General features: G+C 41.2%; 1 long non-coding RNA gene across 1 annotated transcript; it reads left to right on the top strand.

Annotated features, from left to right (window-relative positions):
• Positions 1-11936: 11936 nt before the first annotated feature.
• LOC108446499 lies at positions 11937-27383 on the top strand. Its single transcript, XR_001861711.1, has 3 exons — positions 11937-13843; positions 21349-21355; positions 27373-27383. It is a non-coding gene; the product is annotated as an uncharacterized LOC108446499 (long non-coding RNA).
• The last annotated feature ends 44706 nt before the right edge of the window (positions 27384-72089 follow it).

The following is a 72089-nucleotide window of genomic DNA, read 5'->3' as shown; positions in this document are numbered from 1 at the left end:
GTCTTTTGTTTAATGCATTACTGCCTCTCCTCCCTGCTCAAATACAATTTATTTCTTTCATAAACATGAATGAGTTTGCCATATTTGAGGGAAATTAGTGATGACTGATCAATTTTAAGAATTCGTATGTATGAGATAATTTTAGGTCTGAATTGTGTTGAGGTTGTCAAAGAATATTTTTGTGGATTCTAGCCTTGAACCTGTAGATGGGTTATGAAGGTCCAGTGACCTTTTCTCAGTCAAAGTTATCTTTAGCTTTGAAACCATAGCACAGTTTTGGATGCCCTGTGTCTCCAAAAAACTGAAGAACTCTTCTATTTCTAACCACAAGCTTATTTAAATGCTTTAAAGGATTTAATACTCATATTTTAATCATGTTCATGACTTAGTTGTTTTTAGAAAGAAAACTCTAACTGAACTCTGTGATACAAAGTCATCAAAATGTCTCCTAAAAATACCTACAAAGCAGTTAATGTTCTTTCTAGCATTTAAATGTGCCTGAAGACTTAACACTGCATTAAAGAAATGAAGTACAATTAAGAGTGTAGGATTATGTAGAGCTATGAAGTAAAAGAGGCTTTTGAAATAACCATTTTGTAAGCAAAATGTTAATTCTCTCTGGAAGAAGATGGTGTGAATGGTGTCTGAACCAGCGAAGTCTCTAAGCCAGTGGTGCATTGGAGCCCCATGCCCTGGTTCACTTGCTCCTCTGAATCTCTGCCCAAAGAGCCCCAGAAGGGACTAGTAAATCCTAGAGGTCCCATTTCCCATGGCACTCCTTCCCTAACTCAGCCTTGCTGCTGTTCCAGCAGAGCTGCAAGAATGGACTTAAACTCATCATCTTTGTACAGAGGTTTGGCCTGGTGCAAAGGCCCAGGGATATCCTGTGGGGCTGGATTGTTCTCACAGGCCAGGAGTCCTAAGAGAATTAGGCCTAAACAGAAAGATGTGGGATCTTGCACCTCCAGGAAGCTTTACCAGCTGCAGGCATCTAAAGCGAGAAAGGAGAAGAAGAAATCTGAAGGTTTGAACAGAGAATCTGTTGGGAGGATGAGTATGGAAGGTCAGCTTGTGAATCCACGTAAAATCCTGTTCTGAGTCAGGCGCCGCAGTTTTCACAGCTGTATGTTACATTGTATATCTTTATTTCACAACACTCCAAGCCACAAGTTTTAAGGATGGGATCTCTCTGTTTCAAGGTTAGAGGTGCTTGTGCATTCAAGTAGGATATCTAAAATGCAGAAGAGAATGGAATTGGTATCATCTACATCCCAGCTGCACAAGAAATCCTTTGCTACAACCTCCATGTCTTAGTACAGAGAGTTTGGTGTGCCACTTCAGCTGAGTGAAGTTCAAATACTTCATTGTACTGTATTTTTGCAGAAATATGTTTCCAAATGTTAGTCCCAACAGTTAATTCAGAGGGCTTGAGGTGGAACACAAGTACAGTACTTGTCTTTCATTCTCTGTCAAATTTTGTGTGTAGGTGGCAAGCTCAAGCAGCACCTGCCAACTACTTACTGGTATTGGCTTGGTTTACATTTAGTTTTGAGGCTTCCATTTGTGTACTACTTTGTATCTGCTTTCAGAATTGTACTTTAAATCATGAAATTTTAGATTCAACAACGTACACAGTCTCAAAGCAGGAGTTCTAATTTAAAACCACTTCGTAATAAACAGAAGGAAAATTGGTCTGAAATCAGTTACCAATGCACATCTTGGTGGCAAGACTATATTTAAGATATGCAGTGTATCAGCCATTGAGTGTACAGGAGAGACTAAAGAGTTATATCAACATTTTTCAGACTGGCTTTTAGAAGAAGGGTTTAACAACTTGGGTTGTACCCTCAAGGTAATTGTTGAGACCTGAACTCTCATCAGAGTGTTCAGTCCCTTATGCTTCAAGGGGTATGAGCACAGAAGTCTACAATAATGATAGGTTTTCTGTGGCATTTTTAGAGAGTGTGTCTTAGCTGATAGCTGCAAAAATGAATCTGTTAGCTGATAACACTTTCCTCGTTCTTGCCACTTTTGGTACCACATGTGAAATTAGCTTATGATTCCTTTATAGTTTTATTTATGTGAGTTCTGACCAACGGGTCCCTCTCCTCAGACTCGGTTGCTGATGTGCACTTTGCAGTCACCTTCTGCACAGTCACTATTGCCCCCAGCTTTGTTTTGAACATTGTGTTCATCCCTATCAAGAACCATCATCCCTCTTCTTACAGATACATGTGTCTAAGGGGTATTTGGTATGCCTTGGGAGGTTGGTGTTAATGTACATTCCACAAGTCATGCAACATTTCCTTGTCTACCTTCCCTGCCAGAAAAGAAGTTTGCTTTGTTTTTTTGCAGTCGAGCTGATGCCAGATTTGCTGGATCTTCCATTTGTGAATTTGCATTTTGAAAACTTCTTTACTCAACAATGATCAAAACTGTCACAGAGTTTTTACATGGGGAACATTTTAAGGTGTTTTCTTCTTTATATCAAGTGGTATCAGATTTGACAGTTATTGGAAAGACCTTATACCACATTAAAGAGCCTTTTCTGGAAAGCTTCTTCCAAAAAAAAGTTGCTTGCCACACAAATTGATTACTATGAATTATCCCAAGGCTTAGGTTGACTTGAAACAGCTGAGTGGAGAACAGACATCACCTTGGAGCCAAACCTGGTAGCCGTGAGGCTGGCCCACAATCAGTTAATTTCTCTGTATTCATCTCCAAGTGCAATTCATGCCTTATACTTTGCACATTGATGCATGACAGAAAAGACAAAATTTTGTCTCCTATTTGAGACAAAAGGTGATTTTTCAACTGCTCCCTTCATAAGGGATTGGTGAAACCAGCATGGAGTTGTATAGGATCCCTTGGCACCAAGTGGTGGAAGATTGAGAGGGAGGGGCTGGTCTGCAAGCTGGGAACAACAGAGAAGAGTCTCCCCATCCTTGTACCCAGGATCTCTCTGGCACAGGGGAGTGCAAACAGGAAGAGATTTGAGACAAAAAGTTCTGCTAAGAACCAGACAGATGCCATATGCCTTCCTTCCTTTCTGTGCTTTCATCAACTGTGCCCAAGTAGTTGGTTTGCCACAGGGATGGCTTAGGTTCTGCCAGAGCAGCTCTGGATCAGGGAGGGAAGGTTGATGGCTGTGTCTCCTTGCTGATGCTCTTTTGCTGCCTGGTAACCTGTCTTCTCGTTTCTACACTGCCAGATACATTGCTTTGGGAGAATTCTTTTCATTTTTAAATCTGTGCGGGAAACAGCCCGGTCTGTGGCAGTTTTGAGGGAGCGTTGTCACATCATAAGGTGCAGTTCTGGCTCTTGAACCAAAGCCTAACGCTCCAAGCACATACACACCATATTACATGTCTGAACAGCACTGTACTTGTTAAATATGAATATTTCCAGGACTGCTGCCCAGTTCTGCAGACACAGCATTCTAAGATTATCCATTTGCTGTCTTTGCATCAGCTGTGTTCATTGCAGGAATAGAGAGTATCTATCTGCCAACCATGGAAACTCTGAAAGTCAAGCTATGCTCTTTCTGGCTTGTGAATCATCACCTGTAACCTTGACTCAGCTATCACAGGGGAACACTTAGGCCATGGTTGACATATATTCTTCTGATCAAAAAGATTCTCTATGGTGCTATGTTATTTATTATTTCTTTAAGAATGCCTGTGTAGAATCCTACCCATTATCTTTCAGCCATGATAGTTCAATGGAGCTAAGGGAATAAAACAGTGGAAGATTATTTTTAGTCCCTTCAGAGAGGGAGATTTGACATTAAGTATGTTTTGAATGCAGATATATATAAGTATGTTTGAAGAAATCTCACTTTTCTGGCTATAGTTAACTGAAAATCCAAATAATATATTGTTTTAAGGTGTCAGCTTTTAGTTCCTGTGAGATATGATGTTCTGGCTAGAGGAGAAAATGTATATGACTGTGAGCTGCGTGTGACAAGAATACTCCAAGAGATGGTTTTCTTCATTATTAATATATCTTTTGGATATTCTGTGATTATATATAACTATAAAAAGTGTGTTTTTCATCAAAGGCAATTATGTCAGTTAACAGCATGTTCAGGCTATGCTAATTGACTGAACAGTCTTTGCCCCTTTCAAACCTGTTGCTTGGATACCACTTTCTTTGAACTATTATGTACCTTGCTGAAAATTAAATAGTAAAGAAAAGGTTTTAGCAGCTCTTTCCTTTGTCTTTTCCATAAACTCTCCATTATATAAGACTTTCAGAAATGGAGACAAAGAGTTATAGCTTTCTGGCAGCAAAGTACTGACAGAAACAGCTGGAAAATGCAACTCATGCACAATCTGAATTCATACCTTTGTTTTCTAGATATGTTTTTTTTCTTTCCTGCAAGCTTTTCCTTCCTTTTCCAAGAGAATTCGAACTTGAGATGCAGTGAAGCAACTCTCAAATTGCAGTCATCCAGAAGTAACTGGGTAATGCATCCAGGTAAGTCTCTCACTAATGAGAATGGTTTGTTGCCTGCTCAGTTTTATTTACTCACTAAAATATGTAATCTGAAAGTGTGAAGTAGCATTTGTGGTCTGGAGTTTTTATATAATGAAAGGTTTTTTTGGTCTCCATCTAAATGCCAGGTATTCTATTATATCCTGCCACGAACTACTGTGATTTCTTTAAGCTGCTAGCTGCTGCTTTTTCTATATGCAAAATCCTCTCAGAAACAACAGAGGTGTCTTGTTGCAAGGGCTTAGATTTGCCTACAGGATTCATTACCTGGAAACCTCTAGGTTTATCTACCTAGTTTCACTTCACTCTGATGCACATGAGAAGAAGGGTTGGGGGTGAATAATCTCGTTGGCTCAGCAGGCAATGTCTTTAGAATCACCTTTTTCTGGGATCATTTTATGAGCTGAGCTGAGCTTAAGCTGAGGGCTTAAGTTATGTGACATTGCTACCAGAAAACGTGAAGGCTTTCCAGTGAAGGTCCAACCTCTGATCAGGGAAGTCACTTGTCTATTGGAAAGATGTTGACTCAAATCCAGGCATAATGTTTGGGCCTAGATTAGGAAAAGAGATATTTATTAGACATTTGTCCCAATGAGGATGTTTTTTTCTGCCCACTGGAATGCAAGGAAAATCCCCTGCCCGTTCCCTGTGACCCTGTGCCTTGGGGAAGTTGTCCTGCTCCACGCCACAGACACTGTGCTCCTCCCAGTGAGGTGCAGGGATGACTGTCAAGGACTGCCCCAGGCTCTTGAGAAGCAGCACCTACACAGTAAGTGAAAAGTCAGGACTCTGGTGCAGCTCGTTTCTCCAGTGGGTGATGGGGCAGAGTTGCAAACACAGCTACAATCCAGTTGCCTCATGTATCAGCTCCTCTCTGCTTCCTGTAATCATGAAAATGAGCAGAAGCAGAGGGGAAGTTCTTATCTGGATACAGGGCTGGATCACAGACATCTCCCCGTCGGGATCTGGGGATTTGCCCGTGATCTCTAGCGCAAAGGGAATGTTTTGTCACTTTATGTTCATAGCTGAGCCATTCAGCAGCACTGCCAAAGTGACTCACAGCAGTGCTGAGATCATGACTCACTGCTGCATCCTCTCTGGAAAGACACTAATCCTCCTTTCCTGCTGCTTGGGCTGGTTTGGGAACCACAACATTAAGCACTGAAAGGCACATTTATTAAATGGCACATGCCAGGACTGGGTTTTGTTTGTAACAGTGAGGAAGTACTTTGTGGCGTCTCTGTGTGGACTAGACGCTGACACATCTGGCACCCAGGCACCAGAGGATGGAGGGATCTGGGCATTTGTTTCCCTGGTTAGATCTGGGTGTCAAGTCTATTTCAGTCAGTGAGTCTTTGGGCTGGGTTCCAGAGTTTTTCCTAACTACCAACATCTGTCAGATGTCAACTCCCTGAATCCACCCTTCCTGGTCATGCTATTTAAGGCACTTGTATTTTGAATACTACTACTAATACTACTACTGCTACTACTAAAACCCTTATAGATCTTTCTCTGAGTAATTTGTCCTCAAGGGACTTGGAAGTCCTCAGGTTTCCTCCTGACCAGTGACAGGATGTGGTTTATCCACTAGGAGTCATCCAACCTTTAGCCATGCAGGCAGTCTAGCCAAAAGCCTTTGGGATTGCTTGTGGTGCAGCTGGAGCTGTGAAGCCCATGCATGTAGTGAGTGGTACGTCTGCTTCCATTGATTATTGGTGCAGCTCTTGCCCTAAAGTGGGATATTTCTGTTCTAAACCAGCACTTGTTATTGTTTTGGTCTCCTGGAGCCTTAGCTAGAGCAGGAATCATCTTGCATGCTCTTCATGTCTACAGACATTTGAAGAAGGTATCTTTATCAGACCTGATCTCTCTTGGGCTCCAGTTAGAGTCAGTGGAGGGAGCAGGCATTGCTGGGTGTGATTTACATGTAAATCACATGTGACGTGCTTTATCTTTCCTCCTCAGGACGAAGAAGTTGTGTCCTGGAGGTACCTGTTTCTCTCAGTAATTTGTAAAATAGCTCATGAGGAGTCTGTACTGAGTCAGGTGACCAACACCCACATTCATTTAAATACACTCTCAAGATGAAATTTATCCATGGAAATGCCAGTTAACTCAGTTACCACAACTCTCTCCCAGGGCTTGGCCTTTGCATTTTTTTTAATTAGTTAGGGATATGGTAATTCTCTTTTTTTAACCAGCAGAGTAACATATGCATGGTTTCTTCTTCCTTAAGGGAGGGAGGCACATTTGTACCACTGTCCAGCACTGGTGTGGCTGCACTGATTCACTCAACTGTGCCAGTGTTTCTAATTATAGCTATTAAAAAATCACAGAAGTTTTTCAAACAACTCATCTGTGCAAGTACCTACACACCCTAATCAACCTTAGCTGGAGGAATGACCTCTGCCTTAAGCCTCATTAGGGCACCAGAATGTGCAAGTTTCAACAATTTCTATTCCTAAAATATGAAGGGATGTGGGGCAGGATCCTTTCTAACAAGGAGAATGGGTTTGTAATGTTTGTTTTTTGTATTAAAAAGTTTAGGAGTCTTGGAAGAAAAATTGTTGCAAATCAAATACCAATTTTTCAGGGTGGGAGGGATCTTCAGTTTCTGCTTGTTGTTGAAGTTTTTGAGTATTGTTTTCAGGGTGAACACTGATAAAATTAAAACCAGCCTAATTTTTTCTTAAGAAGTGTCTTTTATGAAGCAGAATGGTGATAAAGCAAGCGGTGGTAAGGCAAAACCAGTCTCCGCAACAGTCTCATTTTTGAAGCTTTCTAGTGTTACAGGAAAAAGTGTAAAATAGAAATCAATATTAATTTAAAAAATATTATCTCCCTAAAATATTAAATAATGATGTAGTTTAAAAGCAGAAAAAGTATAAGGTTGGTATTTTACTGAAGTGCTATGCAGCCCTGCTTCATGTGACAGGTGAAATTGGAGGCTGGGCATGTGCCAGGCAAGGATGGTCAGGGCATCCTGTGAGCTTGAAGAGAGCTCACGAGGCCCTGCTTCCTACCAGCATTTCATATGGATTTTGTTTTCACATGAAACCATGTAAAGGTGGTGTAGCAGATGTTGGACTTCCAGCCATTAACAATTTTCACCTTTGATGGCACAAGGCTGTTCCATCCCACAGAAACACGAGTTCGCTTGAATTCCCACGCTGCCCATATGCCTGCATTTCAAAGTTTGCTACCTTATTAACTGGTGAAATATGTTCATTATAATAGTAGCAATGAGAAATATTTAAGTGCACCTCAAGCAGTCAAACCCCAAAGATTTAAATCTGCAAAACCCATCTGCTCCACACTCAGGAACATAAAATATGAAGGTGCAAAGGATTCCTATGTTCAGTTTTGCAAGCACTCACTTTCAGCATTGGGGACATTGGAATTTCACTTGAAAGTGCAAGACAAGCCTATTTTTTTTCATTTTGGTCTTCAGTTTGACTGGGCCTTATGAGTGCATGGGTCCTGACTGCTTCTGTTTGAGCTGATCATTCAATTCTGAAAACACTCTAAGAGCTCTCTAAGTTCTAGAAATTTTAGGTTCAGTTCCTTTCTCTAACTGAGAATTATCAGTAGTGCCTATCTAATCTGCAAGTCCATTTTGTGAGAAAGGTGGCTATATCAGGTATTAACTTTAAAAATAAGGATTTGGATCTGTGACTCCCAAAGTTTGGAGATGTTTTCTCACAGATGAAAATAATGCATCATTCAAAACACAGGTCTTTATAAACTGAGTATATTTGCTCTGCCTCAAATATGTGTAGCACTACCAACTTAAAAAGTAAGATTTTTTTTTTAAGACTATGGGGAAACTCCTCCTTCCCGTTAAGAGGCATCATGTCCTCTACTGGAAGATATTTTCCTTTTAAAACAGCAAATAACATTTATAATAAATATCTAGATTTGGAGAATGCCGTAGTTGCTGGAGCTGCCAGTTTTCTGAGCAGTGTGAACTCCGAGCTTTTAAATAAACTGAGAATTATTTAAAAAAAAAGAGAATGCTTTCATTGTAATCAGCTAAATTTTCCTCCCTTCAAAAATCTGTTACTAACAAATAAAAAAATTCTATCAAAAGAAGTAATAAATGTTAAGTTTCTTCTCTGATTTTTTAAAAATATGGGATATTTCTGGTGCCTGTAACTGCCCTTTATGTGCAGAAAGATGCCATGATCTGATGGCTTGGATGCTGACTTGGTTCCAAGATAACCTGGCTTCTCCTCCCACAGGTTTCCCAGCTATTGCATCAAAGAAATGGAAGCAAAACCACCAAAAAGTGATGCCTCAAAATGCAGAAGAAAATCAGGATAGAAATTAATTTGCTCGTCTTTGATACCAAGTTTTTCTTGAGCACCTACCCCAATGCCTTTGCTGCAAGGAGGGGTGGATGTGTCATACTTGTAGCAAGGCTGTGTCAAGGCAGAGCTTTGTGGTTTTTTAAGAGCTGTTTTAATCTGTTCTGGAAGTCTGTTTTCTGCCACAGAAAATCTAATCACACTGTTCTTTGCACGAGTGGTTTAGAGAATCCCTCTGTATCTTTCAACATGGAAATGCTCCTTGCACTTACACTGCCTAGCAGTGGTGTAGTGCGTGGAGGAAAATGCAGCAAGAGGAGCAGCCTCCTCTTACCTGCCATCCTGGTCAGCCAAACTACAATTTTTTCCCCTTTTCTAAGTCTAAATCTTGTTTCTTGGTGGTTTGCAGATACTTCTCTTTCTTCCCACATAAATTCCAACAGTATGACCAGATGTCTACTTCATTTCTCTCAACACCCTTTACAGCCCTAATCTGAAATGTTAACACCAGCCACAAAAGGATCATATGCTCGTCGTGCAAATTACCTCAAGCAGATAGCCAAAACATTATCTCATGCTGGCCTAGATGTTACAATGCTTGCAGCTAAAATGCTCCCTCAGGATCCTGGGCAGATGTCTCTGGGCTTTTTGACTGTTCTCTGGGATGGGCAAAGACAAGGCTCTGTCATTTCCTCATGGAGGAAATGTGTTGTTGGAACACAGGCTACCATAAGATCAATAATATATTTCTTGGTTGCACCCTCACCCAGAGGGATGCAAATACCAGCCACAGAGGATGTCCCTAAAGAGGAAGACTTCATGTAAGTGGATTTTAGGAGGGAGAAGATGATCATGTTGGTATCAGCCCAGCTGAAAAACTTGCTGTTTGGAAATCCTGCCACCTTCACCTGTTGGCAGTGGGAGCAGAGCAGTCCAGGGCTCACTGGCAGCAATTTTGAAGACCACAAGGTTTATGCACTGAGAAACTGAGTCTTTAACTCACCTTGATAAATTCTTGAAGGTTGGGTGCTGGGCTGTGGCTGTGAAACATGCTCTGCTCACCTAACACTGGCCTGCTCATCTTCCTTATTTTTTACTTTTTATGTGTGTTTTTCTATTTGTAAAACTTTTAACTACATTAAACTTTCTGAGATTCACGGTCAGAAAGTGCTGCTTTAAAATTGAATAGTTCTTTCTGCTACTTGATTATTTTTTTTTTCCCAAGGCCTGGGTGAGATTAGAAGTTTGAGTTTGCGTGCCAAAGTTGTATTATTGTTTTGGTTTTTTTTTCCCTAACCACTTCCACATGCAATCAGGTTTTATTGCCAGCTGCTCGCCATGGTCGGTCTCTGGGGAATGTAGGCTCCTGTTGTTAAACTCATAGCAGTTGGTTAGTTTAATTTTTTTTCAAATCTTAATTTGTCAGGTTTGGATTTCCACCAGTTGTCTTTATCCAGCCAGAGGTGGGCAATGGAATAAGCAATGATGTGTAAGAAGGGCTCATCAGAACCCCAAATTCCTGTAGAGGGAGAAATGGGCAAGTTTATCACCACCCTCACATCCTTTCTGTATTAAAATTATGTATCTTGGAATTTTTCACTTCCCACAGAACAGGAGTATGAAATTTCATTTAATTAATAAAAGAAAGATTTTTGTTTTTAAACAGGAAAGGACAGAGGTCCCCATGATGATTGCAGCAGGGAGCCTGTGAGCCCAGACATGCTGCTCACCAGGGAGGCTCCCAGGGAGTCCAGGAGCTAGCAGGAAACCAGCCAGGTTTCCCTAGGAAGTGTGTTTGCTCACTGTTAGAAAATTTGATTCAATCAATCTGTTCCTGCAGAATATATATGCATATTTTTCGGGAGCTGGCATTTTCCTATGGAAAAAAAGAAAAGGTTTTGCTGAGTTAAAATTGGAGATTAGTGAGCATGCTTTTCTAGCTGCATTGGTGAGAAAGCCACATGTACTTTGTAAATGTATGTAAATGTATGACAATCTAACACACAATTAGGCAGCTGTACCAGACCTCTAAAATGGGGCCTATGGATGACCTAAAATTCTCCTTAAGGATTTTTGTATTGTTATCTGTCCACCTAACGCCAGCACTGGAATGAGCAGACTATTGGGATAATTTTCTACCTTGCAGGGAAAGGCTTGTGGAAATGAGACACCAGAGAAAGTAAAAGAAGCCAAAGCCAGACATGGTGAGAACATGTGTACTCTCTTCAACTCTGCATATTCAATGGGATAGCTGTGGGTCCTGTGCATTTCCCTGGGGAGTTTATTCTTTTAAAACAATGTTCTGACTGTGGGCTTGATCCCATGGTGCCAATAGCTGGAAGACTTAAGGAATTGGGTGTCTGCTCTGGATTTAACATGAGTTTTTGGTACCAGGTGACAGAGCCCTGACCACTGGCTGCACTTTCAGCAGCCTGAGGGCTCTGCTTTCCCCAGAGAATTGACAGTGTTTTGAAGGCCAGTGGCCAAGCTGCTGTGGTGCCAGCATGGGTACCACAGGAGGGACAGAGTGATGGTGAAAAGAAGGGTTTGGGGCTGAGGGGGTAGCGTGGCCAAGGTTCAGCCCCTCAGGAACTCCCAATGGATATTCCAGAGGATGGCACATGGAAGGGCTTAAGTGAAATAAGGGCAGAAGCAGAGTGTCTGGCCCCAGACACCAGAGAAGAGCTGAGGCAATTTCTCCTGTCCTGGTAGGTATTATGGACAAAGGCCTGTGGGTCCCATGTACTATCCAGTGTCTGGGAATCTAAACACCAACGAAAAAAAATATTTTTTTCACATGGGCTGTTGAACAGAGACAAACTCTTGCAAGAGTTTGCAAATGGGCACTTTTCTGCCCTGTGCTTGCTCAGAAGACTCTTTGTAGGAACAAAAACCTGTGGTAAGGAAGGAAAAGATTTAACTCCTGAGTGAGCTCTGGAGATTCTGCAGCATTTCCTACCCTTGCCCTCATCTTGCCCTGTTACTGTGGCTGTAGGCTTTTCTAGAGGAAAACTGGGTTTACATGGGGCTGCATATCCAGTGCTCCCAGCTCCATTTTGCAGGGAGCAAAGAGGAGCTGTGGTTGTGGAATATAAAGCCTGTATATGGCTCTGTTTGGTAAGGCAAATGTGGGTAGGAGGAGTAAGACTAGAGCTCTAATTCTCTGTGTGTGGAAGAGACAAGGAGACTGAGTCCCTGGGAAGACAGAGCAGTGTCACTGCCTGATGTGAAGGTTTTACTGTTTCATAATTAGATGAAGTCATCTAGTTTCTAGATGCAGGAAATAAAAGAGTCTTTGACTTCATTAATTTTTACACACATAAAGCTGTTGCATTCATTGTCCTGGCTGAAGAGAGCTGTGTTTAGTGCTCAGCTGGAACTTGGTTTGTATTTCAGTGGAAATCCCTTGTCCCATAGCACTGAGCCCCACCAGTGACTCAGTGCTGACTCAGAAGAGAAAGTTCCATTCGCTGAATCAGCCCCAGAGCTGTGGGACAAGGCAAGGTTTTCCTTGGCTCTCTCCATCCAAACAGTGATCAGACCTGTCGATCTACTCCGCTTGCTAGGTGGGATGAGGCCACAGCTCAAGAGGCTGAAGTCACGCATCAGGACATATTTGTAATGAGAAAAAAAAAGACATCTTCATGGACTTGCTTGTTTGTCCAGGATGTAGAAGGAGGGCACCCAGATTTGGAGCTCTCTGGATACTTATTTTAGAATTTTCTAAAGGGAAATTGTCATTCACGCTTCAGAAATGAGAAGACACAGGTACACTTTGGGGTCTTTTAATTGAACTATTATTCTAATATTCTGTCTGACTCATATTCTGTTTTCCCTGCATGAGTCTCCTTCACAATGGTGGGTTTTGAGTTTTGTGGACTTGTATATTTTTTTAACTCACCATTATATCAGCTGCAGTGCTTCTCATAGGGAGTAGTGGAAGATGCTAAAAGTTATTTTATGACTATGTAAGAGCTGGTATATTACTCACCTTTCTAAAATAAAAGTCATATAATGAATTATGTGGAATGATGCTGAAAAAGGTAATTTTAAGTTGAAACTTCACAAAGAAATTTTGTTAGATCTGTTATTCTGCAAAGCATTTCCCTGCAAAGGTGACTGAGAGAAGATCCTTAATACAGTATTTGACTACATCTGCATGGAGTATGCTCCTTCAGCAACAGACCAAGGAATCCAGTCCCTTTCACTCTTGCCATCTGTGACTGCAGCAAAAAGAGTTGAATATTTGCTCCCTATGTATTTAATGCCTCGATAAATTTTCACTGGGCACTGCTGACCCTGTCAGCCATCTGTTTTTGGTACTGGGCTGCCACACAGTGGCCTCCTTCAGAAACCTGGAGAATGGGAGGAGGTAGGGGGAATATCAAGTTGATAACGAGAATGAGCTAATACAAACGTCATGATTCAGTTTACAGTGGCTGTTAATTCCTTACTGGCTGGGGGAGCAGAGTTTTATTTTGTACAGTCCAAACCACAAGAAACAAACATGAAAACACCAAAAAAAAAGAGGTAGGAAGCTCCTCAGTTAACTAACAAAAAGTTCTGTCAAGAAATTTATAAAGGAGTTTGTATGAAAGTAGAGGAGTTTTCTCTGGTTTACTAATAATTGCTTTATTTTATTTGCTACTTCCTCTTTTCTCCCTAGATACAGACTACTAAGATTTGAAGCGTTTTCAGATGAGCTCACATTGGGAGGATGTTCATGGGGAGGTTTGGTTTTGTACTGCTGGTTAATGGAAGCACAGCCACTCCTCAGGCAGTGGAGAAATCCTGTTTTGATCCAGACCTGGAATCTGTGTGATTTTAAATTTCAACTAAAGTGTTCCTTCACACAGGTTCTGCCTTTGTAAAGTGTCATGGAATGGTTTGTGGTGGAAGGGACATTAAAAACCATCTTGTTCCAAACTGCCTGTTAGCAGCAGGGGTGCCACCCACTATCCCAGGTAGCTCAGAGCCCCACCCAGGCTGGCCCTGAACACTTCCAGGGATGGGGCATCCAGAGCTTCTCTGGGCAACCTGTTCCACCAGGAGGGAGGTGGGATGGGCTCGACTTCATCCATTAGGATCCTTTTTGGATTATTACTTTGTAACCCCGATAAAATGCATGGGGTTTTGCTGCCCTATAGGTTGAGATTTTACACTCTTCACTCCCCTATGACTTCCTCATTCCTGGAAGCAGGTAATCCACGCCAGGTGGTCAGTCCTGGAGACTTCTAATGCACCTGAGCCTGAGAGCCTTCTGTGGCAAATAATCTGAGACAAAAGAAAATCTGACAGTGTCGGACAGTCTGATTTTCTGACATTCCAAATATGCACTTCAGACCATCGGGAACCCTTAAATGACATAGAGGATTTAGGAAGTTTGGACTTTAGTGGTGTTATGTGCCTCCAGTCAGACAAGGTGTGTTGGTTCAATAATATGAATTAATGCCAAGTAAGGAAGCAGAAAAGTAGGAAAATGAACTCTGTCTGCAAGAAAATACTTTTAAATCTTAAAAATAATTTCATGTGATTATATGTCAGGTTTAGGTCTATTATTTTATGTAATCATCTGTGATAGGAATGTTCTGTACCTGCTTGTTCTAAGAATAACCATCCTGTGCACTTTGATTTGTCATAGTGTAAAGAGTCTGATGTTGTTTACAGTAGATGGATGTGAAATATATTTCTGTGAAAGCTCTGGGATCTTCCTTTTAACACTTGTACATTAGTGCTATTGGAGTGATGAGTCTTTCCTTGGTGAAATTATTGCTTGCTTTGTCATTGTGCTTATAAGGCTGATTTTATTTTGTCATAAATTCCAGTGCAGGCAGAGAAGCACAAGTGACTGAGGCAGTTATTGCAGGCAAAACTGTCCCTACTTGGGGAAATTTTTATTTAATCTAATTTATTGAGAATTAACACAAACTTCTGTTCACCTTGGTTCTGATGCTGAAAAAAGGGAGAAAACTAATCAAATAAACACTTCAGTAGAAAACCTTCCTGCCCCTTCCCCAGGCTCAGCAGAAGCTTGATCAGCATTCACAGGAGCAAAAGCCTGAATGTAACAAATGAGAGCCGGAATTGAAACTGTCGTAAAGGGACATGGTGGGGCACCAACTTTCCTGCATGTGTATTTTCAACAACAGCAACCACTTGCTGCAATCTAATAGACGTCTCTTAATGGTCTGTTTATCTGAGAAATGGAGAACAGGTTAATTTTGAAAGGAAAAGTCCATACTGGGCAAGTATGTGCACTCAAGATCCCAAAAGGAAGTGTACAGAGGAAACCAGATTCTGTATTCTATTCAGTGAGGTTTTTAGGGGCCCTCCTCATGAAAATCCCAGTGCAATTAGCCAGAAAAGAGTTTGTCAGAAAAATCTGATGAATTTTTTATGTGGAAATATGCCCATGTGGTATCTTTTTCAAGCAATTTCACAAATAATTAAAAAAAAAATTCAATTTTGGAAAATGTTTCAGAAGAATAAGATGGTGCAAAAAGAAACTGCATATTTTTCTTGAAATTTGATTTCATTTTTTTATATGTGTTCTGTTAGTAAAAATGTGATGAAACTTTCAGCACAGAGAAAGAAACTTTAAGCAGAAAGAAGAGCAAAGCCTTCAGTGTGTATTGAATTGCTACTGTCATTAATGATTTTCAAAACTGAATAAAACTTAGATGTTTTATGAATTAATGGGAGTAGTTATATTTAATTCCTGAATAACCGATTTCCTATATTTCCATTTGTTAAATATTATAAGAACAGTATATATGAACTAAAGTTAAGAATTTATAAAAAATAGTTGAAAATTCCTAGCTACTCTCTTTCAAAGAAACAAATTTCAGTGGTTTTATTCCATGGGAAAGTTCCTTTTAGAGTAAAACCTCGTTGAAAAATACGGAATTTCCCATGAAATAAATGCTAGATTTTGAGAAACTTCACAAAAAAGCCATGAAAAAGTTCAGTTGCCTGCTGGAGAATGGGAGTTGAGTCCTGAAATCTCTGGGCACTAATGAGAGACTTCTTGTCTGGATGAGAAAGAAAAGAGAAATCCCATCATTGGGAACTGGAATGTCCCTGGAGGTATCACAATGTGCTCTTTGAAATGCTCATCCCATTGGTCGTGTTTGGAGCCCAGAATTTTTGGTGGGATGTTTGGGGCAAATGGAGGTTATGACACCCATGTCAAAATCCTACTGGCTTGAGAGAGAGGGAGCTTGTGTGGGAATGCTGCTATCCCAGCTGATTTAGGGCCCTCTCATCTTCTCCTGCCATGGGAGTCTTAAAAGGTTTGGGAAACATCTGCCAGATGTGTTCTGAGTGTGGGGGATCCCTCCTCAGTGCAGGGAGAGGTTCCTAAATGGATTGTGAATTTTCTCCCTTTATTTCCTATCCGAGGTGTCGCAGCAAGCGGGGGATGTGGGGCTGCTCATCAGTGCGTTGTTCTGTGGTGCCTGCAGCTGAGTTTGACTGGATGTGGGTTCTTTCCAGTCCTGTTTTGCCATGTTTTTGTTGGAAACCTGTTCCTTCAAACCATATCTTCATCAGTATTCCAGGGCATTGCTCCAGTCCTGCTCCTGCCTTCTCCCCCAGGAGTTTTCCCCCGAAATGCAGAGGTTTCTCCTGGATATCTGGTCTCTGGCAGGATCTGCTGTCAGTGGTTTCTGTTCTTCCAGAAAATTGCCTCCTGGAGCTGGGGTAGGAGACTGAGTAGAACACAAACCACAGAGAAATAACCTGTGGGTTAATCCAAACACAGAGCTGAAGTGGTGGTGGCTGTAAAATCCATACGGCAGGTTAGAAAAACAGTGAGAGCAATGCCATTTAAAACAGTGTCAGCGTGCCTGGGGTGGTGGAAGGAAGGTTGCTACTTACAAGCTCCTGGAGAGAGAATAGAGTTACACAGGTTTTTGGATGGTTTTCCCTGTATCTCCTGCAGTTTAGGTAAATGCTGACTAGAACTGGAGGATGAACACTTGTATTCCTGGCTGAAAAGACTGGGAAACAGAGGCTCCCAGCTCCACTGGGATGTGCTGGTTGCAGTGTGGGTACAGTCCTGATCTTCAGTAGATTGAGAAAACCCATGTTTGCAGCATAGTAAAGCAGGGACTGTCATGGAATCAATTGCAGTAAAGGAATGCTACAAATTCTGGCCCTGCAGTGCTGTCCTTCCTCACAATCTGCCCTTCCAGTGCTTCTATTCAGTAAGTTCAGGTCTGAGGAGGTGCCTTGCTTTTCTAAGCAATAAATTTTTCTTGCACTTCTTATCATTCTTATAATGGTTTTTTGTAGCACCCAGCTTCTTTCTTCAGCTGGAAATAGGGCTATTCTAAGTGTAATTTTAGAAGTACAACTTAAGAAATTTTAACTGACACCACAATGCAGTATGTGTTCAGTGTCAGCAGTATTTGGTGTGTCACAAAATATTCCTTTGGTGGATTTTATTCTGTCTGTCTAATGTCTGTGTTGCTGTCCCGACCCTTTTGCCATCAGTCAGGCTGATTTAATCAATTTAGAAAACGGGGGAGCACTGGAGGAGTAGTGTGTCAAACCAAGCAAAAGCAGAAGTGGATCTCAAAACTCTATACATCATCTCTAGAGATCTCCTACATCATAGATAATGGCTCTTCATGATCCTTGTGAATTCAGAGGTGTTGGCAGGTGAGTTTTAGCTTGTTCAAATTTAAGAAACAATGTTATGCAATATATAGAGCTTGAGAGATTTCTGAAAGAAGGAATGTGTTAGTAATGACATTGGGTTATTTCATTTATACGAGGAGCATCCTGCTGCGAAGGTGCTATCCTTTGTAGTACTACTTTTTTAAATAACATCAGTATTTTTTACAGTATGATACTCCCATGTTCTTCTTTTTCAGCAAGAAGCCTGTGCCTGATTTAATGTAGAGGATAGCTCAGAGAAATGCATTTCAGGGTTTCTTAGCAGTGGGCTTTTTGCAGTGGAGCAAAACGGAGCTAACAACGTTTTATCTAGAGATAAATGTATGAGACCCATTTTAATTGGCTGAGTGTTGTTATGGGTGCAAAAATCCAAAGAGTCACAACTGAATTAAGTAAATCACCTCACCACATCTTTTGATTTTAAACCTTAATGCTTATCACTTCTAGATTGGTCCCCATCCACCATGTCCTTTAAGGACTGCAGAGCAAAGACGACCCAGCCAGCAGTGATGGCAATCCATGGCTTTTGCTTGGACAGGTCTTCCAACCCTAAGGAATTACAGGCAATTGGGGAAAAGTGTAACTAAGAAGAAAGTTGTTGGGTTTTTGCTAGAGGATGTATTTGTTTGAATTGACTCAAATATCTTCTTTCTTCTATTTTGCTGCAAAATATTACTGCCACATGTTATGTCCTTTGGAGTGTGATCCAACAATCAGAGTAGGAAATAGAAGGGTGATTTAAATGCCGTAATGAAAACAAAACTGTCTTTAAATGCCAGTATAGGGAATCTTCCAGTGGAACTTCTGCTGGACTCCCTGCAAAAATGGTCCAGCCCCATGGAAAAAATGTAGCTGAATATGATTATGCAAAAGAGTAAGGGATTTCCACCTTTGATCACTGGCTGATCATAAAATACTGAATAAAATATTAAAAAGAGTGGTAACAGTGGATTTAGGACTGCAGTGTTATAATCAGTGAGAAGCACAGTACTTTGCCATCCTGGCAAAACGCAATGCATCTTTATTTTTTTCCTTTCTTAACCAAGGAACGCAGCGTGTTTGACAGCTCACAGCCTGAATGGGTTTGCCTTACATGAGGAAAAAATAAACATATGTGGGGTGTGGAGGTGGTGTTGTTTCCGTTTAATTTGTGGTGGGGTGGTGTTGTTTCTGCTTAATTTGTGTAAGGTTAAAAGCAGGTATTTGGGAAGTTATTTGCTGTCATTTAGAAGGTGTTACAGGGAGGTCTTGAACAGGAAATTGTGAAAAAAAGTTTGTATGCCTTTGAATTAATCCTTTATAAATAGGTGCAACCAGAGGGGTTGAATAAAGGCTGGGATTTATTTGCACAGGAAAGTAAATTATGCATGTTATATGTATAAAAGAAAAGGAGAAGAGCCATGTGGCAGGGAAAATGTGAGATGTTTCTGTAAAAGGCTGTTTTTTACTTTTGCACAAATGTGGCACCGTGTTGACAGCGTGCGTGACATCATGTGATGTGTATGATGTCAGCAACTTGGTGTCATGCAATTGTGTATTTTAACTCGCATTTCAACAAGAAAAAGACAAACTCTTGGGTTTTCTTTAAAATGTGAAACATAACGACTCCAAATTAAAAGGCAAATAAAAATAGCCCACAGTCCCCACCAAAATGTCTTGCTCCAGTTTGGGGGAAGCTGGTCTCCATCACCCAGCACAGGGAGGCAGATGTAGGTGCCAAGGAAGGGATGCTCTTCTCTCTGCTTTGTGCTGAGACAATTTCTCTGGTTTTAATGACATTTCTCCTTCTCCTGCCCAGTGAAATCAGAACCAGTATCCAGCTTAGAATGGCAATATGTCGAGGAAGTTGCTTGTAGTTAATCCATAAAGTAATTCTCTTTCTTAGACATTTATCTCTTCTGCAGTACTGACTTGGGTGATAATGAGAGGGAAAAAAAGCACCCCTCGGGTAAGAAAGTGAATTTTTTCATTTCACACTGCTTCTGAAGAGCTTCCTGGTGCTCTGCTGGCAACAGAATGATAATTTTCCACTCTGCTACTTCTCAATGTAAGACTGAAAATTCTGTTAATGGTGAGCTGTTATGTTAATTAGTTAATCATTTAATTGTTTCTAAAAGCTGTTTCTACTAGTGCAAGGTAAAGAGATATAAATCTAGCTATGCATATTTATTTATAAATCTGGAAGAGAGGAGGGTTTATACCTGGATGTATGTTTCTAATTGGAGGGATTTTCTAAGAACCTGATTTACAGAGAAAAGATATTGACAACAGACTTTAAGCTTTTTCCTTTTGGGAACTCAAAATCACTAATTACTCTTCAGTCCTGCCTCTTGATTTCTTTATTTTTATTGGCCTTTTTGGGGAAGAGAACATAAAATAACTCAAGTATGCTGTGCTTTAGTGGTTCTAACTGATTATAGTTCTGCACTTAATTAATGAGAAATTATGGTAAATAACTCCTACTGTTCGGCATTCATTGAAAAAAATTCCTGGAAATAATGGAGACCAGATGAGAGAGAGAGAGAGAGAGAGAGAGAGAGAATTGAAACTCAAAAGTGGGCTGGTGGGGCAGCTGCTTTCCCAGAAGCCATGTTCTATAACCCCATATATGCTTCTTACAGGTTATTTATTTAGGAAGTAGAAACTTTTGAAAGGAAAAATCTGTACTGAAGAGGTTAAAGTCTGATCTTACATCCCTATTGTGTATGACAGCCTCACCTTTTAGTCTCCAAAGTGTGGCTGATCTTTCGAGGTGCTCTGCAAATGGGTAGCTTGAATTTGTGGTGGCAGGGGAATTCCTGTGGAATCCAGGTGATCCCCATGGGTTGTGTGATTCCTGATGAGGGGGTACAGGGTAGCTGTGTGCTAAAGGAGCACAAAAATGTAGGTATGAGCTAAGAGTTTTTATAGATTGTAGGTAGAGGAGTAATGTTAGGTTTTTAAAAACACTGAGTGTATCCCAACTACCTCAGTCATAACCTGGTGCTGAATGTTCTATAGCATCACAGCACATGATGCTCTTTGGGTGTTACAAGAAAAAAATACCATCACCAGAGCACACTCCATCTTCCTTTAGTGTTTTAAATTTCACCACTGGGTTTTTTTCATGAGGTTCTATTGAACTGAGCTGTGCCTGTGAACAGCACGGGTAATTAAGCTATATCTGAAGTGTATTCAGGCTCCAGAGATATGCTACATTCAATAAGTTCACAGTGCATTCTTGAAGTAAATGAAGCAAGATTTCTGCAGTCTACTTGCTGAAAAAATGCATTATGTATTGCCAGCTAGCTCTACCAGCCAGGTTTAAGCTGTTCATACACTGCTTTGTTTGTGTTACTTGTGACTTTATCACTTTACAGAGTAAATTACAGATGTCTGAAAATGAAAAACCTCCCAAATGCCTGTTGAGAAAATTTAGGATAGAAACCAACATGAGTGGGCAGTTTAGGAGTTCGCTCCTGTTATATCATTGAATAAAATCGGTTTGATGTCTTTAATGAAATGAGACAGTCTGAAGGCAGAGAATAGCTCATGTTTACACTGTGGGAGCATTGGAGAAACCGTCTGTTCCCAAATTCAGGGTACAAATTGTTTTGCAGCTCAGGGTCAAGAAGAAAATACCCTCTTTTTCCCCTCTCCATATCCTGCAGGATGCTATGGAACAATTAAGTTCATTGGGGGTGGGGGGGCAGGATTAATCCTCTTGCGGAAACATCTGGAATTGGTAAATAACTGAGGTAGGAGACCCTCTTAGAACAGAATATGAAGGATTTCCACAGTGGAACAAACCAGCTTTTATTCTTTCCTTTTCTCCTGTTCTCAGCTCTTTGTTAAGTGACAGATTTTAAGACCTGAAACATAGAAAAAGCGTGTCTGTGCTTAAGGGGGAGATAGGAAGGAAGAACTTCAGCCAAAATGAACATTATAGACCAGACAGAGGATATGCTTATTCAGGATGGGATGAAAGAAGAAAATACCTCTCATGGCATGAGACCATTTGAACTTTCAGATACCTGGAAATAACACTGGTAATGGCAAAAGACAGTGGAAGTTTCTTCTAGAAAGTAGAAAAGCAGGGGGTGGATGGAAGGGCTGGTTTGTCTCAGAAGGACATTTCCCCAAACACAAGTTAAAAATCATGAGTAAATGGGAGATACTTGCTGCTGACTCGGAACCAACACCTCTTTTTGTCTTTGTTCCTCTGTCATGGTTTTCAAAATGCGTGTAACAGATATATATTCAAAAGTGCTATTTTTTATAGACCCTTATATATCCTGGCTGAGAAGTTACTTCAGAGCAGAAAACCTGAAACTTCCTGAGCCTCAGGCAAAGTGGAGCGATATATGATAAACTCCTCTGCAACTGTAATTTTACATGGCTTATTTGGCTCGTGCTTATTATGATTTCTGCCTGGTTTTCTGATGAGTCCAAACAGAAGAGGCTGATTCTGTGGTAATGTTCTCTTCCAGCAGAGTGTAATAGATACACCAATACAATAATTCTTCTGCAAGAAAATTATTTGTCTTGATGTTTTTGCATCAAGGCTGAGAGGAAGCAAACCGACTGTGTCTCAGCTGATGTTTTGAACTGACTGAGACCTGCCTGCCAGACTTAGGGAATTTAATAAATGGGACTTGTGTGGTAGATATTATACTATTAAGCTTCCCACCTATCTCCTGCCAAAAGCAATTTCAATTAGAGTGCTTTATTTCCAGGACTTCCCCCACCCCAACCTTCTCCTCAATGTATCTGTATTCGACAGTGGTGTTATTTTGTAAATATATGCACGAGTTTAGCACAAACTAAACCAGAACTGGCTGTGCTGGAGAAGTGAGAGTTCCCTTCAGGCATCTACTAAAATTCCGTTTTTCCCCAAGAAATTATGGGGTTTTTTTTTCTGCTGAAAACTCACAGTATGTGGCATCAGTGATAAATTGACTTGATTTACTCTAGATTTGTTAAATAACATTTTATTTCTATTGAAATCGTAATGTTGGATGCAACCTGATTCTTTCTAAATTACTCTGTTCTCAAACTTCTATCAGCATGTTTAATATAAATTGCTATTATCAAATTAAGATGTTACAATTTAAGAGTGTCTAAAACGTTTTGGGGGTTTTTTTTCTGTCATATGTAAAGTAAATATTGTGACAGCTGTCTTACTGCAGATGTCTTCATAATCCTCCTGGTAGGATTTCATATTAATGAGACTTTTTCTGCCTGTAGGTTTGATTTCATGGATGTAGGGCTGCTACTGGGTCCCTGCACTTGCCACTATTTGCTTGAATACAACACCAGCCTATAAATGTGCTCCTCTGCCTGGGAGCTGACTCAGGCCAGGACTAGAAAATTGTTGTGTGTCTTCAAAAGACTGTGAGGACATAAACACAGTCTCCTCACGAGTATCTGAACCATTAGAGCATCTAATGCATAAGGCACAAAACACAGCCCCAGCTGGCCCCTTGCACTGGCCCAGGGATTTCTATTTGATTATTGACGTGGCTTTTGTGAGCCACTTCAGCCAAATTTCCAGCTCAGATGTTTGGGTGAGATGTGGATGTGAGACTCAAAAGCCACCTAAGACTACGGTCTGTCTCCTTCTCCCAGAAGCTTTGCTTGAAGCATTCCAGGAAAGAAAAATAATTCTCCAAAGGGTTTTCTGATCCTCCAGAGACTGATTGGTGTGACATCGAGAAAGAGCAGTTAGCTGTAGTTACTCCTTATAAATTCAGGAGAGGGTGAAGTCAGTTCTCTGTTTAACAGTAATTTTATTTAATATTGCAGTAAAGAGTGCTCTTTTTTGTGATGCCTGTAAAAAGTGCTATAGAAATGGAAGAGTGTTTTATATTCTCAGAGATACAGCAAAATGCATAGAAACAATTTCTCTTTTTCCAGGTTTCACATCCCATTAGATGTGAGGGAGACTTAAGTAACCTCTTTTAAGAAAACTGGGCATTTCAAAAACACTCAAGAACCAGGAAAGGACTTCAGAATAGAGCAAACAAAAATGAAAGAATATAGCAGCTATTTCAAAAGTGCAGCCAAAAATAAATTCCTGTCAGGAGTATCCAACCTACTCAGCCTCAATCTGTGGGGCAAGGAAGGATGCTGACAACTAAAACTTACAGCAGCTGAAAACCAGAAGCAGCTAATAAAGCAAAGTTATTAGCTGTGGTTTGCTACGATGCTTTAACCCCCCCCAAAAAGGCTGACCCAACAAACTAAAATTCCTTGTCGCCATCTACAATCTTTTTACATTACCACTAACACTTTAGCTAATAATTAGGAATTCCTCTGGTTTTCACTGTCACTGTATGAATCATTTGGTTTAAATGTGGGTACCTTAAGTGAGTCTGAATGACTCTGCTGGAATCCGCAAATTAAGTAGACCATTTAATCTTCTCAGCAGCATTTACCTGGCTAGAGGAAACCTGGCGCAGACATTTTGAATGTTAATGGGAGACGTAAAAATGAAGGTTCTTCTCACTTTTGTAAAGGTCAGCAGAATGAATGGCACAATTCACATCACCTGAAAAAATGAAAACATCTTGCAAAGTGTCAGAAGTGCAAAAAAATTAGTGTTGGAATGAATAAACATGTGAAGGAATTAAGTGAAATGGGCACAGAATTTGCTTTGGGTCTAGGGATGAGCAAGCAGTGGGATCTGTATAAGGAAATCAGTTGAAAATGTGGAGATAAACCTAGATTGGGAAAGCTAATTCTAAATAGATAATTGGTCTGTAATATCTTCATTTCCCCCTCCCCTTTACTGAATATGGGGTCATTGGTCAACCAGCATTTTTAATGAGTATACATTACACACTTTAAAGAATCAGTTGCGAGGCACAAATAAAGAAAATCCTGTGAATGGACTCTAATGGTAAAATATGTAATACTCATAACTACTAAATGTTGAAAATCCCACCATTTTTGCATTGGTAATAAAGTAGGTGAGCTTGGAAACTACATAAAATAATTAAACGTGGGGCGCATTGAACTTCTGTTTAAGTATCTCCTTTGAAGTAGTTGCTATTCTTTTGCTTAATTGAAAAAAAAAGAACTTGCTCTGCTTATTTTCTGAGAGGTCCCTCCGTGTGTTGCATTTCCCAACATACTTGTGTTTTCATGATTTTTTAAAATTATTTGCTTGAATGGTTCATTTCTGGGTTTTTTTTCTCTCAGTTTTTCTTCCATGCAACTGCTTCAGTACCATTTTCCTGCCTCCCTGGCCCCAGGCTCAGCAGCATCTGTAGGTCAGCTGAGTTTTGTGCAGACTGGTGAGGAATTGCTGTAGGCAGCAGAGTTTTGTGTGGAAGGAAATGCTGCAACTGTTTTATGGGAGCAGATTACATTTCTCACCTGAGGGGCTACCAGTGGTTAAATTGGTTCTGTCGAGCTGTCTGTGGGTTCAGAGCCCTGCATTTATTCAAAGTGCTCTTAACCAAAACCAGCATTTAACTTCTTTGCTTATTGGAAGACTTTGAGCCCATCTGCTCCAAATGGGTCTTTAGATATTGTTATTAAAATATCAGCAAGGGATATCACTCAAGACCAGAGTGCTCTTGCTCTGATTTCTGTGAAAACACAGACAAGGAAATATTCCCTGCCCCAAAGAAATGAAATGGGTAAGACAAAGCAAACAGAAGTGTCTGGAAGGGAATGAACTTGGTTGCAGTCACACAGTGAATAAGTCCTTGGCACACCTCAAGGTCTCTTGAATTTCGTGTGGTTGATTTTTTTTTTTAATAAATGCAAGTGATTTGAAATGGTATCCACAATGTCAGAAATCCCCTTTTCATCTCTTGTTATTGGTCCATAGCTGGAAATACCCTTTCTGTCACCTGAAGTGATCTCACTGACCTGCTGCACTCCCTAATCCCTATCACCTGCCCCTCTTCCTTCACCTACCCTGTGATGTAGGAAAGGTGTGAAAGAATAGAGCATTTGTTATCTTGCATCAACAGCTATTTATCAGAGACAAATGAACTCCAAAATGAGGAAAAAAGGAGATACTTCACAGTAGCTTCATTTATAGAGGTGGTAGCTTCTTCTGAAGACCAGGAATTTGGTCTATTGTTGTTAATAATGAACAGATCGAGCTATAAATCAGTTTTCCTAATGTCACAGATTGTAAGAGGAATAAAAACAGTGGAGACCACAGACATACTGTGTTTTTATATTGCTTTTTCATCTGGTTTCCAGTTACCTTTTCTACATATTTGTTTCCTCACCGTCTTCCTGTCTCCCATGGTGGTATTTTGAAGTGCTACTGGACTCCTTTATGTAGGAGGTCTCCACCAAGGCAACTGAGTGAAGCTGTAGAAGAAGTGCCACCAGCTCTGCTTTCTGATCGGACACAAAGATCCCTCTGCTTTCTACCCAGCTGCCTCCTCCTCTCCTTCATACTTGGCACCTTATCTCCTAAATTATGTGGAAAAAATCGTAATTAGTACTGATGGGAATGCACGTGCACACACATACACACACACACACATATGCACATACATATATATATATAAGTTAAAGCTTTTTTCTTTATAGTGATTAGGTCCCTGTTTCAAAAGGCACTTTGGGGTCTCACTCATGCAGAAAGTCATGAGAAACGACCACAACATGAAACAACAGCAAAGCTCCAGGCAGTACTGCAGATTCAGGTGCTGAATTTGTGTTCACACACCATGAAACCAATCCTGCACGGTGTAGTCATTATTGTCCCCATATTGGGGTGTTCTGTCACATCAGCTGACTGGTTCTGCCTCGTTTACAAATAATCTTTCTTTGGTAAAATAACCTACTTTTTCTACATTAATATGAGGCTCCATCTGCAGCAGTGGGTTCATTCAGGCATTGCAAAATGTGTAAGTGACCATTTTCAAATTCAGTAGCACCTTGAGGGGTAAGTTAGGGTCAAAGTCCCATTATACAGGCACTGTAAAAACTCACAGGAGTTTTTCCTTGACAGGAAATTTCTCTTATCTAAGTATTCAAGAATAGCCAAATTTAGGAGGTGAAATAGTGGTGCAGAGAAGAAAATAATTTGCCAACATCATTTTGCAAGACAACAGAAACGATAATAAATTAAACCATAGTCCTGATTGAGTGTCTTATCCAGAACCACTGTTGTGTTCCATAATTAAACAATAAGACTTAATATTATATTTAGTAGAAGACAAGGAAGAAAGTAGAAGTGTACACCTTAAACCACCTTTCTGCTTTTTGTGGTGCTCTGGACTTTTCTTTCCTGCTGTTTGCCTAATATCTGGGCAAAGAGTTGACTTGAGAAATGTGGACTTTTATTCTGCCCCAGTTATGGACTTTTAAATCTTCCTATCCTTTCCATCATGGAGACTTTTGATTGCCTATTTACTCTGCCCCTTCTGACCAGAGGAGGTCATTTAGGCTCCTTGCCCCTGCTGCTCCTGGGCAGGGTGTTTTTCACCTTGCTTTTTGTATTGCCTTGTGTGGATGGTGCTTTGTACTGCAACACCTCCACTCTGAGCCAGCTGCTGGTCCTTTACCTTGTTCTGTGCAAGGGTCTGTGCAGAGCATGATTTTTTTCCCATAAGTTTATCTCCTCTTGCTGTCTGCATGCCTTTCGCAAGGTTGGATCTCGCCTGTCTGCTTTACAAACCAGAACCTCTCCTGTTGGCTGGAGTAAATGAGCCACAAATGTGCCTTTAATGAATGAACTTTTAACAACTCCAAGTTATGTGTTGATGTGTGAGTTCTTGGGTCAGTAACATGAGCATGCAGCTCATATTTTGCTGCTTAACTTCTAGTCCAAGCCTCTATTCTGTCACAGGAGTCACGGCAGTTCATAGTTGGCTTTGTGTTTACTCCTGTCAAAAGCGTGTGTCTTCTATGTCCTTTCTTCCCAACAAGACAGCAAAAGCTCCACCTTTCTTTTCTCTGTCCTGCTCCCTGTGAGTAGGTTTGTTTATGGGCTTCATTGTTGTTACTCTTGCTCCAGTGCATGAGCAGATTTGTAGACTCAGAAATGTAAATGCTGCTTGGTTTGCCTGTTTAATCATAAATTTTGTTCTGGTGTGTGTTCTGCCTGGCTGACCATTGGTGCTGTGCTTCTCATATATTTATTAGGGAATAGCAAAAGAGCCAGAGTCTCTGAAACTACACTCACTTCTTGCCAGGGGCATTATTTGCAGAGATGCTGCAGGTTCTGCTCCTCTCCATTTAAGCGCGCACACAGGCTGGTTTCTTGGCCTCTTCCATTAAACTGTTCCATTTAGGGCTTTGCAGTTTTACAACATAACAGGAGAAATTAAAGGGTCCTGATGAGTGGAGTCCTTCCTTACTGTTTTCTGTAGCTCCTTCCCCACTAAAAGAGAATGGCTGAAACAACACAGGAATGAATTAACAGTGGAGGGGATGGCAAAAACAGGAACAGGACTACAAAGCAGTGAGTGCCATGCATTGCAGTGTGAAGAATTTCAGGGTAACAGCATTGACAATGCCTGAGTTAGGAACTGGAGGATTTAGGAGGAGAAATGTTCCTCTGCAGAAGATCAAGATGTCCCTATGTATTCTGTTTCTTGTCCTGTGTTTAACATTGATAACACCAGAAGGAAATCCCTGTTTTCTCTTTCATCTACAATTAGACATGCTGTATTTCACTTACAAGTACCTTTCAAGTAACGAAAGCAAAACAAACCCCTTTTTGATTACTCCTGTCTTTGAATGCAGATTTTTTGGTTTCAGACACAGAGTGATACAGCCATCTCCATGAGCACTGTCCTTACACCTTATGAATCCTGAGGGCTTTTTTTGCAAGAAAGCAGATCTAGAGATAGATTGCCTTGTTTCCAGCTCATGAACTCAGCTATGCTGATCTTCCCACTGATGGCATTTTAAGTTCTTCTCCTGGTACATATGTTTTGATACTTGCATGACATCTGCTAGTACAGAAAACCAGGTGTGGTGTGACGAAGATATGGACTATGTTACTTGGCAAGTTATATAATCCTAAAATCTGTCATAGGAACATAAAGTATTGGAATTTAAAGATGGAGTATTTGTAAGTCTAGACTAGGTGTTTGCTTTTGTTTAGAATAAGTGTTTGGATGTTTTCACAAAATGACTGGTATTATAGACATTCTGTTAAACCCTTCAGCTTTCCCACTTGGTTGTTTCATGAAATTCCCCAAAGTTTTCCCATCACATAACATGGTGGGCTTTTCTTTGGCAGCTCTGTTGGGCTACACTTTTCCTCAGAAAAACTAAGTCTTTGGGAAATGGCATCCAGGCAGGATGCAGGGAAATAGGAGATCTCTGTATCTTCTCTTCCTGGTGTAAACCAAACCCTGGGCTTCATTACTGCACCTTTGGAGAAATGTAAGAGAAGCAGTTGCTAAAATTGCCAAGCAAACCCAACGTGTGATTGCTGCGACGTTTGACTTTGTCAGCCGTGAAGACAAGCATGTTCTGAGACTGGACGTGTGCTCTTGCATGGATTAGGGAATAGGTACAAAAGATGGCATGGTTTCACAAACTGAAAGGAAGGGGAGCTCTATAAAAAGCAGACAAGCCTAAACAGCAGGGTTAAATGTGAGCTTTGAGGGGTAAGGTGAGGGGGAAGCTGAGGTTCTCAGCTTGCAGCACCAGCAGCAGTTGCACATTAATGAACCATTTTGCTTGGGTGTGTTGTGCTGCCTGTGTCAGTCTCTGCAGCTCCTGCTGGCTCCCCAGAACAGCAGAGACACCTCCCTGCCATTGCCTTGGCACCAGCCAGGCTCCCAGCATAACTGAGGAGCATCACAAGGGTCGTCCAGGCAGCAGTCCAAGAGGATGCAGCTTTCCCAGTTCAGGGTATGTATGATCTTAGAAGTAAATAGAAAAGTCTGCTTTTTTTTTTTACTGACCATTTTCCCTTTCCCTTTTTCTTTTTTTAGTATGTGCAATATACATCTCCTTTGGAACCAGTCCCAAATGATGGTGTTTAGCCTTTTCGTGTCATGCCCACCTGCTATTTTTCAGACATTTTAGAAAATTACTGGTTTCACAATAGGATTGCAACATATGTCAGAGGGACAGGGACATTAGGAAAAAATTGGAGAGGGACGAAAACATAAATGCGTCCAGAGCTGTTATTTCATGTTAATATGCAGATGTTTTTTATTGCATAAAGACATGGAGAACCATGTGGAACTTGCTCTCCTCACTCCTTTTGTCCCAGTCCTATTCCCCAGTTTTGCATTATGTTGGATTGTTGCATTTTCTTGTAACCAAGAGTGTGTATTATCCTTGAGGCACCATCTGTTTGCATTGTGCCTGTCTGAAATACCACCATGGGACCTGGCACACACAGCCCCTGAGTGCTCTGAAGACACACTTTAATAGCCTGATGAATAGGGCAGTTCTGCCCTTCCTTGATACTCCTGGATTCAGAGCATGAATAAAACAAGCTCCAGCCCAGGGAGCTCTCAAATGCTCTGCAGTCAATAGGAATTGGTGCTGGTTTGGAAGTGTAGGTGAAGATTGCAACAAGGCATGTGTGTTGTTACAGAAGGTTTCTGTTTGGAGTATATTTGTAAAGAGTGTATTTTCTCTTGTAATGCAGTGTGAAGACACAATTCCTATTGCTCATTTTGGCTGAGTTAGAAACTGACCCAGCTGTCTTTGAGCTGCAGCTGAATTAGCTCCTGAGTCAGTTATAATCCACTTCTGAAGCGATAGGAACCCATTTCCCTGACTCACTTTTAGCCCATTGTCAGTAATTCAACATGATCTTCAATAAAGATATGACAAACTCAATTTTTCCCCATTACAGTTGCCCTTTTAAGCAATAACATTTTTCTCAGACCATATTTCTTGGTTTGTTTTTTATAGCCCAAAATTCAAAGCCACAAAAGAATAATAAACAATATTTAGGTCTTTTGGAGTCCACACTTTGTGTGGTTGTGTATGTCAGCATCCTTTTCTACAATGCAGTAGAGCAGAGATGAAGCATATCCAAAATCAGGCTTATCAAAGATCTCTCTAATATTTAAAGAGAAAAAAATATATATATTTTAAACCACGTTTTATGAATCAAAGCTGAATTCTGTTTGCTCCAATCTTTCTATTTTCTTTCAAAAAAACCCTAGCTCTGAACTTAAGCTATAAAAATGATGAAGCATCGTTGTGAATGTCTGTAGAAAGAAAAAATAGGACACCACTTGAGGGCAGCAAATGCTCAGCTTCTCTCTGACAATATGGCAAAATATCATGAGGCGGCAGGAGACTGTACTTTCATTTTCCATTCATTTATCTTGTAACTTTTGACTTGTCTTACAAAGAGCATTGTTTCCAAATAATTGCACAGATAGAAAGAAAACATATATATTTTTTTAATTGCTGCAAAAATTTAAAAAAAGGGAAATTTTGTTCTGGGTTTTTATTTTTACTTTGGAATTCAGCAAACATATGAAGGTGCATGGAAGTTTTTTGAAGGTGGAAGAGAAGGGATCCAGCAGTAGAAGGTCATTTTCACCAAATATGTCCTAGGAATTTTACACGCCATTTGTGCAAAGTCTTCACACAAGAAAATACAGAAAAAACATATGAACTTGGGAAAAAAAAAAAATCAGTATAAATGGTAATGTGAGATCATGTAGCTTTCAGATACCTAAAGAATGAAGACAGTGTCAAAATACACATTTGAGATGTCAGGTTAAATCTGCACAAGAACTTTTAATCCTAGCATAGACTAAATTCTTACGGAACTTGATTTCACAACCATATCTTTTCCCAAAAAATGCTCAGTTTTAAAATGCAGCAAAATGATAAAACACAATCCATCATCTGGAGCTAAATTTACGCCTTTGTGCTCCCTTAACAGTTTTAGAAGTTAGATGCCGAGTAGAGATCTTTACCAATTAGGGTAAGAGGCTGATCAGCCAGGAGGTTATTTGGGAACTCGATGGAGAAGCCCATGGGGGTTTTTTGTGATTCATGGGGATGATGAAGAAGTTTCAAGTTTCAGTTGAGTTTTTTACTTTCTTCATAGTGCCATCTTTCCTCAGCTGACTCATTTTGCACCTTTTCTTGTACCAGTTGCTGCCTTCTCTGTACAGACCTTTTGTCCTCACTGAATGTTTCCATTCCTCTGCTCTGCAGTTTGAACTGCTCCCCCTCAACCCCTCACTTCCTCATCCTCTCCCGAGCTCCTTTTCCATGTCAGCTGGAGTTCTCCTCCTCCCCCTTGCTGAAGCACCAGGATGGGAGCAACCAGAGTGCACCAGAAATCACTTCCACCTCCTCTGCTCTGTGCTGCTGCACCCTCAGTTTGTTGGAAGATGTCAGGGCAGGGATGTCCTGCTCAGCCCTGTCAGCTATGACTCTGTGTGAGTATTTTGGGATCTCAGAGTCTTGTACAGCACAACCTGAGCAGATTTTCTCAGGGGCTGCAAATATCAGCACTGTTTTCACCCACATTTTTGCTAAACTAATTTCTGGTCAAAAGCATGGAGTTGCTGGAGAGTTTTAGTTTTATGGTGGCATTTATTTTAATGCTAGAGAAAAAAGTGAAGTCAATTTACCATTTTCAGAAACGAGTGAAATGCATAAGCCAACTAAAAATATATCTGCATACAGAAATAAAATTCAAATTCAACGCTTAATGCAATTCAGCACCATAATAGGCAATTTCAGTTCATGTGAACAAAGCTGATGAGGTTTAATTGAAGGCAGGCTTATGTAATTGAAAATGTAAAAGGTGTCTTACCTGTAGGTATTGTCATTGGTGTTACCTCTGCCCTGTTTCTCTTGTCTGAGGTCATATTTTCCTGTGGATGCACAGGAATATTGAAAGGGGATAAATGTCTCTGTTTCACAGATGTAAACCCACCACTCAGAAACACTGTTGGTCAGAGTTTTCGAGATTTGGCACTGCTTTTGCATTTTTAAATTTTCAGCTTTTTTTAATCCAATCTGTGAGAAAGAAACTGTCTTTTCCACAGCGCCTTTGCATTGTCCCTCCCACTGAAAGTAAGCTGGGGCTTGCAGACCACTCTTCTAAAAAATCAGGGTTTAGCTGTTTCAGATGAAGTCTGCAGAAACTGGCCATTACTGAAATGCTGCTTTTTTACCCTATCTTACACAGGAAATCTGTTTCAGAGCCAGAAATACAGATTGAATCTCAGGACTTCTACACCTTTGTTCAGCAGCAAGACCATCTGTCACTTCTAATTCCTGCTATGAAAAAGATGATCTAGTTATCTTTGATGGAATAATTCTGAATTTGCAAGCTGCATTCTTCTCTCTTTCCCCAATTAGATTTTCCTCCCCTCCTACATACTGGAATCTCTATTTGAAGGTTCATCCTTGGATGAAACTAAACCCCAAAAGAATGATCTCTTTTTAATTGCTCCCCACTGGATATGATATGAACTTGCAAAACATTGTAACTCCTCTCACCAAAGCAATCTTGACTTGGTTCCAAAAGGGAGAGAAAACAGGTGAATTCCTTGTCACTTCAGATTTCACTAAGGATATGCAGAACTTTTGCTCCGTTTTAAGGTTGATATATGTTTTGGAAGGTAGAAGATTTATAAGGAGGGGCTGGATATTTTTTCAGGCATGTCTACATCTTAACCAGCATCTGCATATCATTCCAAGGTTACTTTTAAATCTTCTGGATTCTCACTCAGCTTTGTTTGACTCTCGAAGGCAAAGCACTCTTTCTCATAGGACCATTAAATCATGAGAGATTCTCTTTCATAATGAGGGAAAAAACCCTTTTTTTTTTCCTTTGGAGAAAACCATCCTCATCTTCATCTGGGTAACGAGATGTTTCCTGAGATTATAACGTGTTCAATCTTTCACACATGGTTTTCTTGGTGTAAACTACAGATGAAAAGCACATGATATAATTTCATCCTTTCACTGTAAGTGAGGGAATGTCTCAGGCTGTTCCATCCTGCCATTGCTTTTTCCCACCCATGTACACATAAACACATTCCTGAAGCTCAAACCCAGCCGTGTTTCTGTAGTCCAGGGCATGTCTCTGCTGTTAAATTTTAATGAAAATAAGATTGAAATTTTAGGGATTAATGACCACTTGGCAAAAATTCAGCTGATATCTACTTTATCTGCACCGCTTCTTCCAACCTCCCTTCTACAATGAGTAACTGAAAAGGACCGAGGAACCGAAAGCTGTTTCTAGGATACAATGTGCAGCACTTCCTACTCTTGGCTCACTCTAACTTCAACCTCTCAGCTCTGTCATTTTTTTCAGTCTATAAATTTAAAATAGCTTTTGCCACCAGATAGTGAAGTGGAAGCAATAGCATTTGTCCCAGCTGTGAGTGGGATCACCTTGCTACCGTGGTAAAATCGAAGGGGCTGATCTTCACATGGATTTTGCATTAAGGTAATTTCCACACCTTACTTATCCTGCTGTTTGGGTAAAACCTTTCCTGCAGTGAGTTCAGAGGCTTTGTGTATGTATGTGAGAGCACATATGTCTCTGTGCAGAGCATGGCTTCTCTGCATTGGCATTCCAGCTGGCAGTTCCTGGAAATCTGTCTGGAAAGCCACCCTGCAGCTCCAACAGCTTCTGCAAAAGGGAAATAATGAATGATGTGGTCTCCCTCCTGCCACTCGTACCTGTGCTGTCCTTTCTGTGCTCCAGTACGTGAGCACAATAGGAAAGAGATGGTTGGTTTTTTTTGTAATCCCTCTTTGAAGGGGGAACAAATTCCCTTTTTTGGGCCAGTCCAGCTGAGGGAAAGAAAGGTCTTTTGAACAGTGTTGTCACAGGTTCATCTGGGTATAAACACTTATGGGTACATTGATCCATTGTAAACTCCTGGAACAGGAACAGGATGCAGGTACGGTGAACAATTATTATAAAACAATTGCTGCTCTATATCTAGCCAGTTTACAGCTTTCTGGTGTCCCCAAGATTATAGGTGCTGGTTTCATGTTCTTGGCAGCCCTCCACACCATAAGTCAAAGTCCCTCTTTTTGACCAGGAACTGGCAGGAGGCTCACAGGTCAATGGTGAGGGGCTATGGAGAAAAGTTTCCCTCGAAATGGAAAACTGAAGAGATTTTTTTTGTCATTTAAGCTCGGGAGACAACCTCCTCACCAGCATTTTGCACTTGCAGTACATGATTACTCTGAGATTTAGGAAGCAAACAAACAGTAATCATTAAGAGCAGTTTATTAAACAAAATAAATTTCTCCTTGTGCTGTTGACTAAAGAGTAGACAATTTAGCTGTTCCTAATTATGAGGTTATGCCTAGATTTTTCTAAACTGAAATGACAGTTTATGTACTTTTTTTTTTAGGTATGCAGTCACTTTTTGGGGGTTTTACACAGATGAACTCTTTGATATCTCCTCTGTCTACAAGTACCACCATGTGCAAGTGATTGAAAATGGTGGTGTAAGTGATTGAAAATTGTGTTGTAAATCTTGGTGCAAAATTGCAGAGCCTTGAATACGTGGCACATACCCACAGTATTTTATACCTGCACTGATGTTTAACAGAGAGATGTTTTTTCTCAGCCAGTTCAGTCAGATACACACATTCACTCCAGGCCCATGTTTGGGATGGTGAAATGAAATAGTTCCCATAGTTATTCCTAGAAGTTAATTAGCTGTGACAGTGGGAAAGTGACCACCTCATGATTCTTGGATATTTATAACAAGGCTGTCACTTGCTAGGTTAGTCAGGTCATAGAGGAGACAAGAGTGTGAAGTCAGGTTTCTGGCAGCACACAGAGCTGAACCTGCATCATTGTGCTTCCTTGCCACTGCTTAGATGTTGGCAGGAAGGATCTCTTGGTGCAGAGTTTGTAACACTACCCCAGCTGTGATCCCTATCTTTGGGAAACGTGGCTTCGCTGCGCTGCAGAGCTCTGTGGGCGCATCTGCGTTTCCTTCATCACGTGCCTTGAGAGCTTGGTCTGGGATTAATGAAATGGAGACGTCTTTTCTGCTCCTGCTTTCATGAGCTCAGAGTCAGACTTGCAGGGGCAGAGCAGAGCTGTGGCACAGGGAGGTGACAGAGGACAGGGACAAATATCACCATTTGTGTCACCATTGAGTGCCATCCCTCGGCTGCAGTGACTGCACCACCCTGCTGCCCACCTTCACCATGTGCTGGTCGCTCCATGGGGGCCAGAGAGAAAGTTTTAGGGCTTTTTGCCTCTACTTTGTGTATTCACCAAGTGGCACCAAGTTCTGTCATGCCTCAGGACTTACCGTAGCTATGCAGTTCCCTGATGCATGAGGAGATGTTTGTTTGACTCTCCAATTTTGCTATGTAATCAAGACTTAATGTGCTAAATGTATTCACTGTAAACTGGTATCAGCACAGCTGAGCATGACCCGAGCAGCTGGGAATATTTCTGAGAGAAATTTTTGTGGTTTTGAGAGTTAAAAGAGCAAAAGAGTTACACCAGCAGGGGAAAAAAACCCCTCTTGTTTTGTGCAAATCAGAGGTATTTTATTGGTAATGATAGGCTAACCTGGAACAGATTATTTCAAAGATCTGTCTCATTTAGAGTACCATTTATAAATGTTGTCACTGCTCAGAAGAAGAGATATCTCACACTAACAAAACTGTGAGTTACCATCATGACAAGGAGAAAGCACAGAAGTTCATTTTTGTCTGTCTGTCATTATGGTCCTTCAGTTTTAGCAGGAAAAAAACTTTCATACAACTTCAGCATGATTTGCAGAGTGTCATTTCTTTATTAAAATTTCCTGCCCATAAATAGTGTGCCAAATGTTGTAGTGGGTTTGTCATATGCCCAATATTCTTCAGAGAAAGCAGCTGACTGTTGGCTTCCCTAATTATTTCTTCTTCTAATATTGTTTCCTCAGAGCTAGCTTGAAGGGGGAACAAACCCCAACAATATATATATATGTATAATCAAGTAAAACCAGACATTTCTGTCATTAAAAAAAAAAAAAAAGAAAAGCTTTGGAACAAATAATAAGTTTCATGCAAATTTCTCTCTCTCATATGCCCAATATTCTTCAGAGAAAGCAGCTGACTGTTGGCTTCCCTAATTATTTCTTCTTCTAATATTGTTTCCTCAGAGCTAGCTTGAAGGGGGAACAAACCCCAACAATATATATATATGTATAATCAAGTAAAACCAGACATTTCTGTCATTAAAAAAAAAAAAAAAAGTAAAGCTTTGGAACAAATAATAAGTTTCATGCAAATTTCTCTCTCTTAAAACTGGCAAGATTTCAATGAGCATTTTCTGAGAAGTATTTCATTTTATTTTACTGCAAGGTGGGACACTGCTTTTTGCATTGCTATGAACCCCCACTGGAGAGCCAAGCTGGGAAACTGCCAAACCTCTCATACCTGCAGTGACAATGGGGAGCCATATCAACACACACAAACCCATATTTAACTAAACTGTTCAATTGAATTCTAATCTCCAGCTAATCGCTAAGGTTAAAAAAAAATTTCTCCCTATTCATGTTTTATTTCTAAAAAATACCTTTATGAGGTAATACAAGTGCATAAATGGATGAGAGACTCGAGCACAATGCACTGTCTACAAAGCTAAATGAGCTAGGGGGGTCACATTCTATTAAATACCTCATCCATGAAACTCTCAGTTAAAAAGAAACTTTAAATGGAGTTTAGAAAGTCACTGAAGGGCCTTTTTTGGGGGTTCTCAATGTTGAAGGTGATACAGAGGTGTGTTTTTGTTTTGCTTCACTCCAAGCCTCCATAAGCCACACAAATCAATGAGATTAGAATAGAAATACCAGTGGACACCAATTTATGTGTAGTTGGGTATATTTTGTATTCAAAACAGGGCTGCAACTTCCTCAATGAACCGTGTGTGTGTGTTGAAGGGCATAGGGAGCCCTTTCACCCTTCCTGCTGCAGGACTTTGCACGGAAGAAAGCATGTCATCCCTGAGTCTGGGCATCAGGCTTGGCATGTCCAGTGGGACTGCCACTACCCACCTTAAATTCTTCTTGGTATTGCTTAGTGGGAGAGATCACAAAAGGAAAGAGGTGCTCCTTCCTCGACTTCTTTGGGAGCATATTTGAGGTTAAAAATGGGGGAAAAGTGGGGTTAAAACACACAGTCCTCAAGTCAGGACTTGTAACACAGCCCCTCATCATCCTCTGCAAGCTGAATAGGTGCCCTGCCCTGGTTTTACCAAGGCAGCACTGATATTCCTGGTAAAAGCCACATCTGGAGAAGGTATCTACCTGTGACAGAACCAAAATAAAATTTCACATGAGGATGCTGTGGAGCAATTGTGAAGAGCAATACCTTTGGGTACAGCTGGTTCCCAAGCACAGCTGCTGAGGTGTCTTGTTCTCCAGGAAAGTGTTGGCAAAACAGAAGGGTCTCCCCTGGACCACCCCCTCACAGTTTCAGGTGCTTACCCTCCAGGTCTGAGTTCCCATCTTTTTTGCAGACCCTGAAGGCCGGTCTGATCTGTGCTCATGGTTGGCTGGGGAATCCCACAAAGCTCTCTGTGAGTAGGATGGCTCCTCTTTGCAGATTTCAAGAAATTCCTTGCAAGTAGCTCATTCTCCTTCTGGCTCTCCTCCCTGCACAGCAAGGCTGGGCGTATCCTTGATTTAACCTGGCAGTGAGAAGTACTGGCACTCACTTTTAACTGAAGGGACTCTCCCTGACCCAGGTTTTATGCTTGTGTGGAAACCCTGGCAGCAAAAATAATTTTCCAGTGTCTTCCCATTTGTCCTGTTACTTTACCGTGTCTCCAAATCTCACCTTTCTCGGTGTGAATAGGCCAATGTGACCTTCCTGGCAAACACTTGTTGAAGATTAGAGCCAACAAAGTGTTGTGGGGGGGCTATCGAATGTCTCCGAGCTAAGGCATGCATAAAACATGAGCACAGAGTCGTAAATAACTCGGCTCCTCTTCATTTATTTTAAAATAATGACGGTTGTTTAACTGGCTTAAAAGGGTTACTCTTTCACCCCTAGCTTGTTCCGAGCACCGTGGGAAAATGACACGAGCACTGTTTAGTTTGAGGGATGTAGTCATGCAAAACCTTCGCTGTACCTTCTGGAGGAAGCTGGAGTGTTTCAAGAAATAATGAAGGTGTGAATCACCGCTATTCTGAGTTGTCTGATAAGAAAATCTTTTAATCTCTTGTAGCAATGCAAGGGCTCCGATTGCCGCAATTCTCTTTTAAAAATTGTGCAATAAAATATGGAATAAATCATTGCAAAAGAATCCAGGATTATCAGCAGTCTTTTCCTTTGATATCAGTATTTTTGACCGGTGTTCTTTAAAGGCTTTTACTTGTTAGTTTAGTTTTAGGAGACAAATAAAGTAATTAGTGCTCTTTCTTTTTTTCCCCGTTTTATGGTCTGTTCTTGGCACACTTAGAAGACATTGAGCTTGAACAGTTAATTTTCAGTTGTGCCCGTTAGCAGGAATTATTTCCATTTTTCAAAAACAATATAAGAAAGCAACCAGGATGAGATACTGGTTTCATTAAAAGTATATGCAAAGGATGAGGTGTTTAGTTGCTTCTGTCCTTTTTTTTCCCCTTAATTTTAATATATTTTAAGTGTTCAAAATATACTAAAAAATATTCGGTTTTATATGTGTGTGTTTAGTCACCAAAACCCTCAGGAGTTCCCTTTTGAAAAATATTGTCATTGTTTCTGGAATTCGGCTCCACATGCTCTGTGTGTTTTTACAGGACAACATCTCTGGTCTTTTACCAAGGTTTTATGTTTTTATTTATACAAAAACCACACAATGCCATAGGGTGTCAAGAAAGTGAAGAGCTGGGTAAGATTTAGGCTTTTTGGGAGTACTTTCAAGATCCAGAAAGATATACAACCAAGTAAATAACTCAAATTGGAAACCTCAGAACCCAGCTTTGATATGTGACTCTTCTCATAATATACAATAAGACTCTGATTAAGCTTTATCATTTCATTGATCACTTCCTAGGCAGCAGATGCTCATTGGCTAGAGGGGAAATCAAACATTTATCCCCTGCTACTCTGACTGTGGATGGTAAAAATGCATTTATAGTATCAGAAAAAGTCCTGCCACAAAAGACTGGAATAGTGGAGCTAGGGAGGAAGAATGAGCTACAGCCATAAAAAATCCAGTTAGAAATGTTTGGCTTGGATTCTGTTGTTATTTATTGGCCAGCTCCTTGCTCAGGTTGCTGCATGTCCCCTCAGCCTGTCCTGGGTGGGAGCTGCAGGGCAAGGGGCAGCTCTGCTGGGTGCCCATGAGCATCCTCCATGCACACTGGCTTCTAAAGACTGCAAGAAGGTGGAAAAGCACTTTTTGGAAACAGCATGTCCGCTTATGTTTTGGAAGTTTGTTGGTTTATTTAACGCCTTTTACAAATATTTGATGAGTGTGTGAAAAAAAAGTGAAAAAATGGCATTAATGGTAAGATTGCTCGTGGTGCTTTAATTATTCGGTCCATTTGCTTCACGCAGGAAGTTATTTGGTAAAATACCTTTGTGTGCAGATTAGAGATGTGTGACACACTCTGGCTAATTGTCTGCTTGTGCAGCTCAGATGAGGGTCAGGCTGCCTGGCCTCTGTCACCTCCCTCCCTTCATACAGCTTACAGTTTACAGCCAGCAATTGGCTTGGGAGACAACACACAGTCCAGCCTCTGCTTGTGTGTCAGTCTTCCTCGTGTGACTTCTTCCTACAAATAATTCCCAGACTGGCTTAGGAAACTGCTTTGGATGCTGGAGGGAGGAAGCCAAGTGACTGTGAGCTGTGGGGGGTGAGTGAATAGCTGAGGATGAGGTTGGTAGTGGAATGGGAAGGCCACCTCTGCCAGGCATGGTTATGACTCCTGGGGCTCAGAGGTGTGGTAGACTGACAGTAAAATATCCTTGGCATGGCAAGGGAGGTGCTGAAAGTGAACTGAGACCCCACTGTAGCTGATTAAGGGGATCTCAGTAGGTGGTGAAGGCACATTTGTGGAAGAGGAAAGAAGACTGAGGAAAATACAAGAAGCAGCTGAATCACAGCATCTACCTGGTTTATGTGCAGTCCATGGGCTGAACAGGAGGACTTGACAGGCCTGAGCTCTTCTCATGGGTCCTGAAGTGTTGAGATGGTAAAGGATCTGTGAGGAGAAGGGAGCTCCCTCTGTGCAGCTCAGCCCTGGGGTGAGGCCACCTGGCCCTGCCTGGAGCTCTGTGATGCTGGAGTGAGGTCACCTTGCTCTTCTCCTGCTCTGAGCACACTTATGGTCCCTCTCATGTTGCTGCAAAAATTATATGGATGCCTGTGCATGTGTGATCCTACTCTGTCTATAATGGGCTTTAAATACCCTCTGATTCAGGCACAATCTCATGCAGCATTTGGGACTGTGTGTGAATTGCTTGATTTCCCCTTGGGTTTCTTTAAACCTGAGGCGATGGCACAGCAATCTAGAGATAACCTGGTGTAGAAAAATAATAGAGATGCTTCTGTTGTTCCCTTGCCATTTTTACTTCCTTTCTTTTTCTTCGAAACCACCGGTTATTTCCCCGTAGAGCTATGAAATAACAGGAAACAAGAACACCCCAGCTAGGCAACATCTCTTCTGCAGAACTACAGGAGATCACATCCTGTAAAAAGGTTAATGAGGAACTGAGACTTTTTTTTGGTCAGGATAAAGAGAATTATTCGCTTCCTGGTGCACTAGAAGCATTCGTGAAACCTTTTAGGAAATGGCATAATGTATTTTTAGTGTAAAATGAGGCTAGAAAGGAGTTGCAAAAAGCTGTACCATCAGTCCTGGATTTGATACATCCAACATTCAGCAGCTGCAGGTTTTCTTGCTTCCTTTTTTCATTGAAAAAATGAAAGAGGAGTCCTCCTCCACGCAGAAGACTTTGGAAAATATCTTTCTTTTCTCATTTCCTCATCAGACTCTCCCTAGAAAATGCTGCTGCTGGACACTGATCCTTCTGGACACAGAGTGCACAGTTCAACCCTCACTTTCCACCTCTGAGAGGACTTTTGTGGCTCAGTGCCCATTGCCATTCCCTGCCTTCCTCTCCTGGCCCTCAGAAGCTGCTTCCAGGGCCGCTACTATGCACGCTCAGAGATATTTTTTTTTCAATCTCTGCATTTTAATTACACATCCTCCTTTTCAAAAGGCTGGATGTTTTGAGATAATGAAATCTTTCCACAGGTCATGCTGCTTTCTCTTCCTCTGGATTCCTCTATTAACAGAAAGCTACCGGTTTCCAGAAGGAAATTGTCTTCATTTCTTTATAGCTTCAGTCTGTTCTCACCAAAGCCACTGGCAAACCTTCTGTTTATTTTTCAGGGGTACAAAAACTAAGGCAAATGCCATCAGGCAGAGATCAGCATACATGCTGAACCATGAGCAAGGCCTGGGGAGCCTAGTTAAGTAATTCATTACAGCTTCTTTGAAATTCCTCACTAAATAGGTTTGGGGTTGTTTTTTGCCAGAAATGCTAGCTTGCTGAAGTGGAAACATTTTGTGGCAATGTACCAATTTCTGTTATCTGGAAGGTTATTTTTGGGTCCCAGGTGAAATTTTATGGGGAGAAAATGAGGCAAAAAAGGACTTTTTATCTGTGATATTGTGCTGAACAGTATCATGGGTTCTGGGCTAGAATTGCTTGCAATTGTCTGGACACATCTGGGCAGATGGACTTAGCCCTTGATTTCAGGTGTCTAAACTGAAAAGCATTTGAAAGAGTATTGGAAGGGGGTTGGACTGGATGATCTTGAAAACCCAACCAAGCCAAGCCATCCTGTGACTCTATGAAGTCTGTATGTTTGTGATGTGTAATTACTAAAAGTTCCTATTTACATCTGGTTATGAAAAATAATGTTGGAGTTGAGAGGGCCATCAACCTGAGGGAAGTAGAAGCATCATTTAAGCCCAATATTTTCATAAGGATTTGAATTCCATGTCGTGATGAAGTGTGACATTCCCTGTCACAGGGCACAATGTTAATTCAGTGCTCAGGAGGCACTTAGAGACATCACAGAAGAAGATCTTGTCAAGAAGTATCAGCAAAAGCTGCTTCTAGTTTTAGAAATCACTGAAAACTGGGCAAGTGTGTTGAATTAAATCCATGCCATTTTACCTTGTCCTTACACCTTTCTCTGGGTGTGTGGTCACTGTCCAAGACAGAACTCTGGGCTGGAGGAATATTTAGTTCCGTCTGATGCAGTGGGGCATTTTATGCTATTTTGAAGAAAGTTAGCATGAAGGCACTGGGGAAAATCATTCCTGCCCCCTTCAGCTGTGCCTGTTCTCTGCAGTTAGCACTGTGCATCTGTAGCTGCACTGGCTGTTGCAGCTGAGATCTTCCACAAGGCTCCGGAGGTGTCAGTGAAGGAAAAATGATAATAGAGTCATGAGGAGTGCTGGGGCTGGAACAAGACCAAATACCCATCAGCATTCCATGGGTTTTGATCCATCACTGACAGTAAACCAAAGTCAGGGCTCCACATTAATAAAGGCATTCAAATACCTAAAGCTCACCAAAATCTCTGTGAGTGAAGGGTCTGAACATTTTTATAATCTGGGTCATAATGAAGTCAATTAATAACGTTTGTGTTAAATCAGAGTGTTGATTTGGCTGATGGGAATACAGGAAAGTTATAATTATTCTCAAAATGTTTAAAATATTGCATGGTTATCTTGCATTTGAAACACCACTATCAGCTTGCCTCACTGTTGTGTTGCATTGTGCTGTCACAGGCACTACACAAGCAAAAAAATTAAGTAACTAATGATGAGTGCTTGTACTCCAACAAAAAACACATCAAGATTTGCCTTGCATGTTGATTACAATTTTATTTATAAGTAGGACATATTGTAAATATTAATATTAAGTGATCTACTTTGCCCAACAGTATAAGTATGAAGTTCCAGGTTTTTTGCTTAAATGCTGAGTCCCCATCTGTTGTATCCATGGTGACAGCAAGACTTTCGTTCTGACTCCTTTTCAAATCAGTGTTGTGATTCTTAGTGATTTTAAAACTGCTTTCCAGCAACTCTGAAAATTAATGGTTAATCAAACAATCTCAGCTCTGGCTCAGTTATTTATGTGCATGCACCCATTATTAAGTAGCAATCTACCTCCAGCAGCAAAACCTTTCATTGTGGTTTGGGTTGCTGTGTTGTGTCTGTAGGGATAGGATAATCTATTTGAAGAAAATCTGATGAAATTGCACCAAAGCTTTCTACATCCTTTATCGGGAATTATAAAGGTCAAGCTCTTTCTTTGTAGGGATTACTGGCTCCGTACAACCTCAGTAGTAGGAGTGAGCAGTAGGAATGAGGGAGTGGGGTGATAAATCAGAGGAACACTTGCTTCAATAAATACTTCTCTTACAGCAATTTGCTCTTGGAAAGATAGTTAGGGTTTGTCTATCATTCTATCTTTTCTGGAAATTTTTGGGTTAAAAAACTGCAAACATGAAGTAAAAAAATGTGACTATAGGGAGAAGAGAGATTATAAAGGAAAGGTGTCCCCATGTGCATGTTTCAGAGGGAAGGAGAGAGGAATGCGGGGGTACAGGAAGGTGTGCAGAAGAAATACCTTGGAAAGCAAGTGAGAAATATTCTCAATTTTGACAGCTGTGGAGTGGGAAAACTTTGGTTTTCCACCCCACACGAGGGATGACATGGAGCATTGTGCCAATGGGACCAGCAAGAGCCTGGGTTAGCCCAGGGTGTGGGACATGCCAGTGGGAAAATCGGTGTGTGACTGCTACAGCTCCTCCTCTTCTGTCTAGAGACTTTTCCCCAAGCTTGGACTGAATCAAATTAATACATGCCTGATAGGAAACTTGAAAATCTTCCTGGTATTCATCAGGAACTGCAGGTTTCCAGAAACCTTGTATTGCCAAGCTTGGGCTGAACAAAGTGAGGAAGTACTCCAGAGATTTTGCTGTGCCGTAATTTGCCCTTGAACAAAAGTGAAGCTTAAAAAAGGTTTAACAAACATTCACACTTTTCAAATACTTCTCTGGGGTTCTGGACTCCCACTTGGCTGTATACATTGAAGATGAGGAGGGAGAAGCCTGCGCTGTGATTAATCCCCCTGACAAAGTCACCTGGATAAAATGTTCCTGACTGGAATAAGCCTGTGAAGGGTCTGCACTGATGCCTCATATCTGGTTTGTTATTAACATACATTAACAGTGATTGACAGGTAACCTGAAGTTTCTGTGACTGTGCACGGTTTTTAAGGTTTCAAATAAACAGCTGAAGGTTTTCTCTGTTTCCTCCTCAATTGAATGTGCAAAATATTTGGCTCTGGGCATTCCTCACACTTGCCATGAGAGAGCTCTTCTCTGAGCCAGTGATGACAGAATGTGGTCCATTTTTTAAATGGGGATTTGGAAACTCAAACACATTCACAAATCAAGTTCAGTCAGGGGATTCCTCACATTCCTGCCCTGAATGGTCTCCAGACTCCATGAAAACTACAACTGGTCTGCACTCCATATGACCATGTTTTTTTAATTTGCTCAAGGGGATGTCAAATGATAATCACTGTCAGCCAGTTTCACAAATGACTAGAAATTATTCTCAAAGTCAGTGCTATCAAGCTGGAAGGTTTCTAATATCTCTTATGCTACTTCTGATGTACAATAAGATGCAAAAATACGTCTCTTTTTTACAAACAATTTGACTGATGGAAGAGATACTTTTAAAATTTGACACGTCAGTTGGTGGAGATGCAAAATGTTCTGGAGGACATGATCAGAGTTCAAAATGAACTTGGTCAGACAGACAGATAAATAGAGAACTTGTCAGAGAGATGAATAGGTGAATAAACAAAAGGATGTTCAATGAACCAACTGTGACATTTAGGAAGGGGAGTACAAATGCCAGGTGTGTAGTGTCTGCTAAGCAGCGCTATGGGAGAGGAAGATTTAGAAATGAGAGTGGAACAACACTGTTTTGTCAGCAGCATGGGATTGCAAAAAATGTAAACGTCACCCTAGGCTGAAGTTGAGTTTTAAATAGTTTGGTAGCCTTAAAAGTTCTTTACCAGTACTTCTGTGATAAATGCCTTGTTTAGGTCTGATGGCCATTTATCCTCTGTGTAGATGCTCCATTTATTTTTGCAAAGCCGACTCGTTCATTATAGCTAGCTCCTAGTAAAGTGAAGCATTGGGCTGGGAAGGTTGTCTTATGGCAGTCACCTTAAAGACATCTCCAAATTTGTTTTGAATTAATTGATACAGGCCCAGTGTAACAGCTCTTAAAGCCCACGTGCAGTGCAGTGTGCCTCGTCTCCTTGGACTTGCTTTGTGGGAGTGCATTGTTCCGTGGAGAGACAAGGTGCTGCAGAGGACGTTCCAGGGAGTCTTCCTGGGACTCCCACAGTCTGGAGGAGCCCAAGGAAATACACCCAGGCTAAGGTAACATTCTGTGGCTTCATCTATTCACATGACTTGACTGATATGGATTGATGATGAGCACGTTTCCTATATTGAATTAATCTGAATTCTGCATTTTATTAAAAGCAGTGTTGACCAAGCTAAAAATGATCTTGCACACAGACTCTGATTTTCTTTTTTCTTAAAGCACAGGCAATACAGAAATACAGATATCTTCCTTAGTTTCAGTGTCCTTTCCTTATCTGTACATAACTCTTTAGCCAATACACACTTAAACAGAAAAATCTTCTTACCAGTGTGTCATGAATTGCACAAATTTGACAATAGTTTAGTTATCCATTTTATCTTCTCAGAGCTTGGTTTAAAGATTGACAACAAACGGAAACTTAAGGTGGTTTTCAGTGGAGGCAGAACAGACAGTATGATGGAAGAGTGGAATGAGTTCTAACTGAGCAGTCTGGGGTCCCTCTCAACACTACCCTCTTCCTTTCAGAGTTTCACAAACTTCTTTTACGTATAACCTACTAATACTTAGTACTGACTTGTCAAAGGAAGGCTGGGCTAGATGACAGCTTCGAAGTGGCCTTATGGCCTTTAATTTCTATCATTTCTTCATTTCTGTTGCTTTCACAATGCTGTATGACTTCAAACTACTTGTAGGTAAGTGCGCGCTGAAAAACGTTTCCTTTGCCTCTCTGAGCTCATCATCAAAATGAAGCAAAGCACGGAGAAGTAGGATAGCTGAATGGGGCTCTCAAAACCTAGAAGATACTATATCTTGTCGGTCTGCACACACCCTATGTGCTGCAGCCTCTGCTCACTCCTTTTCTTGCAGAGATAAGTTGGTCTTATCTGGAAATATCTCTGTCCTTGAAACTTCTAAGCAGAGCAGATGTACACACCTCCTCATACTGTAGAATAACCTGTCAGGTTGGACTATCCGGTCTCATAAACCAGAATCTGTCATCAACAATCTGCTTTTTGAAGCTGCTGCTTGGGTTAACTGTAGAGTGTCACCTCCCTCTGAAGATAAAATCAGAGACTGGACCTTCTCTGCAGCTGTAGGCAAATGTGCCTGGCAATGTTTTCCTTTTCTTTCCCTTCTCTCTCTCTCATGCAAACACATACAGAGCTAAACAAAACACAAGAAAACAAGTGGAAATAAATGGGATAGACCAGTCTAATATAAAATCTGTATCAACATCCTCAGCCTCTGCAAAGCTTTAAAAGTATTTCTGACTGACTTGGCTGACAAACCCCCTTCACTCTCAATCTTGCTCCTGGTGTTTGTACCTTAGTAACCAGGAAGATGCCTCCCAGAGAGACTATTGCTCTTGTTTCTCCTACCAGTAGTGCACAAATTACACAGACCTCCAGCGCTGCTGTTCTAAGCTGTTTCCTGAAGCCAGAAGCAGAATGTAATGCACAGTCCCCAAGAAAGGTCAGAGGCAGCTGTGGCAGCTCTTGAGATGTGCTGAGTCCACAGGCACAGATGTTGTGCTGTCACCAAGGCTGTGCTGTGGGGGGCTGTGGGGTGAAACCCATGCCCAGTTCTGGGGACAAGGGAGCCAAGCTGAGGCCAACATCCCTCGTGTGTCCTTGAGCCCCATCTCACAATTGAACAGAAAACTCTCCAGGAGCTGCTCTCATTTCCTGCCTCCAAGCCATGCACAGACTTTCCAAGCTAAAGAGGTGTGTCTTGGGCTTTTCTTCCTTGCAAGAGAAGTGTGAGATTTCTCCAACCTTTAGAGAAAATTACGGCGTCTCTCCACAGTGTGTAGCTCTTTGGAACAGTTAAGCTCTGTCTTTTGGGTTGATCTTCCCAAGATCAATCAAATCTGCAAGATTCCTGGCCAATTAATTCTTGAGCACTTTATTATTACACTCATCTGAGCTAAAATAGCTATAGAAAATTCTCTTGATATTTTGGATAAATTGCAAATACTTTTTCCTTATACTCTGGAATAAGCATGCATTATCCCTAGAAACAAGTTTTCTCATATTTTCCCTAAATGAAAGTTTAATATTTATTGAAATCTTCTGTTGATTAAAAGCTCTGAATAGTATATCCAGAAGACTAATCGGTATTTTCAAGGCACTCAGACATATTAGCCGCTTACTGGTTACATAGAGAAATAATGAACTTGCTATAGGAGAAGGTAAAATTCATGATTAATTCATAGATGCATTAATTTATTCAGTTTTGCCTTTTGAATTGATTTGGCAATTATTCTTGTACTGCACATCATTTACAAATGCTTAGATATAAATATTTACAGTTGCAAATTTGTGGTCAAATCATTTCTGTTCTCTGATTGAATGGCTTCTGTAACACACCAAGCGGTGCAAATTGTGAATTTTACTGTTAAATATACAGCTTGGTGGAATGTGGGTGCTGAAACGATCAAGTAAAGTGGATACATACTGGCTACAAATATGGCCAAACTAATGTATTTTAAATATGAATAAATATTTGCAGGCAGGTTTCCTTAATTTCTTACTGAAATAGAGACAAGGGAAAGACCTTGTGTATTGTGCTGCCCCAGACAACAAAGACTAATGTCCTTTGGCACTGATATTTTTATTGTTTATTCAGTTCTTCTCACTTTTTCCTTTGTTTGCAATTGTTTTTTCCTGCCGGTTGTGTTTTACATCTTTCAAGGGTGATTGCAACATTTGGGAATTCATTCCTCTCTAAATGGGGATGACTTAACCCCACAGTGAAGCTATGTAGAGAGAGGATCCAGAAGCAGAACATTATGGATCTGTGAAGAAACTGATGGTCTGAATGAAGGGGCTAATTCATAGTGGCTTACTTCAGCCAAAGGAGACTTGCCTCCAAAACTCCCTGTGTACTTAATGGAGAAGGAGAGACTTCTCTAGAGGATGATTCAGAACAGGAGCCTAGTTTTAAGTGCTCTGAATCACTCTGCTAGTCTGCTTATTTTGAACAGTGCAGTTTATCTTCCCTCTATTTCCTACTTGTTGCCTTGATTGATGAGTAAGGATTTATGCAGAATGAATGAATTTCACCTTTTTATGAATAAAGCATAGCATTGTAAGCATTTAGAGAACTTGATTTGAGACTAAAGAACAAGTGAAAGCATTAAGGAGTATTATTTTATGTATTTCTCTCTCTAAACCATTAGAAGAACCTTAAAAACTTCCAGCTTTAAGCATTTAAGTAATTTAATACAGTGCAATAATTCAAAGTCACTTCATGTGATTTTTTGTTTTCTTGAAGCACTCTAGAAAATTGTTTTTCCAAAGTTCTTTCACTTTGAAATGCCTGAACAGAAGCACTTGAGGCTGAAAGTAAAGCTAATCCATTTGCAGATAGCACGTTCAGAAAAGAACAAAACCTGTGAAATTACAGTTTGTTCTGAAGAAATAAAGACCACCACATTAGCATTCAAAGCAATCCTAAAGCAAAAGTAGGTATTTCATTGAAAACACATTTGAGAAAAGAGAGTGGATGCTCAGGTGGTCTTAAGGCCAGACCAGCAGTAGCCTGGTAGGGATGCAAAGGATGCTCAAAGGAAATTTGTCGCTGGGTGCAGCTCATGAAAGGGCGCGAAACCACGTTCAAACTGTTTGTGGCTGTTCCCCTCCTGGGATGAAGTTCTGGTACTCAGAGCAGAGCTTCACCATCACTGCAAAACAAACTGTGGAGCTGCTGCTCTCAGGGAAGCAGCGTCATGGGGCTGCATGAGCACCTCACGTCTGAGCGAGCTCTGGGCCAATGTGCTGAGCTTCAGCTGATGCCCAGGAAGGAAACTCCTGACCAGCAACTTCCTCAGGGCCTGCTAAAAGTGCTGTCCACAGCCTTGGTCTCCTTTGTGTGTCTTTTTCTGTGTGGCTCTGGGGATGCACAGGGCTGTGGATGTGTCCTTCTGGCACATCAGCATCTCGGGACAACCACTGCTGATGCCTCTGAGCTGAAACTGGGTGACTTAACAAATGCATCTACAGGTGTTGAATAGTGCATCTCTGTAAGGTGGCCTCCAGCAGGACACTCAGGACATCCAGTTGCCAAGGGCTGCTCTGCAGGGATCTCCTGTCCCAGGCACGCACTGGTCTGACACGGATTCCCTGCTGACATCCATTGCTCTGTCCCTGTGCCTTTGTCACCCCTGTGCTTGCTGAGGGCTTAGGAAGACCTCCAAGCACCCCCACTAATGATTTATCATTAAAAAACTGTTTTAAATATGATTTCCATTATGGGCAAGGTCCATATGGGGTTTTGTCCAGTTCAGAAATGACGTAGCAGGGGAGTGATGAGTGAGCTCCTTGGACCTCTGCCAGGTGCCTGTAGCATGTGTGTGCTCCACTTGAGTCACAAACATGAATTGTGCAGAGGGGAGGCCACAGGGCCATTGCATAGAGGTGATAAACTCTACGCTGGTGAGTTCAGTGATGGTGTAAAGGATACTTGAAATTAGCTTCCTGGTCATGATGCGGTACATTGTGGAGCAGCGTGCCTATGGTTAACTCTTCCCGTCATGGGTGAACAGGCAGAAATGATATTTGCTTTTTTGTGCAGTGCTAAAACACTCTTGTAGTCTCTTCACATTTTTATCTGAAAAGCAGGAACAAAATTCTGCTGTCAATAAAATGAATTGTCAGGACAACTGCATGTATGAGTTTAATTTCTTTTAATATTTAATGTCTAGCTAGCTTTTCTTGGGATAATGGTTTCACAAAAAGAGAAAGATCAGAGCAGACCTCCTGCCAGTGTAGCACAGATACAGCAGGAACTGCAGAATTGCAGGGTCAATACAGCAGAATGAGATCCTGCCATCTGTTGTAATTGTGGGTAGCACTCCACTCCTTGAGCGCCTGCACTGGGGTCAGTAGGACTCTGCAGAGGAAAGGACACACTCAATGTTTATTGAGGAACAGAGTTTGACCCTAACTGCAAAATGCTCCCTCCCTTGGAAAGAATGAACTGGGCAGGCTTTAAGGCAATCCTCAGTATCTGCTGCCTTTTATGAAAGGGAGAAATGTCTCCTTACAGATCTCACATGTCATAAGTCTGTGCTGTCCAGCCCTTTCCATGTAAATTCTTCCCTCAGCCGTGTCATGGGGATATTATTTTATATAAAGAGAGCTTCCCTACAGTAATTTCCACGACATATTTGGAACAGCAAACATTTGTGGCAAACAAGGCTAGAAACACTCAACCATCAAACAGTATCAGTATCTGTATGGTTTTGACATCAGTGTCAAAAGTAATGTTTCTACACTCAGCAGGTCAGCAGATACGGGTGGTTGTGGTCCACACAGAAGAATCGGTGCTGATTTGTTTCCTCACAGTTGTATTGGCTCTGCAGTGGTAAAAGTCTCGTTAGTTCTTGTCTTTGGCATTGTCAGATGCATTACTCTGAATTTTGAGAATTAGAAGAACCATTAGGTACAAGGAGGGAACAAGAAGACCCACAACATATGTTCAGTCTGCAGGCGAACAGTACTGCCTGTGCTAACCCCGATCCTTGTGCACAAAGATGGCCTGGGAAGTTAATTATGACAGGCAAAAAAAAAAGAGAAAGGGCTGTAGGAATTTGCTCCAAATGACAGCAAATGCAGTTGGCAGGATGACTGAAACTCAGTCCCTGAAGAATCCCTCCAGGATATGTAGCTTCCCTGACACAAAGTGAGTGGGCTTATTAGCTGGATTCGATGACTTGTATCATTTGCTACCCCTAGCCAGAATAACACATGTAATTCTTCCTCCTCCAAATTTTTTTTTCTGCCATTGGATAGGGGTCAGCTCCAGAGATCAATTTGTTTATTTGTGGTGGGGGTTTTTTCTGATGATGGATGAGCCAACTGATAGTGCCATCACCACCTTGTGAACCCAAGGATAAATTCACAGGCTGTTAGCAAAAGCACTGCCTGATACCTGTCATCTCCACTGAGCACGTACTGCTCCCTCCTCCCCAAACTCTCAGGATGGCTGGAGGCTCTTTTTCCTTTAATGTTTTGATTTTCACTGAGCTGCACCCTGTGGTTAATTTTCCTTCTTACTTTGCAGCTTCTCCTCTCCAGCCTGCACGGCTACGTGAGTTTATTCCACTTTCAGATCTCACAGCTCACCAAGCGCGAGGCGCAGGGAGGCTCAGTGGCACAGATTTCAGAGGATCTGGCTAATTTCTCTCCTGGCTGGCATTAGGGAGCAAATAACTGAGGACTTGTACCTGTTCATTTGAAATAAATCCCCAAGGGTTTGTGAAGACGGAGGAAAAGATGGTTTTCCAGGCATGGCCCACCAGATGCCAACAGGGGGAGTTTCAGCTCTGCCTCAGATTTAGGCCTCTGACAGTCTCCTCACCTTTACTGATATTGATCATGAGGGATAAAAGTTATTTATTTTCCCACATTTCAATAACATTTCTTAACGCCTCTTTCCTTTAAAGAAACACTTCCACAACTCTTCTATAGATTAAAAATGAAGGAGCAGTTCATATCTCTTGTTGAAATCCTTTTAAGAACAGACCAGTGATGGAATGGTTCTACACCTTGCTTTGCTAGAAGGAAAGAAAGCTAATTTGCCTTTGAGACAAACCAAAACTAGATTTTAGTAAGTAATCTCCATTTCTCCCTCCTCCCTGAAAACCCTGATGACTGAGGCACAGTTGACTTCTCTTGCTCATTTTGCATAAACTAAGATTTGAGCGATAAGATTTTAGAAAACCAAAAATCTGCCTCTGTTCTATCAGTTTAAATCAATTAATTCATAGCCAGTTAGAAAACAAATGTAAAAAACCCCATACCTCTTTGATATGTTTGTTTGCTTAAGGGATAGGTAAATGGGGAAGAACTTCCATTGTGAGGAGGCAGAAAAACATCGTATGAAAATGAAGCTCAGTCCTTAGAGTGAGGGTGTAAACCATGCTTGTGTAGCAATGAATGGAGGAAGGCTTTTTGGAGAGATTTTGTGTCTTTATAAACAGGACAGGCTATGTCTGTGCAACGCTGCAGTCAGTTCTGTCAGGTCCCAGCGAATTACAGTTTCTTTTATTTTCAGAAAATTTTTCCTTTCTTATGTGAAAAAATGTTTTGGAAATTGGCTTCAAAGAAGAAGGACTGTGTATTTTTTGTAACAGATGCATGATATTTCCAGTTGCTACTGAAGAGGGTACCTTCCATATAATGAGCCTCTAGGGTTCACTCAAGTTGCATTTCAATCATTTTTTGCAGCCATCCAGACCAGACTTCAGCTGCTGAATCTGCTTCATTTCTGGGTGTGAAAACAAGAACAGATTAAATCCAAAGCTCTTCAGGAGAAAGCTGAAATGTCCTGAGTCATCCAATGAGAGTTAACACTAGCTCCTCTTTTCAGAGACTTATTACCTCTGGCTCTGAGCTTCAAAACTTCAGCTACTTTCAACTATGATGTCTCAGCTGACAGGGTCCAGAGCTGTGATCTTGTCAGTAGAGGACAGGATGGAAGAAATCACCCTTTGGCAGACTTGGGCAAATCCTGGAAAATGGATTTCTGTGGAAAGAGCATTTTTAAGGGATTAAAAATTCTTCATCTTCCACTTGGCATCTGAAATTTGAATTTGCAAGCTTAGTCTTTTCCTTCATACCCACCCACAGAAGGGCCATGCTCTGTGTAATATACAAAAACATACAAGTAAGGATGTCTGTGTATATATGTATGTATGTATATATATATAGACTGTAATTGCCTATTTCAGAGATCCAAATCAAAATTCATATCTATAGCAGTGATACTCATCATTTCACTCAGTCCAGTTTCGCAGTCAGTTAAAAACCTTTTTAATTAGTAGCTATCAGCAATCCTGTGAGTGGGTTGCTGAGTAGAGAAGGTTAATGCTGTATCTGAGGGGGAGGGGAGACAACTTACTGCTGCAGGAATTAGGACATTTTTCTTGATTTGATGAAATTGCGTTGGAGAGAAATCCGCCGTGTCTTGATATTGACATAATTGCATTGCATATGCTGAAACATCCCTCTGTAATGGGCTGATCCTGCGCATTTACCAAAGGGCAAGGATGGCCTGGTGAGGTTTGCTGAGGTGCTCCGTCTATTCCCATGCCAGCAGACCAGCCAGGAGGGGTGAATGGTTCCAGGGATATTAGGAGGGATGCCAAGATCAGTCAAGGCTGGCAGGTTTTACTGGGACAGTTGCAATATTGCAGTAATACATCTGTCTGGGCATGGCTCTTGAGTCAGAAATGGAGAGTAAAAGTAATTCCCAAGGATACTGAAGTAGGTCACTCCATCCCTGACTGTGACCCAAATATCTCCCCGGAGAATGAAGCCTCATTTCACACGCCAGCCAAGCAGTGTGAAGACAGAGCTGGAAACCATTCCAGTTCTCCTGTGTGTGAACTTGCGGTTAGAGCCCGGACTGGTTGTCGAGGCCCCTGGCAGAGAGTGAAAGAGAGGAAAAGCATGTGGATGTATAGGGGATGTTTAGACCAAGAACTGAGAGAGGCTGTGTCACAGGATTAAGGCAGCTATGCAAGCTTGCACAGGTATTTCCACTCGTGCTGTCCTCACACCTTCTCTGAGTGGAGATTTTTGTCCTGGACACAAGGGCTGCTTGTAGATTGCAGGATGCACTGCCACGCACCACACAGACACAGCCTCTGGCCACGTCTGCTCATGTGGACACACCAGTTTGCACCATGCCAGGGTGTACCCTGCCTGCCTGGTGAAGGGAGTGGACAGGCAAGGAGCTGTGGAGCAGCAAACACCAGCTGGGATGGCTCTGGGTGCCAGCCCCGCAGTGCCCAGCCAGATGCCATGCTGGGGACCAGGCCTGTGTCTCATCCATGCCCTACTGAGCTCTGAGGCAGAGCTCTTTTGGTTGCACCAGTGAGGATCCCAAGGCTGTATTCTGTAGCTGGGGGATCTGGTCCATGTTTGGGAAATGTACAAAATGTTGCTTGGGAAAATGTTGTTTGGGTAGCGTGCAAAATGGCTGCTGCAGGATGTGGGGTATGTCTTTCTGTGTGTTTGACCAAGAAGACAAAACTGCTGCTGCCACAACACCATGTAAAGCACCAAGGATCACAATGGTGTTTTAAACAGGATAACCCAGTCAGTGGGGAGGTAGGTGGTGCATGCTCTACGTGCACAGCTGGCTACAGCATCAGTTAACTTGTAGTATGAAGGTGGACATTTGACAGAAGTACATTAAAAAATTTTAATGCTAAATGAAATATCAATAGAAAATGCCTTATATCTCTATCTATATCTCCCAGGCAGGCTTACATGGACAGTAAATAAAATAGTGTGCTTTTATGGAGTAAGGCCAAGATGCTGTCAGGGATCATATATCTTTTAGTCAAAAGTGATATAGGATCGTGCTGTCTCTAAAGAGAAAAGGGATGACTACAGAGGAGAAATATCTGTAGAAGAATTGTTGGTTCTGAGAGCTGTGTGTTTAAAGCACAGAATCCCATGAAACACTGCCAGGAATTAGAGAGGGACAAGAAGCAACGCTTTAAAACAAAACAAAACAAGAAAATAGGAAGCAAGTAAGTTGCGTCTACCATATGCCTAAGAACAAAAGTGCTGAGTGAAAACCTGCTGGACTTGGTTGGGAACGCTGTGGTTTAGCCAGCCCAACTGAGCTGAACTGGAATGCTCTTTTTGTCTTTCAACAAGCTTGTAAAGGCTGGCAGAGATCTGGTCAGCTGTTCTAGCCCTGCTTAACAGCCCTCAGAGTTCAGTTTTTATATCTGGATAGGGGCCCAGTAGAAAAATCAAGGGTCAAGCAGGTTGCGTTTGAGTGGTGTGTGGAATGGGTTTATTCTGCATGGAAGAAAAATGTTTGTTGCCTCAGAAAGATGTGTCCTCGTGCACTCCTATGAAGCAGGGGATTGCTGTGTAAATAGGAATGTGAGCAGTAGTTTGGGGAATTATTTCATGCTTGTGACGTTACACAGACTGGTTTAGCCCTTTGTTTAAGGGCTCGTGTCCAAATTGGTTCAGGTCCAAGTCAGAGCTTTGGTCCTGCACCTTGCTCCCTCACTTCTTGCCAGCACTGATATTTGCATGGTCATGTCATGAGCCAGTTCAGGGAACTAAACTTCTTAAAGGCCTCAGCTTTTTCCTGCAGAGTTACTTTTTACCTGATTTGACTCCCTGAACCAGCTCATAGCAGCGTCATAGCAAGGTCTGGTGTTGGCACACAACATCTTGCTGGAATTTGTGGCTGGGGTGAGAAGGAAATGACAGGACTTGGATTGGTTGAGCTCCTGGGGAACCTCAACTTACAGCAATTTACCCTTCCTCCTGCTCCACTGCATCCATGTACAGACCTTCAGTCCCCTTGGATATTTTACGTCCACGTTTACCTGACTGTGGACTCTTTAACTGGACTCCTGCACTCATCAGCATGTGTCCATTTGGGTCTGTGAAATGCTGTGGGTTCCCAACTTGGAAGGCTTAAATCCCACTACCCTGATGGCTCCCTCTCAGGTCATGGCAACAGGGGCATATAGAGAGGTACAAAGACTCCCTGCCGTGTAACTGAGGTGATGCTGACTTATTTTGGTCGCATCTTGGGAAGGAAAATGGGTTGGTGTCAGTGTCCTGGCCTCATCCAATGCTGGTGAATCTTAACATCATTGCTCATCCTCTGGGCACAGGCAGGCTATGCAGTCACATCCATTTAATCTTAGGAAGATAGCTATGTATGAAAATAAATAGACCTCAGGATGGCAATGATTTGGTCCCATCTTCTCCTTTAAGGAGCCCAGAAGTATCAACAGAAACATGCACATTGGTATTACTGGTAGAAAACAGGGCTTCAGTTTATGGTCTCAAATGGTGTCCGCCAGGAACTTGCCTTACCAAACAATGACATCTCCTTCAATGCAAAGAAAGTCAGAGTATTTTCAAAATTTGGCATGTAAGTAACAGTTGCAGTCACTGCAGAGATATTGAGCAATTGTGGCTGAGCGTGGGAAGTGGCCTGTGAAATCAGGAGAGGTGGGGAAAAGTCCCAATGTACAATTTCTCTCCTAAGTATGGGTTCCACATTTTATGAAGGCCTGAGAGCCTGACTGTAATTTCACCTTTTCTGACAGTTTGACTTCTATTTCCATTTGCCAGCTGTTGTCATTATTTTATGCCTCCATCGCTCATCTGTTTGCCATAGCAATTTCTGTTAACTCTATCCCAGCTTATATGCATTAACTACTAATGGCTTCAGGTGGAGGGCCTTGGCCTTCCTTCTTCAATGTTTCCTCAGTGTTCTTCTGTTGCTGGGTATGGGATGCAGGAATTTTTTTCCCCCCAGAATGAGGCTGTAGTTACCTGAGGGTTGAAAAAATGAACATTGTAATTCAAGTCAGTAGCACATAGCAGTGAAGAATGTAAATGGTGCTTTTCACTTAACCTGGTTTCTTACAATCCCTCTTTTCATCAGTAGCAGACAAGTGACTATTCCAATAATTAAAAGGAATACACCTGGAGAATTAGCTGCATAATGAGTGCCCCAGAAGTTGAAACTTCAGCTCTCTGATTGTACTTTTGGTCCCCACAGACCTAAATTGCAGAAGCCAAATTCCAGTTTAGAGCTGCTGCTTTCAGATGGTTGCATGAGCTCTGGTATCAGCACCAGTTAAAGAACATATTATTCTTATATTAATTATCCTTTTCCAGTGCATACCTCAAAGTGACACTTAACTGGAGGAAGACTAGGGAAGAAATAAATACTGAAATGTGATAACATGCATTTTATGTGGTTTATCCATGGTCAGAAGTGAAAGCAGTGATCTGATAAGTCACTCCTGAGGACAGGAGAGAATTACTCCCACTGTGGAGCTATCTATGGCTGGTTCTGGCCATATGGAAATACAAAGCTTCTATGCCCAGGGGCAATGGGACAAAATCTAGAGTATCTGTGCTCCTTTATGTGTGAGTAAACTGGCTGTATTTCTCTCTTATTCAGAAGATATTCATCTTGCTTTTTAATCTTAGAATATAAGCAGGGCTGAATCTCAGAGAAAAGGCTTGAAAAAACCCAGTAAATTTCTTTTTCTTGTTATACAGCTTCGGACACCCTTTTATGAATAAAATGGCATGGCCAAGCGTGAAGTAACAAAGGAATTGGAAGCAGTGGCCAGCATGTGGGAAGTCAAAACTATCTACAGCTGAATAACGCTCTTATTAGAAACGAAGGGCAAACAGGAGAGTAATTTATTATTGCCTCTCTATGTGGCTTCAGAGATCACATAATCCAAAGTAAAAAATGGCATGCATATGTTCCCTAAGATATTCTTCAGCATAGAGGGGCTATATATCAAAACCTTATTTCCTGGTAATGAATTTTAAATAAGTGCCCAGGGCATCAGGTCACTGATGTTTCCACTTTGCAAACTGGGTGGGCTATGAAAGCCCCTAGAGCCCTTCAAAGGCACCTTAAAAAAAGATCCCTAGCCTTAACTGACCAAACTTTTCAAGAAAAACACCTGAAACAATTAGGAGAATGAAAACCAGGAGGTCAGATTACTTGGCCCATGGCTGAGGATTTACATAAATAGGCCTAACCTTTGACTTGAAAATAAAAGGTAAGTACAGAGCCCTGACAGAACAGCAGGTCATTGGTATTTACTCTGTAAAGTACTGCCTCTGATGCTATGACAAAAATGCCAGGAATTCCACTGATCACTGTGTGCTGATAGGGCTCAAAGGTATGCAGCCAGCTAACAGAAACCCAGCCTACCTGACTGATCGAAACTGCATTACTCCCACGCGTTTATAACCCGCAATCTGCGAGCGTGGGAAAGCGTGCAAGGCCTGAGACTAATTCCTCGGAAAAGAAAAAAAAAAAAGGAGAAAGTTGCTGTCTTTAACCATATTCCTCGGAAAAGAAAAAAAAAAAGGAGAAAGTCGCTGTCTTTAACCATTTTTTTTTTCTGGTGGTTTGGGCAACATATAATAAAATTAACAAAAATTCTCCGAGTGAGCATCTTAAGACATTCTCTTCACAGTGTGTGCTGCTGTTCAAGAGACTCCAGAGCTGGTGTTGCTCAGGCAGGCTTGAGATTGGTACCACATTCAGCATCATGGGACTTTGTCAAAGAGGAGCTGTGCTTCAAGTGTTGAACTGGTAACCAGCTGTGGGAAGCCAGTCCCTGGCTCAGTTTTTAACTGAGGAAACTCTAGACAGCAAATGTGCAGAAGAAATGCCATGCTGTGTGTTTGTGCTACATTTTGTCAAGCAATGGCTCTGTGCTCACAGATCAGAGAGGGAAAGGTGAGCAAAACAATTTTTTTTTTCATTTTTAGTTCTAGCACAAAAGCAAAGATGTTTTAGATTTTTTTTCTTTTCTACATGGGTAGCAGAGAATGGAGGACCCCTGTAGAAGTGGAAACAATAAGGGCAGAGTTTTTATGTTCATGTTTTATAGAGATAAATTCGGTTTCCTGTTCCAGTTTGAGACACAGGCACACACCAAGTATCCTGCAGGCTGTTTCAAACTTGTTTCACTAATTAATCAAAAGTGATCCATTACAGAAAACCTGCAGGAATGTCAGAGATGGATGCTTCTGCTCTCCTGTTTTTGACTTGCTTGTTGCAACAGAGGGGGAAGCTGTTACTGCCTGTCTAGTAAATTATTGAAGGATGGTGTAAGAGAGCCTGCTGCCTTCCTCTTGAAGGGCCGGGGAGCCTGGGGCTAGCCAGCCACATGCTGCTTTCCCTGTCTGCTAGACCACTGTGGGGTTTTGGAGGGAGGTGGAGGAACATCCCACAGCTGGGTATTGATCAGAGAAGACAGGCTGGCCCCATGCCCTGGGCACTGCCTGGCCAAGCCCAGGGATTGGGAAACTGGGCAGGCAGTGGTGAAGCAGAAGGAGACAGTGGCCACCTGAGGATGGTCAAGGAGCGTGTCCTGGTGAGGAGATGGGTGTCAGTCCCCCTGTGCTGGGCAGGTTTGAGCACTGTGGGAAGAGAAGCCCAGCCCAGCACCCATGTTTGACTGGCATGGTCAGGGTACCACTGGGCACAACTTCCTTTCCTCTCTGGCCAACAGGCATGAACTCAAAGGGAAGTTAAAACCGTTTGAGGGACACCAAGTCTGGATGGAGTTCATGGTGATGACAGGCCCTTTGGTGTTAGTCCTGGTGCCTCCCATTGCCAGGCTCAAGTGCCTCCTCCAATGGACCCCTCTGGTCCTGGTCTTCCTGGACAGAGCAGTAGCCAAGTGGCCCCTCTTCTGAGTCAGTTCTGTGATCCCCTCATGCTAAGAAGGCCAGACTGCTTTCATGTGGGTGTGTAGGTGTGCTGTGCTGGCACTGCGTCACCGTGTCACTGGCGCACTAGGCTCGGAGGCCATGGGGCAGAGGTGTTACCTATCCAGTCCCTCTACTGTGCTACCACGTGCTTGATCTCTTGCATGCTGAACTCTGTTCCCTGCCCTGCTCTTGTCATCTTCTTCTGTTTTACAGGCAGGCTGTTAAGGGCTGCATCCTTTGTGGAGTGCTATCCCTGCAGAGTCTACTCACAGACTGCTCTTGAGTGCTTTCAGACTAGATTTTGGCCAGTGAGATAGATTTTGTGGAATGCTGAACTTTGTACCCTGCCTTGAACAGCAGACTATGGCTGTACTCCTCTTCTGATTCTCTTTTTACTAAAATGTTCAGTATGTAAATCCTCTTACCCCATTTTACTGATGTCTCAGGTGCTGGCAGTGGGGCTGGAGCTGAGCTGGATCTTTCTCAGTCCAGAAGATTTCTGGAAGCCTCACTGTCCCTTCTGGGGGTGCCAAAAAACTGATGCCTGACGTGGCCACCTAAAACACAGAGACTAGACAAGAATAAGAGAACAAAAGTAGGTATTTATTTGAAGGGCCTTCAAAGGTACACCATGGGCAGTCAAAAGGCTACACCCAAGATGGACCCTGGGTCACGGGTTCTTCACCCTTTTATAAGTTTTGTCCATTTGGATATCAGGGTTAGTTCTCCAATTATAACTTCAGTTAATGATGTAATTTCTCCAAGTTTACCTCCCCTTCTTAGGATTTTAGTTTACACATTTTGGGCCTAGGACAATCTAGGTGTCCTTGGAGAGCAAACTTAGAGAGGTTTGTTATGTCTAACCAGCATGAGAGAGCAGCAGCTAACAGGCCACATGAAACTTCAGAGTTACACACTAGACAGTACAGGATTTGAAAAATATAAAAGTTAAAACCTAAGGCATCATTACCATCAAAAACATGTTCTGGCTTACTGTAAAATGCCTAAGGGCAGTACTGAATTCATCCTTATGTGATCTCTGATGGTAGGGGGCTTTTTATTAATGGTACTCATGCCCCTCCATTCTTGCAAAACCACAGGAAACTATTTAGTTTGACAGGACTTTCAAAACATTATGCTGCCATTTGCTTTCTTCACATAATCATTTGCTTTTTTTAGGATCACTGTTAAAGGTGGCATTCACCCTGACATTCTACAGCGGCTGTTAAGTTTGTGCACAGGGTAATTTTCCTTCAGTCCCTATATATAACAGAGCAATTGACCTCTCCAGCCCCTCTTTTAACTTCTGCCTTGGAGGTAGAGCTAAATTTTCACTCCCTGCAGGAGCTGAATTGAATTTCTTTGGGGATACTGTTGGGGTTGGACCCTGCTCCCAGAAAGTCATCTTCAGCCCCTTCAGTCTCCACCAATGTTGTTTTGTCCCCAACCAATAAGTGCCTCTCTCCCCAGACAAAAACAAGAATTTCACAAAATTTTAACCCCAAGGACACTTTTTCTACCCCAGCTCTGTATTGGTTCAACATGTTATTTTTTCCTCCACTCATCCACTTCCTGTGGTGCCTACTTAAGGTAAGACTGGCCCTGTAAAACTCAGGTCAGACAAGCTTGCCTTCTTCTGCCTGTAGATCTTTCCTCAAACCTAACAAGACCATAGCCAAGACCAGAGATTTGGGTACCTACATTCAGCTGGAGGTTAAGATGCCCCTTTTTTTGCTCAGGTTGGTTGTCTGCTCCTCTCCAGGCACAGTGCTGTCCCCAGCTCCATCAGAGGACTCCCTTGAATGGTACCATCCCCTGGGTTGCTCATCACATGCTCTCCACACATATGTAAACTCCTCCAGTGCCCTCATGTAGTTCAGGCTTGTTAGGTTGCTTCCCACTGCATAGACGAGTTATTTCCTATATTCACTCATAGCTGGGAAGCATAAACATTCAGAAGCAAAACATTACTCAAAGTCATAAGGATAGAAGGCTGCAGTTGTAAAATCTTGTGTGGAGAAGCCCATTTTGTCTCGTGAAGAGCTCTCAGGCACCATATCAAGCTCGTGTTTTGCTAGAGGAGGCATCAGCTGAAACAGCAGCAGCCAAAAGGCATTGATTCGTTTCATTTATTTTTAACTTTCCCATTGAAATGCCTGAGGGGGGAAAAAAAGAAAAGGAAATCACTCCCTTGGAGAGCCCTTCAGCTCTGGGAAAGATACCTGCTGCAATCTAGAAACAAGCTTGTTCAGGGGACAGCCAGGCCAAGCACTGCCCGGGGGGCTCTAGTTTGTTCTTCCTTAATTTATTTTGACCATGAGCACAGCCACCTCTTTCAAAAGCTGTTGCTGTGAGTTTGGTTTTCGGTTTGGGTTTTGGTTTTTGGTGTGGTTTTTTGGCTGGTTTTTTTTTTTTTTTTTTTTGTTTTGTGTCATCAGTCAGATCCCATGTAGACATTGCTGCTTCAGAGGAATAAATTTATCTCAGCAAAGATAAAATGATTGTACTTTTTTGGGTTGTGTCCTTTTTGTCTTCCATCAATTTATTTTTTTCCAGTTAGAGAGCAAATGCATGTGTCTGAAATAATGATAGAATTAAATATTTAATATACTATTTAGGCTTTGATTTTCCTGCTACATATGGCAGTTATAGGAAGAGACTTAAGCTTTGTTTTCTTTTTCACAGCCCAGGTAGTTGGAAGTGCTGAGGGGAAAGTACCGTTAATCCTGAAATTCTGGTGAACTTCAGGTCTGATCTTTAATGGAGCATCAAGCTTTGTTACTGAAACCATTTAGCTAAGCTTTTCCTCTGAGTGGGGTAGAATGCCATTACCATCAGAAAGCTGCATGTAGAATTGTTTCTCTTTATGCATATGGGAAATAAAAAAATTACTTGACTTGGTAGCTGAGAGGAGGAAGTGGGGGGAGGATATATATATAGGTACTTGCTTCAGCTCTTGACACTGCCAGTGAGTGATTTTGTTTTATATCTGCATGTGCACAAATGAGTGGACTTGAGTGCATCGTATCTGAGGACAGGTCAATTAAATTCTTTGGGATATTGCAGAAGAGGAAAAGCTGTCATTAGGTGATGGTTATAATTCTTCTATGTAATTTTTGGTTCAAACCTCACTTTAAGAACTTGTTCTGCCCAAGTTCTCAGGCTAGGCCTTCAGCACAAAGGACAAAACTGTTGTGTACTGTTTTGCTATCTGTAAGATACATATGCAGTGTAGGATATTGCAGCAGAATAGTGTGTATGTATGTATCTGTAAGACCAGGAAGCTTTTAAATGAGAACTTAAATTTACAATCAGATGTCAATGCCATTACTCTAGTGGAGGTGGAAGTTCTGAATGTTGCACTTCCAGATAGATTTCATCCTGCATAACAGCTAACTTGTGCAGCTTTTCTAACTGCCTTAACAATAGAATGTCAGGGGAACTTGAGAGAAGAAAGAAGCTCAAAGGTGGGCTGTGACCTTGCAGATTATTAGTGGGGGGTAGAAGTGGCATATTGTGAAATAATCTTAAAAAAGGCTATATAGTATTTTCAATAAAACCTCGTCCCTTCTTAAGCAGACATATTTATTCAGCATGGGATTCAGTTCTCTCATGCTGAAAGCTTAACACCTATCATTCCTCAGTCTGGACTCTCTTCTGCTTTCCTTGGCTTTCATGAAAGAGGATTTAGTTCATTAGCTCTGTCTGGAATTTATTGCTTAAATGGCTGAAAGTAGTTTGTCTAGAAGTTACGTAGAGCTTTGTACAGGAAAGTGGAGCCCACCCTTTCTGGACAGCACCGTGGAAAGGCCGCATATAGTGCGGAGGGATCACGATGTGGCCAGTTTCCTGGAAGGCTGGATTTCCTGTGCACACTGCTCCTCTGGGAATTATGGGTATGCGGTGTGGAGTACCTGCACACACCTCAGCACTAGCTGAGGTTAGGCTGTGGTTAGGTATGACAATTTATGCAGCCTGCTTTTTGAGTGCCCTTTTTCTTTAAGGCTGCTCAGATTTAAGAGATGGTAACCTTGTTTTTGGCCTCATTCTCTCTGGGTGAGGAAGGTGAGTGCTGTAGCCTAATTCCACCACACAGCATGAAAAGAACATGTCCTGCTGTCCTGATCTTGCCTGCTCCTGGGGAGGGTACTGCTTTTGATGTAAGGTAAAGCAAATTGTCTTGGCTGTTTGTGCATGGGGATCATTGCGTACCCACGGGGGGTGTTGTTGGTGAAGGCCCCTACTCCTTGCTGAGGGATTCATGTCATCTTTTTTGTTTGTGACAACTACAGTTTAATTAAGCAAAATTCCTTGAAGGCTGTCTCTCTGTATCAAATAGTCATTCTGCAGCTCTTTAGGTACTCAATTGAATGTGAAGATGAGACTGTTACCAACATTATAGTTACGTATTAGTTTGCACATAGAGCAGTATCCAGTGTTAAGTAGAAATTTTCGTTTGCTTCCTCTGTTGTAGGACTCTGCTGCATTTACCCCTGAATACTAATTAAGATTCTGTGTGTTTTACAGAATGCTTGTTTATTCTTTCTGAGTAAGGACAGTTACTGCTGTCTTAGTATTTCCTTTGGGTTCTATGAGCTTTATTTCTTAGATAAGAAGTACCTTCCTTTGTGGGAGTTTTTGCAATTGTTTATGTGAAAAGTTCTGTCGGGGCTTCTGGTGGCATATTCTTAGTACCTGATATGGTAACAAATATGGATACCTTTGGCATCAACTGTGTCCTTGTTACGACACCCTTTCAAACAGCAACCAGTGATGCAAAAGGGACATAAAATCTACCAGCACTGAGAACTTAATAGGGGGCATTCCGGCTGCACTGTCCGGATCCCTTCTGATGAATGATAACAGAGCTCATGTATTTGAGCTGAGGCTACAACATGTGCAGCATGTCAAGTTGTAAGAGCAAAGAACAGGTTGCTAGTCTTAAATCTCTAGGGTGTTTGCATCGTAGCAGCAGCACCCTACAACCAAGGGTAAGGAATGTGTATGGAAATAGCTCAAAACTATCCTAGTAACCTCCTAGCTATGCCTTTTACCATGACTTTTTCGGAGAATGAAAATACTGGTGCATGTGGTAAACTTGTTATTTTTTTGAAACTGTCAAGTAGGAGGACTTCGTTTTGTACAGAAAGGTTTGTACTGGGTTACAAAACTGATGCCTAAGTCTCACTGTTTGGAAAGGAACCAACCTTCTAATCACTAAACCTCCTAGTGCTCTCATTGTAGATGTTCTACCACTGAGAATTTTGGAGTAATTTGCTCAGCTTGTTTTATTATTCTTTTATTGAGGCTTTTTTTTTTTTTTTTAAATCTGTGCAACAAAGCACAGAGAAAATGAGTCCAGAAATAGATGTAATGTTGACTTCACTCAGTGATCAGGCTACAGAGGCATATTTGTTTAAATTCCCTTTTGTAATTGGTTCTTGTGTGGGCCACAGCTCTTTCTCTCTGTAGTTACAGTAGCTAGGTTCAGATGATACAATAAGTACTTGTTAACTTCCTACTGATCTTGTCATCTAAGATTGGTTTTTTTTTTTTTTTACTCTTTGAAATGAAGACAAGAAGAGGGGAAAAAAGGTGTGATTTTTCATCATATACTGTGAGTATAGTAGTGGAAATTTAAATGCTGTGTTCAAAAAATTGTGTTCTCCTTGGTGTTTTATAAAGGAAATTGGTAACAATCTCTTCGCCCTTTTAGGTTTATTATTTCTGAGTGGTCTGTCAAATTTGAACCTGGGATTTCTGTGTATTTTCATTGCTATGGACGTTTCTTGTGCACAAACAGAATAACCCAAGAGAATTCTAGCAAATAGAAATTACTAAAAGTATTTAAAGCCAGTTTTCATGTTAGTGTAACTGACAGGTTTCTTAAACTTGCTAGTCATGGAGGAAGAGTTTTACATTCCAGTGTAAGGATGAGTTCAGCTGGTTGGGCTTTAGTATTTACTGAAGCTAATGTTCAGGGACAATTTCTGCTGGTCTTTAGATATGAATTTCACTGTAGCATTAATGCTGCTTTTACAATACAGCTTTGTCTGTGGTTTTCTATGTGTTCTGGTGTATTTTTGATATTGTTAGAACACTTTTTCGTGGTAAGTCATAAAAAAGCCCCTTGTAAGAGTAAAAGAGATAGGCTTTTGTATGTATGAATAAAATTGATATGAACACACTTGATTTAAGACCTTTTTGATTTTGACATTGTGGTAGCAAGAATGCTGTTTTACCAAGTTACTGAATTTCAGTTGTTAGCTAAATCTGAGGCTAGGAGACAGAAGCAGTCAGTAAAAATCACTACTAGACATACCACTCTGCTGGGATCTGTATTCCAGGCTTAATGTATGCTACGTTTTAGTTGGAACAGATGGTTTGACAGGCTCTTGTCCAGTTCTTTACTTGTTTATCCCTTTGCTCATGCTCTCGCTTGCTCTCTTTCTCAAAGTTACTACTTAGGCTAGTAAGACACTTACTGCAATCCTCTCAAAAACTGAGAGCCCAGCAAATTGGTAGTCTCTCTTGGTGTAATTGTGTTTCCTGAGGCTGGGCTCAGTCCATGTGAAATTGAGGAACATGCACGTGTTCTAGCAAATAGAGAAATTTTATCTGAGGGTATATTCAGATGGGTTAGACTTAGACAAGCTAATATGCTCTGAAAGCAATGTGGTGGTAGTTCTGAACAACTGTAGCATGAGTACACCTTTCTGGGATTCTTGAAACCAAGAAATTGTAAATTATGTCTCATTACTGCTGTATTGTAGTATAATTGTAGATCACACCAAGTAAGGCACGCAGCATATGAGGACATTTGCCTAACAAATGTTTTGTCAGTGCCCAACAATATATTTTTCATTGATCTTGACAGCCGTAAAATGCAAACTGGAATGCAGCTGTAAGGCAGTGGAGCCATCCATAAGCTGGTCAGCCTCTGATGCTGCTGGATGGGTGGAGACATTCCAAGCTCCTTTACTTTCCTATATGCATTCCTGAAATGGCAGTCAATGGAAAGTGTGGCATAAGAGTAGCAGCATTCCTCAGCTGTTTCCTTTCTAGTAATTTCAAGTCTGTAAGATAGAACAAGAAGGCAAAAGATGATCATGGTACTTGGGGGGGGGGGGATGGCAGAGCACTGTTGATGTGGGTTGTTTTTTTGTTTTTTTGGGTTTTTTTACTGCATTGTTTTGACAAGACCTGGTACCCAGCTCTTGTGTTTCAGTTGTTGAGCACACTGAATCAGCCGCTGTGCTTATCCTGGAAACACTGAATCTTTTCGGGCTCATTGACAAAACCAAAATTAGAGCAATGTGATGAAGTCTTTGAACAAGACTGTTTCCCATTTATGCCTGAGTGGTGTTAGCACTTACCCCATTACCAATATATTTGTTAGGCTAATGGCTTCTAAAGGTCTGCTAAACAGACTGAAGTGTGGAGTTGGCTTTAAGAAGAGGGTGAAACCCCTGAGAATCTTGACCAGTAAATGTAGCGTCATTTTGGGCCTACAGAAGTAGGTTTATCTTCAAGATGGCAAAGTGTTGCAGTGGGGATCCTGCAACATGCATATATCAAACCAGGAGTCCCGTGGAAAGGAAATATATACGGACAGACAGATTCGTGATAGCTGTTTCAGAGATGTTTATTTCTCCAGCCGCATGGCCGGAGCTCTGCTCAGGAACTGTTCCAGTCACGGGACCAAGGGTCCTTCTGCCCGCGCAGCGAACACAAACCAACCCATGGGAACGAGGCTGAGCAGGGACAGGGAAACCCCGTGCCTGTGCCCTCAGGGCCCCTCTCCCAGGGCTACACGGCAGGGGAGGGACCCCAACAGCAAAGAAATAGTTCCTGTGCTACTGTAGTTTCTGAATACTTAAATTTGGTCAATAACTAGCACATAACCATCAATTTTAGTACTAAGTTACCTGGTAAGCTATGGCTGTTAGAAATGGTTCTAGCCCTAAAACATTCAAAGGGGCCAAGTCTCACCGATATATTTTTTTTTTTTTTAATTTCAGTCTGAAATACTCTGATTTTCCCATGCTATGATTGTAGTTCAGGGTCTTGAGTTACAGCTATGAAAGCTTGCTTTGATGTGATCAGTTAGCCAGCCAGTGGTGATTATTATATGAGTTTTAGTTCTGGGGTGATTATTTAGTTTTGGAGTTTCTGTTTCACCACCCTAATTGTGAAGCTAGAAGAGTAACTGGAGTCTTCTAAATATATACTTCTTGAGTATTTGAGGTTTCTTGTACATCAGGGAATGACTTGCAAGTGTTGGCTTTGTGTTGTGGATTTTATATATATATGAAACATTTCTTTTCAGTATCCTAGGGTTTTCTTTTTTTTTTTTTTTGTTCCTTCACAGAACAACTGAGATGAATGTTAACATGAAACCTGTTTGTTAGTAGTTCTAACAAATGTCCAAACTTCTAGGATGAACTTACCGTACTAGTTTTCTTAAAATTTCTCACTTGAAGCAAGTATTTGTCAAAGGCAAAATAACAATATCTTCATCTGGTAACCAAGGTGAGCCCAGCTGACAAGCATGTACACTGTATGTGTGTGGTCAGTGCTGCCTTCTGAAACAGTTAACTTTGAAGCTTTCACTGAGGAGCTGCATTCCTCTGTCAAATCCGGGATCCTTGTAGGCCCCTTTTGAAACTGGAATACCATTTCAGACTTATGGCTTTGGAACTTTCAGCTTACAAATATCCTGAAATTTGCTTTAGTGTTCTTGACTGAAAACCAATGCTTCTGTTACTGTAGTGGAAAAGTTGTTATTTTAAGGCTGCAAAGCATGTTGTCTGAAGTTTTAACAAAAGTGTTGTTGCTTGCAATGTGTTTGCAAATAGATGCAATACTAAATACTTAAATAAGTAGGCTTAATTAAGTGAATAATATTAATGAAATAAATTGGTTTTCCAAAAGTGTGCCTCCCCATTCCAGAGATGAAACAATCTGAAACTACTTGCATTATTTCCTCAATCAGTATGAATTATGACTACTATTCCTGTATTCTATAAAATATAAGTAACCCTGCTTATTGTTCTTGCAGCATCAAGTTGTTATTTTTTTATTTAGTTATGAAAAGTCAGTGCTCTTAAACTTGTTTTGCTAATCTGTTCTTTGGCAGTATTTTGAACATGGTACTTTAGGTGCTGAACCTGCTGAAAATTTGGACAAAATTAGTTACCTTAAGTTTTATCCAAAATGAAGAGTGAAAATTAGGGTGCCAACATTGTGTCTGCAGGCCAAATGTGGACTCCTGATGAAAAATCTCATTTCTATCAAATCAGGTAAAACAATGTCTTTAGAAAGCTTGCCAAACTTCACGATTTGCTACCACTTTGATTTTATTCAGCTACTGCAGCAAATTGAATTATTTTAGGTCCTGTTGTTTTTTATGAGGAGCCTGCACTTCTTCTCCTCAGTAGAAAATGAAAGTTTAATGCTTACCTCTGAAGGAAGAATTTTTGTGTAGTGTCAGTTTCTTGGTTTCTGAGTACAGCAGAGCAAAGGGTGTGAGTTGTGCTAGCACTTGGACTGTCAGTGGGTTTTTGTTTATGAACCTCTCTGGACATGGCTTTCTGGTCACTCATTTTCTACTTTCTTGCAGACAGCCTAGCCAAATGCTTGGCACTTGTCTCTCTATAGCTATGCTTGGATGTGTGTAATAGTGGTAGTGAATGCTAATGCTTGTATGTCAGTGCTTATCAGGTATTTGTACACTTAGGAAGAGAAACAGCTTTCCTCCATCTCTGCAGAGGAGTAACTTAACAGGTCTAGTAGCTCTTGTACCTAACACTTCTTATAGACTTATAAAATATTGAAGGCGGGGTTTGGCTTGATCTATCAAACATGACTCCAAAGAAAACTCACGAAGTTACTGTAGAAACAAGTTTTACCTATAGCTCTAGGTAAATACAGCAGTGGTGATTTAAAAACTACCATTTTTAAGGAAAATAGAGAACAACTTGGTGTGAATGACAGAAGATACATTATATATTTTGTAAAGTGTTTTATCAGTTACCCATGTGGGATCTGGGGATGGGAGAGCTCTTTCTCAGTTGTTTTCTCAGCAATTGAAGAGATTGCTGTACTCTGTAACAGTAAAAAATGTGTTGATTGTAATTATAGCAAATAGCATTTGCAAGCTCAAGTAGCTGTTAAGACGTGACTGCTGCAGATTAGAATTTTTTGCTACAAGGAGCTTAATCTTGTGAGAATCACTGTACCTGTGAACAAAGTGTCTGGAGCCTAAGCATTAGTAGGTTCTGTGGCACAAGGAACATGGAAACAAAAGTTTTTCTGGATGTGTATTCAGCAGTTCCCAAGGGAAGATCAACAGCTTCAGTTAGACTTACAAAAACTTTAGAAAAGTCAGGAAAGGCTACTAAAATAAAATGTGTGATTAATAAGATGGATTTCAAAAGCTGTTGCTGTAATTAATGGTTTGGCATCCTTTTTTAGAGTAAGACACCTGCCATGTCAGGTGCATATGCTGGATTAAAACATGAAACCAAAAAAGCTCTGGCATAGAAAAGCTTGCATGACAGTAGTCCTGTTAAAAATACTTTTCATTTTAAGTTTGTTTTTAGGATTTTTTGTTTGTTTTTTTTTTCCAAAACATGGCATATAAATAAAAGTATCAGTAAAAGTTGAAGGCATGCTAACTATAGGGATTCAAATAAAAGACCAAATAGCACTTAAAAGTAACTTTCCATTAAGAGACCTTGGCATCAGAGCCATAGCTTCTTCAGTGACATCATTTGTCAGCTACTCAGAGATGTAACTAAAGTGTTTGCTTGAAGAGCTGATGTATAATTTCCCTTTTTTGGGAGATCCTCCAAGGGCTTTGTATATCAACAGTTGCTTACCTGCACATATTGTAACAAGTACTTTGTCTTTTCAAGACAAACTCTCATGATGGCATTTGAAAGGCTTTGTTCTTTAATTTCTTCTAGGACTTTGAGCCCTTTTAATTTCTTCTCTGTAATTATCTAATTTTATTTATATTGCCAAGCTAAATGACTTAAATATGGGAGAATTTTCTGGGTGTTTTTTTTCCAGTTCATTTTGCTATGTCATGTTTCACTGCTGATAATGTATTTGATAACATGCTTTGCATTCTGTTGATACTTGGAGGGTGCTTATGCAGAATTTAAACAACTAACAGTCTAAGTCAACTGATTTGGACTGCTTCATTGCAGCTTAAACTGTAAATATTACTTGGGTTTTGAACTTTAGGTCAGAACCTTCAGTTTTTAAAACAAAAATGGTTTAAAATCTGGCTTCGGCTGTTTTGCAGTTGATCTCATGATAGGCTGTAAAGTTGAGGAGTGTCACTTAACTAGGAGTGATATCACTAACTTTTTGAATACACTTCTGTACTTATCTTTTGGTAGCTGTCTGTGATTCATGAGACCTGTATTACAACATACAGTTGCGTAAGTTTCTCTTTTTAAGAAGTTCTGTGATCTAGATGAAGGTGGGCATAGGGAAACACAGGCCAAAAAAATAATCTGATCCTAGGATAGAACAGTGACAGAGGTAAGAATTTTTTTAATCCAGGTAAATTGCCCCCATTTGTCTTTTTCTGTCCTCCTCTCTCCTTGTTCTGCTTGTGTTACAGAAACTGGATTTTTTACAATCAAATCTATCTGCCTCATAACTTTTAATAAATAAATGGCATTGGTTGGCTATTAGTGCTTTTAGAGTTATAAAAGCAGTCTCCAAATTCAAGTCTTCGCCTGTAGAGAGCTTAACAGTGTGCTGGTGTTTGTAGAAACCCAGCATGTGCCCTACTTTGATTTCTTTCTCCAAGAAAGGTCTGGTGAGGGTTGGTTCGTTCAGTACTATCAGCAACCATTGAGACATATGATGTTTATATCTCTGCTTTTCCTTCTCCTCCATAGGATACCTAAGATGACTCTCCATCCCCCCAAACCCATGACTGCACTATAAATTTCTCTCTGGAATGTTTTGACTTTGCTTAATGCAAGGAATTACAGAATATAAGGAATTGT

The sequence above is a fragment of the Corvus brachyrhynchos genome, unplaced genomic scaffold (genome assembly GCF_000691975.1).
Source record: "Corvus brachyrhynchos isolate BGI_N302 unplaced genomic scaffold, ASM69197v1 scaffold32, whole genome shotgun sequence".
In the NCBI taxonomy this organism is placed as follows: domain Eukaryota; kingdom Metazoa; phylum Chordata; class Aves; order Passeriformes; family Corvidae; genus Corvus; species Corvus brachyrhynchos.
This window is presented reverse-complemented; position numbering and strand designations above follow the sequence as displayed.